This window comes from Lepisma saccharinum, chromosome 4, assembly GCF_977018435.1.
Source record: "Lepisma saccharinum chromosome 4, izLepSacc3.1, whole genome shotgun sequence".
NCBI classification, from domain to species: domain Eukaryota; kingdom Metazoa; phylum Arthropoda; class Insecta; order Zygentoma; family Lepismatidae; genus Lepisma; species Lepisma saccharinum.
Genome location: NC_139232.1, coordinates 80,970,375 through 81,042,463, shown reverse-complemented (window position 1 = coordinate 81,042,463; position 72,089 = coordinate 80,970,375). Strand labels below are relative to the sequence as shown.

General features: G+C 38.7%; 1 non-coding gene across 1 annotated transcript; it reads right to left on the bottom strand.

Moving 5' to 3' along the window:
* Nucleotides 1-25,764: 25,764 nt before the first annotated feature.
* Nucleotides 25,765-25,837, bottom strand: TRNAE-UUC (transfer RNA glutamic acid (anticodon UUC)). Its single transcript has one exon. It is a non-coding gene; the product is annotated as a tRNA-Glu (tRNA).
* Nucleotides 25,838-72,089: the final 46,252 nt, after the last annotated feature.

Below are 72,089 nucleotides of genomic sequence, written 5' to 3'. Positions count from 1 at the left end.
TTCGTTCATCAGTTTCATCATACAATTCATCCTCAGGCGGAGCACAAAGCATGACGCCTTAGGTTGTAAGACACGTTTTTATTACGTTAAGAAAAGAAAGAATATCAAAATCATCTCACTTAGGATAATCCACCAACTGCAGAAAACACAAAAGAATGTCTTCCGCCTGTTCTGCACATGTGTCGCAACAGGGTGAATAGCTATGCACTACTACAATACATCGTCATTATTTCCCTAGTTTACAGCACCATACAGGAGAGATATCCTGCTACTCGATGTTATAAACTATTCCATATATGTTGGTCAGAGGCGTGCGCACGGGCGGGGGGGGATTGCCCCTAATCACGGACGTTCGCAGATTTTTCCACAAAGGGACAAGAAAGGTATTTTTTTCATGGGGCATATTACCCCGATACTAGTGCTGTCCCCTCAAAAAAACACCACTTGAATTTGAAATTATCGCATTCCTGCGTCCCCATTACATAATTAATGTAAATTACTATGACTGAAATCTAATTATACTTGTGAAATATATACTTTTAGGTTGACCTTCGTTTTCAAGGTGTGGTCATCCTTGCTAGTGTTGCCCACGAGACGAGACTTTGGCCTGTCTCGTCTCGTGGAGCCTCGTGGAAATGCTGTCTCGTCTCAAAAATATTCGTTTGTCTTATGACACATGGTCAATCTCGTCTCGTCTCGAATTTTTAAAAGCCTGTCCCGTCTCGTCCCGTGGGCAACACTAATCCTTGCCCCCCCTTCCAGATGTTCCATGCTCCTATATTATTATACTTTCACCTAGAAATTTAGGGGAGAGCAATATTGTCGCTGTTATTAAACAATATTATACTCTAAAAGGAAATGGCGCAACCACAATGGGACAGGGAGGCATTGCTTACGCCTTTTTCCAACTTTGGACGGGAATCATTGAAGTAAAAGAAAGCAAGATTAGCAGAATCTACTAGTAGCAGGACAAAAGGATACTCAAGACGGAATTAGTTTTCACGTCCATCTTGCATTATTTCTTCCAGACGGTCAGGATCACTTGCAGGGGGTTACACAGGGACAATTGTCCCCTCGACTTTAAATATTATACAAATAAAATACATTTCGTAAAATTTTCTTTCTCGCTTCGCTCGGGGTACCTGCTTTTCTTGCAGTCTTGTCAACTTCCGAGCCGTAGCTAGGAAGTAGCGGGAGTTGGCCCTGGGCGCCGAACAATCTGATTGAGAAAAATTGTAAAAGAGAATGCCATGCCGTCCCATGAATTTTTTTGCGCCCTATTAAATCAATACTGTTTTCAACTTTCAAAAATTTGGATCGAAAAATTTTCTTGCTCGCTTCGTTCGCAGTTTCTTTTCTCCAATACATTGTAAATTACCAGAAAGAAAGTAAGAACGAATAAGTAATTCAGACAGTTGCTGCTATAACAGTTTGGTTTGGAGGAAAACGAGCGCTCACATTTCAGAGACAATCTATATAATTTTTGCAGTTGGTTTGTTAAGGGGCGGATGAATAGATTACGTAATGTATTTAAATAATATGTTAATACCTAGGTATATATATATATAATATACACACTCGCTCGCGCGAACACACACGCATATATATATATATATATCACATCAATGCAAAAAACTAAAACAGTGAGATAAAATTAGGTTTTTCTTTGCCGATCTGACTTAATTTTCAAGGTTTTTGCCCCCCCCCCCTTATCAGAGGGTCTGCGCACGCCTATGATGTTGGTACCTTCTTCTAATAATAAAAACAAGTTAAAATAACAGTAATATTAAATTAATAATATTAAAATATTAATTAATATTCTTATCACATGAATGGGAAAAGATGGCATAAGAATAGGAATATAACAGCACGTATTCATTATCTAGCTCATGAATAGTTAAGATCACTTCAATTTGTATAAAAACAACTGACCTGGCAAGGTGATTGTGAAACAGATAAGGAATTGAATATTTATTGAATAACGAAAAAGGATGTTAGATCCATTTGACGAAAAGTAAAGCTCTTAATTTATTTAAGCATATTACTTAGGTAGTGGTGTGTATAAATCTTCTTTGATACAGTCATGCAAAGTTGTATGACCCCAATGTAATCCTTCCCTTACAATAAGTTTGACGGAAATACACCTCTCTCGATTATACGACAGATGCTAAACAAAACAAGCATATTTACATAATTTAATTTTAGTACTTCGTAAGTCTCTCGAGGAAGATTCGGACTCCCTGGACACCCCGCTTCCCCTAAATAGTCCTTGGCTCTATTACATGTAAGTTGTATTGCGATGTTCGTCAATGTGTGTTTTTCTTCTTTCAGACACTCGGAAAAAGTGTTGTCCTGTCACAGAAACCCTCTCGGCTAGGAGTTATAAACGTGCGGGCTCAAAAGAAAGGTCTGTTATGGTCAGAGCCTGACCTTCCAGGCGGGGTGGGGGGTGGGGTAAGTGGCGGACAGGGAACCTTGTCTTCTGTTTCTTTTGACAGAGCAACCCTCCCACCAGTAAAGTCTCAAACCGTCTACCATGCAATGTATTTGCGTTCGAAGGGGGAAATGGAATCAATATTGGTAAGACTAGGAAGAAAATTTGACATCTGTCCGGTGCTTTTTTCGAGTGACGCTGATACGGGCTCTTAACATTACTAAGCCCCGCGATAGGTTAATTTTGCACCAGGTTTTATGTATTAATCCACGTGAGAATGGCACTTAGAATCTTCCGTACCAGTCTTGCCTCAACCGCCGAACTGTTCATATCACAAGACAGTGAGAAAATCGTCAGTATTGCAACGGAACTATATTCTGCGCGCACGTTTGGGTCCATATATGCGAAACGTTGCTCAAACTTAACCTGTCTCGGTGCTTAGAACCGTAAGGGAAGAAGTAGGGGTGAAGTAGCAGTGCGTCAGATTCAAAAATTAGACACCCGAAAATCAAGGGTCTCGCTGCAATAAATATATATACGCATGCGTGTGTGTGTGTGTGTGTGTGTGTGTGTGTGTGTGTGTGTGTAGAATCGTAATTATGACAATGGCCATCAATACGTATATTTTGATTGATTTAGAGGTTTGTGAAACATATTGAACTTTAACTATGGCTGTGACTATACAGAAAGTCTGTAAACGTATAAGCAAGAAAAGATAGATATTTTAACGTACCTTGATATGAATCCCATGAAAAACCTGTCATCAGGATCTGTTTGACAAGTGGTGGCACTCATAGTGGGAATCCTTGTATCTGCAGGAAGTTTCTCCAAGCTTATGTATGTAGGGTCGTTTGCATACTTGTCCCACGCGTCAAATATCACCACCGTGCACATCAGGGCTGACAGTACGAAGGTTGCCATCCAGAATATCCTGAAGGATTGTTCAATTAGAGTTGAATCTGTCTTTAGTTGATGATTTACTATTGGAGGTTGTTACTTCTATCTTAACATATGGATTTTTAGCTATAATTATTGTCTATTAGCAGCATTGTAGACAAGACAAAGTGTCCAGTTAAGATTCTATGCCGTTTTACACTCAACTATTATGATATATGATCTATTATTCAATTTATGAATTTGCAACGTCCGTCGGGTGCCTACTACACCTGCACAAGTACGTCAGTGGAGGTGCAAGTCAACTAGCTTGGCAACGATCAAACAGTAAACCCAAACCCACTGCAAAGTTTTACCCATCATGCTAACTCTTCTGCCCGCGGTGTCATGAGACTCTATTTCACTCAGGGTTCGGGATAAAGTCTTACACTCTACAGTTAGAGAAAGTTTAATGACTATAGCTGGATGCACTGTAAACGTTGTAAGTTTAGCACACGCCAGCGTAGGATATTACACTCACTGGCCAATATACTGCCACACAATGGGGGGAGAATGGCTTCTGCAACTGCCGTAAACTGGGAACAACAACACTGCCGCTGCTGCCCTCTGCCGTCGAAACAGTAGCTCCAACACTCGTTAGGAATGTGCTGTCCTTGCGCCGACTTCTGTAGCTTCAGGTTTTTTACAGGGAACTGTTGGCTTTTGGGGAACAAGGGGCATCTATTAAGGTCACCCTCACGATAACCGTAGTACTTTATCTGACCCGTAATGTTACCTTATGAGTGGTTGCTTAGAAACCCCAGCGCCTCAATCCTCAGGCGGGGTACCGCTGGTTAATAGGGGAGGATATCTCTCGCAGCCTGCGGAGTGGGACCTCTCACACCAAGTGGAGTTTATCTCTCTCGCTAGCAAGCGGAGTGGAATATCTCTCGCTCGTAAGCGGAGGAGTGACTTCTCTCACCCGAAGGTGGAGTGGGTTATCTTGCCCGCGGGCAGAGTTCAACCTCTCTCGCCTGTAGGCGGAGTGAAACTTCTTAGGTTGCTTGGCCTCTCCCAAGCGCGGAGAGCACCTTTCTTCTAGGTCAGTTTCTAAGAGAGATCTTATCGCGAGCAGACCTGAAAGCCAACTGAAGAAAATGGATTAATAAAAACCTGTTTCAGCAAGGCCTCATCTCCGGGAAGCTATCAACTCGAGGCACGCGCCGGCACCTAGAGACGTGTTGAGTGAGATGAGTCAAAACAAAATGGATAAAACCTTTTCCTGCTCCCACAAAAATAGGTAATAATTAGGCTGGAGAGTTCAATGAACTAACCGATCATATGCTGCGCGGCCGGTTATATAGCCTCGGTTCAGAGTAGCGCCGTTCACGCGAACTACGTGGAACCGTGCGAGAGCAGGCAGGGTCAGAATAAGGATAAGTTAATACCGATAAACAAGGCACGTGACACATTTATCAAAGCCGTTATTAACACATGTAACCTTGAACAAGTAAATAAAATAACTTTGACCATAATAACAATGATTACATAAACACTGAGAAAATAAACATTAGTGTTACTAATAAGTATGATCTCGCAGGATCATTACAAATTACTTTTTAAAATATTTATTGTTTCTATTCGTTATGAAGGTATGTTTGTTGGGTTACTTTTTACTAAAGTTTTAATAATAGTAATAATTTTGAGAAATTGAGGGTTCAGTATATACTACCAGCTATCACTTGTCAGAAAACAGATTGAACAGACTGTGTAAGAATATATAGACTGAATACGTTATTTTATACATACGTACATGAGTAAAATTTTGTATTTTCACTTTCATTATTGACAGTGAGAGCGGGACAAAAGCGGGACAAAAGTCGCTGGTGGCACTGTGTCCCACGCACTATGCCATATAACGTTTCCCCCTATTGGATAAAATTTATCAAGCAGAGGGGGGCACAAGTACCCAGAGAAGGGGAATATTCCCCATCCCCCCTACAAATACCACCCTGGTCATCCCTGACCTTTCGAACAAATACTGTCAGTTTGTATCACATGGATTACAAAGGCCAACTCTCCAACGAGATCTTCATTCTCATAAACCTCCGAACACACGGGGTTGTGCTCCGACGTGGGAACAGCGCGAAATTCTGCCACCCACCTAATTTCGTGGCCGTGCGTTTAGAAACTCTAGCCTGCAATTGTAAGTTAGTGAGATAATCAGTAAGTAACGTAACGCAAGTGACAAATTAATTTTTCGGTAATTGTAATAGTAATCGTCACGTGTTCCATTAATTTTTACAAGTAATTATCGTTGCTGTACATTTCATTACTTGTGCTGTCTTCCCACATTCAAAATTTGTGTATTTGTGGCACGGTGCTATATGCACGGAGAACTTTACCATACCTTATAGTATTACCTAAATGACCAAGGAAACCAAAGATTTTCAAATAATAGGTTCAAATCGTGTTCTGGAAGTGGTCAAGATCAAACATGTGATCGTAATGAACAAAGAACTAACTTCAGATTTTTTATAAACCCCTGTTCATATGTATATCCGACGTAGGCAAGAGAGATATAGCAGTGCACATATTATGAAGTATTTGTGTTTACAAAGCAAATATTTTTATGCATACTCTAAAAGAAAGTACTGAAAATTATTTCAAGTGATAAACTGTAAACTGTTGTGCAACCAACTGGAAAAGTATATATTAGAAAATAATTTCAATGGCGATAAAGGGTTAATTGTTTCCAGATTCCAAAACATCACAACGTACTATGCTAAGCAATGCACCACATAGTGTGGTGCTATCGATACAGTATGCTTACCTCTCATAAAAGGGTTTTCCTTGTGCTGTATGGCCCAAGCCATGAAATGATGTTTCTCTGAGGAATTCCTCAAACACTTCGATCATATTCCTTCCGTAATGTGGTCTAATGAGGAAGGAATGTCAGAATTAGGACAACAATTTCTGTTATAAACATAATAACAAAGCTGGTGTGCATAAGGAGTGCATTTTTGTATGCCAGCGTTCTGAATCGAGGACATCATAAAGGATGCCTGTAACGTATTTACTCATGCACCATCGGTTTCGTAATTATTTCTCCGTCAACTGTGTAAACAGAAAACATTGGGTGGGCACTCACAGTTTCAAAATAAGTTCAAAGTTTTAATCTTATTTCTAATAATAATAAATGCTAAATATAAAAATATCCACCACACTCCAAGTTGCTTCCGCGCTTAACGTACAACGGTTTTAGTAATAATAAAAATACTAGTAACATTATTGAAAGAAGTAAGTGGTAGCTACTAAGCACAAGGTAAAATATATTATAGAACTGCACGTTTGTGTTATTAAGAATGTGGTGTAAGATATACACATATGCGCCCAACTTCTTTATATATTACATATTGTTATTGATATCGCACAAATGCAGATGAAATATGAGAGTGGTTCCTTGATGAAGTAGACAGAGATGACAGTTCCTCACGGAAGTGATAATCTCCTTCGAGCAAACTTTTGTGAAAACGGGGAAGTGAACAAACAGAATCTCCGATACTCCCCCGCTAACCCACATTGGAACGATGGAAGTAAAGAGCAAGGAGCACAGCGAAATCTGGAACAGACACATCATTGGACCATAGAAGTATTGAAACCACTTTAACCCACTTAATAAATTTACACTAAGTGTTCTCCCCTCCCCCTCCTTTATTGTTGTAAACAATTGCACATGTTCACAAAACTTGTAAACAAGTTTGACATGTGATTAATATAAGTGGAAAGTGAATAAATAATATTATTTTGTTATTAACAAAAGAACGAGATGAGAGCAGTACATAAAAAGATTTTTTTGTATATTTATACAAAAGGAAAGAAGGTTTATATTGTACACATGTCAAAGGCGAATAATGTGCGAGTTTTTCACAATAGTTCAAGCTGAGAGCGCAGGTGTTTGGAAGATGAAAAGGTATACTCGGGTGAATAAATAATGTTTTTTTCTTATTAACAAAAAGAACGAGGGGGGAATGTAAATGAAAATAATATGTTTGTATATTTATATAAAAGGAAACCGAATGATCAATGGCGGCCGCGTTTTTCACAATAGTGCAACCCTGAGAGCGCATGTGTTTGGAAAATGAAAAGGTATACTCGAAAAGTGTACAAAAGAAGATGTAATAAAAAGGTTTTTACAATGTGAAAGGGAAGACGCGCTATTGTTACTGAGTGAATAGGTTCGGATTTTGTAGTGCGAAATACAAGGCGATACAAAAGAAAATCTATTGAAAAGGTATTGTAAAGCGAGATGGAATCCCATCGAAAAGACAATTTAATGTAAAGGTTTTTGAAACGCGAAAGTGAAGTTGCGGTATTGTTACTGTTTGAATAAGTACGGTTGTTGTATTGCGAAAGGGGGGGGGGAGCGAAGGAAGATAACTGACCTTGAATGTGTTTTGTGCGTATAGATTAGGAAAGAACCGATATATTGGGCATGGGAAGAGCACGGAGTAAGGAAAAAAAGAGGAAGGACGACGCACGTGATTTTTTCGAACTTACAATTATATTTATTTGAATTTCTTTGTGCGATCCGTTAGCTGTACGCACTACATGATGATTCACCTCGGTTATTCATTTGACACATGTATGAATAATATGAAAAACAAAACAAATCACATATATATTGCACAATGCTGGCTCCACAGTTCACGTATTACAAGCTAGGGTCACTTTGTGCGGTTTCTTCGTTCTTATCACTGTCCGCTATCACATTTTCTCGTCGTTCCCTCACTTCCCACAAATACCTTCCCACTCGTTGCACTATCTCACTTATGATTCCTCTTCTATCTTCTACCACTTCCATTATTTCCCTCCCTGTTACGTTCTTAACCCACTTGTCTCGCAAATCACGCGTAGAGGGGCAAGCAGAGAACAGATGCTCTTCAGTCTCTCCCTCCCCGCACAAACATGATATCGTTTCCCCTGCCTCATTCTTCATTTTTACTTGTTTCCAGCCCCCCAGTCTGAACCATGCTATCCCTCCCTTTTATTTTTTGCCTACCAAATTTATGTATGTTGCTCTACCCCATTCCCTTGGTTTCAAATGATCTCTTAGTGAAGTCTTCGACGAAGAGTTGGCTAGTATTTCTTGTCTGTCTATGTCCAGTACTCTCTCTCTGGTTTGATTTTCCACTGATGTATCTAACCTACCTCCCGCTTCCCACACCCATCCCATCCCAATAGAGTTCAACATCTTTTTTATAACCCTCCCCCGATTCCGTGTATTTTCTTCTCTTACTTTCATTATCAGACATTGACCATTCAGTGTCGTGTTACCCTCCCTTGCCAGCTGAAGCCAATACTTTAAAGCTCTCATCCGAGCTTCTAACACCTTACATTTTTATAGAATTCTGGTGGATGCTTGCGACTGCGCTCCCCCTCTTGCCCCCACAATTTAACCCCACAGTTCATGGTTACTGTTACTATTGACTTGTACAAACTCTGAATCACCGAGAACGGCATTTGAGGTACTTTACTTATTGTTCGTATTACTTGGTCTATTGCGAGCTTTGATTTGCTTTATCTTGTCTGAATATGTTGCGTCCAACTTCCGGTCATAGAGAATGAGTAGTTTGATTTGTGATATTATAAACCCGAGAAAGTATGAGCCCCTCTCTGGCAGATTTGCCTACACTTAAAACTAGCTCAAGATGTGCATATGAGCTTCTTGCTCAAGTGTGGTACTCTGTCTAACCCAAGATTTTTGTAAAAATGCCCTCGGGAATTTCCTGAGAAAATATGACCCCCTCAGATTGATTTGTCTACACTTACAAAAGGCACTTCTGTGAGATTATTGTCCATAAACCTGTCAAAAATATGCCCCTCTTGATATTTTTTTTACCCACACCTAAAACTATGCCAAACGTATTAACACACACACACCCACCCACCCACCCACACACACACACACACACACACACACACACACACACATATTTACTTCCGGTTTAAGTTCAATTGGACACCAGCCTCAATTTGTTTATCTAATATTAAAACAATGTAATATGCAGAGACTTTCTAGAATAGCTCTGTGACTCTCTCATTTCTTACATCATAAACATATGATTTTTCACCTATGAGAATAACACTACATATAGTGTCATCAGGGAGTGTATTGTGGAATTCACAGATAATTTTAATGTTTGTCCTGTCATTAACCACAACTTGTTTCCTTTTTGAAGTGTTGATGACAAACATGGGTCTCTGTGCTTTGAATTCATCTGGTGTGTAATACATGTCAGTATTGCCAGTAGTGACCCTTTTGTATGCTGTAAATGCTTCATATAATTTAAGAAAATCATCCTTGGACATGTTTAAATTATAATTTACTCTAGGGAACACCTCATTTCTGCCATTTTTGAGATATATGTTCTTGATGTTGCAGCTATCAAATTTACTTGAATTTTTTTCCTGATTATTGTGTCTTCCAGTATGAAACAGTACCACCACAAAATCCGGCATGTCACATTGTATACTGGAGAATGAATTTGTAGCACAAACTACAGGCTTCTGTACACATTGATATGTATAAAATTGTAAAGGTACCTGTGGATTTTTTATTATATCTGCTTTGTATTTAAGAGCATAACTGGCTTCATATTCAACTACTGGAATTCTTAGCTCCATAGTCTGAATAATGCATTTGCCCTCATCAGGTAGGGTATTAGGCAGAGCTTCCCCTGTAGAGTTTAATGTACTGTACCTCATCAAAGCATTATTATCATTGGCAGCTCTTCTAAATGTGATTCTTAAACCACCCTTCCACATAATATCTTTGTAATCTGAGAAGAATCCTGGCAACAGACGCATGGGGAACAGCACAGTGTGGCTCTTGGATAATATATTATCACCAGCCTCAAATCCACCTATTTTGTAGTAAGAAGCCTCGGTTTTGGATAATTTTAGTGTGGCCAAAGCTGTGGAGGTAATGCCGGGATAATCCACTCTGTTTATAACAACACCATGCTTTCTGATCTCAATTTCAGAGAACAGATGCGGAAACAAAATTGTCTACCAATCTTATATTTGAATTTGCCGGATAATCTGTTCCATCGAGCTTTACAACATCAAATTTGATGTATAGATCTGCTCTGTGTGGGTGTATAAAGCCATCCCCTACATCAAGATCAACATCAATCTCTGTGTTGGGTTGATTTAAATTTGCAAATGTCCTCCTGTTTGGGGGGAATGATTGTAGCTCATAACTCTCAATATTTTCCATTTTTTTTGTATGTATTTTTATTTAAATATTAATCTCTATGATTGCAGTTGTTGTGGCTCCAGCAAAATCAACTAATTCTTCTTTTTCATTAGTGACCATCAATTCAATGTTATCTATTCTATTATGGCACACAGGAAAATATAATGTTGGGGATGGAGTGTAGATGATGGGCTCCATAAATTCAGAATTAGGTTTAAATGTTGCAATGATGCCAGTTTGTTTGTGAGTGCCTATGCCATTTGATTTGGTGATCATACCCTCAGCCACATTACAGTGAATATTCAGAGTCTCTATGGCTAAGAATTTAGGTATATTAATAGCAGTGTGTTTGATGGCTGGTTCAAGTTTTGTGTTGTTCTCAAAGCCTAACAGCTCTCCTATAGTACCCAGATCCACTGTTTCTGTAGCAGATACAATCTCTACTCTGTGAGTGACAGAATTTTGAGTTAATACTATACCTCTGGGTAATTGAGCATTTAGAGTGGACAGATTATATTGCCCTGGAGTGATGACAATTTTTTGATCCCCTACAGCAATTTTGTTGTTGTGGTGTGTAATATTAGGGATCAAGTACATGCCATAAAATGCTCTGAGAGCTATTGTTTTGGGATACACTATATCATCATGTAATTTGAGTTTCAATATTGAATTTTGGCTGGTGAGATGGAATACCCCCATGATGTTTTCAATACCACAAGGCTTTTTGAAAATTTTCAATTGATGGTTTATTTATTTGAGACATATATCTAAGAACAGATAAACACAAATGTCCACAATTAACATCTTTGAAGTTTTGAACACGGGCATTATTGTAATAAAGATTAGTTGATTTTAGATATTTTACTAAATTTTCAGGTGGAATACCTCCAAATGAATCAAACACAAATGCCTTATTGTTTAATATTTAAGATAACAAATCCAGTGAGTGCCCTGATTTTTGTACTTATCCAAATTAACAATGCCACACTCTTTGTTGAGTGGTTGTTCTGGTAAAAAATCAGACATGTACACACCTCTAAAATTTTTGATGCCCAGTGGCTTGATTAAAGCTTCAATATCTTGGTTTGTAAGCGGCTCTTGTTTTTTTTAAACTTATTCATGGCTCTCTTAACACCTTTGCCTTGTTTCTCCATGGCCAGGTTATGGCGCTTCAATTCATCTAATTCTGCCCTATTTTTCTTGGCATCTATTACTGTTTTGCTATGGCAGATGATCCCCCAGCCAAGCTCCCAAGTGCTGCTAAGATGGCCGGGATAGTAAATATGAAACCCCCCACTTGTGATTTTTTTCTAGATTGTTGTAATTTTTTTAATTGGGGGGTACTAAGCAACAATTTCATACCATGGCCCTTGGCAATACAAGAGCTTTTTTTCTTGCGCTGCTTTTTGGTTAAAAGGCTATCAATAGTTTTAAGAGATTTAAGACCATCATAAGGTATTTGATACATAACACCCTTGGCCTTCATTGTAGGTTTATTATATACATATTCACAGCCCCCACCCCAGTTTTTGTTTGGTGTTCATAGCTATGGTGGTCCCCAATGCTGCTATTTTTTCACTCAAAGAAGCATCTTTGCTTACAAATCTACCAAATGCAGCCTCTTCTAATTTTTTGTCTGCAACATGTCTCTTGTCAAGATCAGCATGTGTGTTGTATGCTATGTCATGGTCTCTACAAGCAGCATCTAGGGGATTAACACCAGGATCACCTCTGTTTAATCTATGGTCCAATTTTGTGCCTGGACCACAATACTGATAGCCTGGAATATGTAGTTCAAATGGCAGCTTGTTTATAATGTCATTAACCAACCCCCGACCCTCAGAAATATTCCAAAATTTAGGTGGTAGAGTATTAATAATTTTTATAAGATATCCAATCCCCTTAGTGTCATTTACTATAAAATTAGACAATTTTCTGCTTATCATGTCCATAATTCCAACCTTTTCATTGTAAAAATTGTGGTTGCCAGCATTTTCCTCCCAGGCTATCACCAATAACCTATCTACAAGTTTCCTGACATCATCAACCCACACAAATTCTTTAGGCAGGGTGTTGTATTGTTTGATTCCACTGCCAGTCTTAATTTGTGACCATATGGGCTTGATTAAGTTGTTGTATTTTGCTCCACTGCTAGACTTGACTCTTTTTTGTGTGGGATCATTGTTCTGGTATAGAGCATCTGATTTTATTAATATTTCTTTGTAGTGCTCATAATCTTGATCTGTATAGTTGCCAGGCCTTTTCCTAGTCATCAGTTCCCACAATCCAGGTGTGCCGGGATATTTAACAAAACCACCTTTTTCTCCAAGATGAGATTCTGAATATACAATTAGATCATCTCCCATAAATGTTACTCTGAAATTGCCAATTCTATGTATGATGCTACCATCACGCTCTGTGTCAGCATATAAGCCAAATACCTCATCTTTGTTGTCTTTAGGTGTGCTTAAATATTTTTGAGCAAGAAGACCCAATTCAATAGGATCCAGAGTAGCTTCAATTCTTCGAGGAGCAACAGGACTAGGTGTATGAATACTGGAAAGTGGGGTGATTGGATAATCTAATATGTTCCTTGCAGCTACAGGTACAAGCTCTGTGATCAAATTTTGATTTTGCTCTGTAACAGTTTTGATATTTTTAAGTAATTCACTAATAGCATCAATAATAGGCTGTTCTGTTTGTTTGTGTTGTTCATAAATTCCTAGGTTCTGTGATTTCCATCCCTTAAATCTTTTTACAAGATAATCTCTTAATTTAAGATAATCAATGATTGGCCTTTTCATGGTTATTTATATATGTTTCAATGTCTAGAAAATTGTTGATTTTATTTCTGTATTTGCCACTATTGGGTTTTCTTGTCATATCAATTGTGACAAACCCATAACTGTCCTGGTTCCAGCACCTACTGCAAAACTTGGAAAAATTATTGTAGCTCAAGTCCCCACCTACATATTCATCATGTATGTGTTTCAGGTTGGTATGATCTTGATGAAACACACATATAAAATTGCTGTTGTCTCGGATCAGCTGCTTCGGTATTTTACAAAAAGTCTGTGCCAGGTAGAAGCAATCAATGTTTTTGTGTCGGCCCTGTGTAAAGAAATTTCTAACCTTGTTTTGATTATCCAATATAATGTCATCAAACACAACAACAGAATTATCGAGACATTCATGAAGTGGCTCAACATCTGATTCAAAAGTGGCAATATCCAATCCATCATATAGCTTCATCAGCTGCTGATATTTTAATTGTTCCAAGCTCTTAGAGAAGACATACAAGTGCCTATTTTTCCAGTCTAACCAGTTGGGTGCCAATAAAAAATTATCAATCATTAGTGTAGTTTTACCACAAGCCGATGGCCCAACAATAAGACATCTAATATTTTCAGGCAGCAACTTGCCATTTCTCTTAATCTGCTGTTCAGGTTCTGGCAGCCTTTTTATAACATCCCAGGTGCTCATATTATCACTTTGTCTGCATCGATCCAGCTGTGTTCTGGAAGTCCTAGCCATTTGACAAATAACTTGTTGCCTTTTCTGCGGATGATTTTTTCTATGAGATATGTGTCAGGCTGTTTAGTTTTGTTGAGTTCTTCTTCATAGAACCTGCCTTTGAGAATTTCTCCTCGGTGATCTTTTATTATATATGTGCTAAGGGTCCCAGGTTTAACTTGAACCACTGTAAATAATTCAGTGCTCCAGTTTCTTGTAAAGCCTCTTTTGAATAAGTGCTTATATTTGCTGATTCTTACTTGATCACCCACCTTGTATTTGGCCTTTCTTCTTGTTGGCTGGTATCTAGGATAATAAACAGTCCTGATCAATTTTTGCTTCAGAGGGTTTCATGTTGATTGTGGAATGGACCGAGTTGTTATATTTATGTAGAAGTTCTGGAAGAATATTAAGCCATTTATAATTACCTTGAAGTGTAAATTGTTTATACATAAGATTTTTTAGAGTTTTGTTGAATCTCTCTACAATTGAGGCCTTGAGATCAATGTAACTCGAATAATGTTGTATTGACTGGCTTTTAATAAATTGTTGGAACACAGAATTATAAAATTCTTTGCCATTATCTGATTGCAAATAGCGCGGTGATCTTCCACTCTGATTGATGATTGTCCTGATGGCTTCTGTAACACATTTTCCAGTCTTGGATTTGAGTGGCACAGCCCAGGCAAATTTTGAAAATGTGTCTATTACAGTGAGTAGATACTTGTAGCCCTTGTTGATTTTGTCTAAGTTTTTCAGCTGTCCACTTGCCATCTCAATCAAGTCGCTCTGCCATAAATCATCTATGCCTTTTGTGACTACTGGCAGTCTCTTATAATTATGTCTGGCTTGTCTGTGTAATTCATCAACAATAATTTGTCTAGACATAATATGAAAACAAGAATATTGCAACTATGGGGTGTTCAGCAGCTGATACTACAGGATTTTCTAAATATAATTTGTCTCCTATTTGTATATGAAATTCCAGAGAGCCATCATCTTCAGCAAAAGATGTTTCTAATGTATTGGGATCTGTAAAATCCTCTAACTCTACACTGGTGATTTTTGGTTTGTTGTCAGCATTTGTTATTGATAAGGTGGGGTAGTGGTGTGCCTGTGGTTGAAGCCAATATTTGATCTTGATTGGTCTCAGTGTGCCCCCAACAAAAAACTGGTAATAAAATTGTGCAGGGGACAGCATATATATTTTGCCACCTGGTGTAAATGTTGAATCATATTCTTTGTTGGGGATGCTGTACAATTCAAGAATTACTGTATGTTTTGGATTCTCGATTATGCCTGTTATTTCTTTTTCTGCTGTAAGCAATCTGCTTGTTACAGATTCAAGGTGCTCATTGATGGTCCTAACAACATCATCATGGCCTGGCTTGATTTTTATGTCCACAACAAGTTTCTTGTATTGTTGCACAATTTCTTGTAGCTGGGTGGCAAAAACAGACAGGGCATTTGCTTGATTGGATTCCATGGTCCCTAGCTGTTGCTTGATATTAGCTACAATTTGTTGCAAATTTTCAACAACTGCCAATTTTGAATTTTGAGCAGTAAGATCATGGACTTGTCTTCTGATATCCTCAAACAGGGCATGCAGTTCATTAATATGTTGATTAGTTTGTAGAGTGGCCACTGTCTGAGTGAGTTGTTTGATCTCTGTCTGGATATTCTTGATATCTTCTGATTTCAATATGCGATTCACTGCCCTCTTTATATTTTTAAGTTCCTGTGATGTAGGCAGATTTGATACAGTATTTTGCAAAGATTCAAGTGCGAATTTCACATTATTTAATTCAGAAGCATCAGCCACATTTTGCATAGCATTTTGGAGCAGGGCTATATCTGTCTGAGTGGGTGTTGATTGTTGTAAGATTTCAAGTTTTGTTTGGATATCATCGATCAAGTGATGAAAATGAGATAGTTCAGATTCAGTGTTGAGGTTTTCAAGCTTTGTGATCTGTTGCTGGACACTGACAAGTGTGTCTACAATACCAGGCAGGCGGGATTCTAGAGATTCTTGTACACTTGTCAAATCACTTTGCACTGCTGCTATTGTACCCTCAAGATGGGTTATGGTACTTTGAATTTTTCCAAAATCTTCATATGTTTCAAGTTGCAGCTTAATGTTGGCAACACTCCGAGTTATTGCACTCAAAGCATCAGAAGATGGCAAGTTGTTCATAAAATTTTCAAGTGTCTCAATTTTTTCTTTAACCTCGGCTATGGCATTGTTTAGAGGGCCCGGATTAGGAATCTCCAGTGATTGAATCTGTTCCTTTAGAGTGGAAATCACTAGATCAAAATCTTCTTGTGATTTTATGCTTTTGACAATTGTTTGGAGCTGTGCCTGGACATTATTTATCTGCTCTTCCAATTGCTGTTTCAATTGCTCAGAGTTGGTGGCCTGGGTCTTAAATTTGGCTTGAAGAGCTGCTACAGCTTCTTCTAAACTTTGAAAATTATCCAATGTGGCCAAATCAGTATATTTCTGAAGCAGCACTTTGAGTTCTGAGTCAATTTTAAGAAGAGGGTCCATGCATTGTGATTGTAAATTTGTAATTTCTAGTTGAAGACTGGCATTGAGTGTGGTTTGTAAAGCTTGTAAATCACTTCTTAATTTCTTGACTCTGACATCAAGCATCAGAATCTCATCACTGTGATCTTCATGCCTTGTATGGCCAAATATATCATTAGGCATTTTGTTTTAGTGGTTATTTATTATTGAATATCTGATTCTTAATTCTATAAAAAAAGGTATAAGCTTGTCATATGATCCCGGGACCTCAATATATAAGCAGTCACCAGCAGAAACAGTATATACAGTGCCAGAAATCATGTTTGAGTGTTTAATTCTATAAATATTTCTCCCTACTGAAATCTTGACATTACCCTCAGGGGTTGTAATAAATTGCAATTGACCACCTACAGGTAATTGGTAATGATTTAAATTATTGTTAAATATGTACAATATTTTACCTGTTTCATCATCAACATCTGTAAGTATGCTGTTCAGATGAATAATTAACAAAGCACTTAGTTTAGATATTATATCAGAAGAGGGTTGTGGTGTTGGCAGCTCCATAATAGCCTGTTTTTTGAACCCAAATAAGTTCATAGGCATGTTTATTTATTTCAAATCATGCTCTGTAATTGGGCATTGATTACCACTTTTCAAATCACAATGACCCCATGGTAAAGTATGTATGCCACATGACAAAATGCATCTCTTGTCATCATGTGGGTCCAGAGCCACTTTTCTTACAATATTGCTAGTCAACAAGTGATCCACACTCTGAATTCTGGATTCTGATGTTCTGATTGTGCTACATGATTTGAGGCAATTTTTGTAATCTTCAAATTCAAGCTCCTTGTCTACAGTCACTCTGCCAATACCCTTGGCCTTTTTGGCAACAGCGCCACTACATGTTTCAAAACTGTACATCTTGGCTCTTAACCCAGCAAATGCCACAATAACATCACCAAGTGTCTCATCTTTTAACTTGCCAGGCACTTTATTGTTGTGGTGTTTAATTTTTGAATGTTCAGTGGTATCAAAATATTTAAACAATTCAGGCTGTGTTATATCTTGATAAACATCTTCTGTTTGAATATCAAGAACAAAACTATCTGTGTCCATGTACATCAGTTTTACAAGATCCTTATAAAAAGGCTTCAACACATCATAATACAATTTTGACATGTGTAATTTGGCCAATTCCAATATCACAGCCCCTACATAAATAGGCTTATCAAACTTAATCTTTGTTTTTTCATGTTGAAAAGTGCCATATTCTCATCATAAATTCTTCTGTAATTGAAGTTGGGCTTTGCAATCAATTTTTTGCTCCGGCTGGGGTCAGTAATTATTTTAACATCAATATGTTTTCTGACATTTTCAATTGTCTTGCCATACACTGAATTGACCATCAATTTAAACAAGGTCTTATCAAATTGGCTCATTGCAGATGTTCGAAGCTCTGTGTTTGTATCAATATATGGTTTCAACCATCTTGAGTGCCTGAACCTCAAAACTTTTCCAACTTTGGTCTCTTGAACACCATGATTCATCAGGAACTGGAGGTTTTTGTAATATATGACATAATCCTGTTTCGGCTCTAGAGTCATCATCAATTTCTTCTGTTTAGAGCCAGGTGAACACTTAACCTCGGGAATTGGGGGCAGATCAGAAAATGTGTTGTGTAAATCATCAGGAATTGTCAGATCAACCTCTAAGAACAGGCCATAGTTACTGTCATCAAAATCCTTAAGATCTTCAATATTGAAATCTTCAACCCACTCAAGCCCTGCATATGGCAGTTTTTTCATCATAGCATTACCATAGAGGCTGTTGGCATCTTCATACAGTATATAATTTGATGGCAGTCCTGGATTATAATCAGGAATATATTTGTTATTTGCTCTGGTATATCTCTGAGAACATTGCACCATGCCTCCTCTTATACATTGTTCCATAAACAGATACATATCTTGATCCTGGATCAGATTCAACTGCATTTTAGTGTTCAAAAACATTGCAGACCATGCTAGGCCCGGAGCACTGTAAAAATACATTGGATCCAGCTTATAATTTTGCATGGAAGATTTTCTGAATGTCTGCAGTATATCAGCTAAGAGGGTCACATCAAGTTTTAAATAAGCCTTGTGATAATCACCAAATGTCTGGCATTTTAAATTGTTCCACATCAACTGGGCATGGTGATAATCTTCATCAGTGATTCCAGATCCTCTGATTTTGCTATAAAACTCTTGTTGTGGTGGCAGAGAACACTCATCAAATTTAGAAAAATCTGTAACATAATCATATGGATATACACCCTTCCGCCTAATTAATTTCAGCTCCTGATTTGGAAACAAAGCACATGTGATTTTGAATTGATCATCAGATAATTGATTGGCCAGTGTAGCCAGGCTAGCCGATAAAATTCTGTATGAATCAAGAAATCTTAAGTGAATAGGAACACCATTAACTTTAATTATTTTGCTAATAGCTATATATTTCTCATTATTTTCTGCTAAAATATTTAAATTCTGCTTGTCAAACCCCTCGTACCTGATCAGATGATGAAAATCATAATTGGATGCTCCATGGCAAAATATAGGGACAAATTTTGGTCTCTAGATCTTAATATTACAGCTATTACACAGGGCCATTTTGAATTTACCATCTGTATGAGAATGGTGTTTCACCTTGATATTTGCATCTGAAAATTCAGAATCACATACCTGGCATTTTTCAGTATTGTTGAAATCTTCAATCTGTTTCTCTGTTAAAGGCAACATGGGTTTTGATTTTAATAAGACATTAGATGCTATGTCATGGCACTCATTTTCTATTCTTTGTGCAAATTCTTTGATGGCATCTGCTCCCATGTATATATCTTCTTTACTAACAACCCCATCCTGTACAACCACATAATAAAAACTAGAAGGTTCATGTAACTGGTATGATGTAATTGAAGGTTCATCAGGATCTGGGCTACAGAATGCAAGAGGTTTGAGATTTGATTCAAAATCACAGACTATATATGCTGGGTGTTCCAACAGGGCTTCAAATTTTTTGAATTTGGCATTTTCACTTGGGTTAGGCATAAGCATATGAACAGGTTTATGGTTGCCACAGTATTTCAGATGCTCAAATAACTTGTTTTTAGCAATTTCTGCATTCTGTTCACAAACACCATTCACCATTTTTCTACCATCAAATACAATTAAACATCTTCTGCACAACTTGAATATTGTATTGGATTTGTCTAGTTGTGTTCTGACTAAAGCTTCAAGATTATGTATCAAAGTGTAATGATATGTGCCATCCCCTTTAATCAAGAGCAGATCAATCGGAACAGCAGAATCATCATCAAATGTACTGATTCTGAGAGGATCTATCAAACAATTGCCACGGCCAGTAGAACAAGTAAATACATTAATAGATAATTGTTTGCCATTGATATCCCGGGCCTTTTTTTCAAATTTATCAATATTCTGAACAGACATTGGATATTCTAAACCCTCCATTGCTTCATCAAAATCATTTTCATGCTGTTTATAATAACTTATTCGCTCAGGATGCCTTGAAACTGGATACAAAGCAGCTAAAATACACCACAAAAAGCATTTTTCATCATTATTTTCTATATTAACCACGGCTCTTTTGTTTTTGATATTGGCAGGTAATGGCAGATATGTAGATCCTTGTAATGGGCTGAATTCAGAAATATTAACATATAACTTGTGTGGAGATCCGCATAGGCTCCATCCAGACTCTTTTGCAGCAAATTGAGAGTGTTTAATATTCAATTGATCTATCAAACTGCTTATTATTTTGTCTGAATTTGTATTTGAATATACCGGTACAGTTTCTGTTATGTGGGGCTGTGTAAATTTTGTGCCATTTGGTTTCTTATATTGTGTAAACAATTAGAGGGACAGCTTATAAGAGCCATTTTGTGCATTTAGAATGGCCTGCACATCTGGATTTGTACTGTTCAAAAAATTCTTAATGTCACATCTTGGCTCTGATACAAAACGGTGATCCCTTAATTGGCCTTAAAACTGCTATTGATGGGTTCATAGCGTGGCTGCTTTGCTGGTCCAGGATTAACAGGTGTTTCATGCTTCCTTTTCAGACCAGATGTAGATGGTTGTGGGGGCAATGTTGATGACTGTACAGAACAAGTACCTTTATGTTTATATGTGAAATATTCCAGATTATATTTTCTATGGCATTTAGGGCATATTTTTGTGGGAGTTCTGCATTTGTCTGGATTACAATTCCTTTGATGCTTAGCCCAATTGGGGCTAGATATATTCTTTTTGCATTGATTACAATGTTTTTGATTAGACATTTTTTGTTGTTGTTTATTATATAAAATTTCTTGGGGTTCAAATCAAAATTCTATGCTTAATAAAAAATATCAGTTGGGTTCAGCAGTGTGATTTGTATACTTAATGTGTGTGTGTGTGTGTGTGTGTGTGTGTGTGTGTGTGTGTGTGTGTGTGAATATTTTTGCCTTTGGTATTTATATAAAATTTCTTGGGGTCCAAATCAAAACTTTATACTTAATAAACCTATGACAGGTTGTTAAAAATTCTATATATTAAATCAAATAGATTTGTAATTCAATTTATACAAATCTGCAATATTTTTGTGTTTAAAAAATATGAGCAGCACTGCAACAACACACCCTCACTCTTTAACAACTCTCACAATACTGGCTGATATGCAATGCAAAATCTCTTTATATACCCTAAGCACGGACCGCATTGAAAACATCTGAAACAATAAGCCAATCAGAATATAACACATCATCACATTATGTCATAACCAACCAATCAGAAAACAACACATGTCTAATGCATAATATTGGGTAATAATTTGTTGCAAAACATGATGCAATATAAATAAACCAGAAATAGGCCACAAGTGTACCGGAAGTAAATATGTGTGGGTGTGGGTGGGTGAGGGTGGGTGTGGGTGTGTAAGTGGGTGGGTGTGGTCAAGGTCAAGGTCAAGGTCATCTCAAGGTCAAGGTCAAAATAATCGAAAAAATAATCGAAAAAATAATCGAAAAAATAATCGAAAAAATAATCGAAAAAATTGTCAAGGTCAAGATCATCTCAAGGTCAAGGTCAAGATCAGAGTGTGTGTGTGGGTGTGGGTGGGTGGGTGTGTGTGTGTTAATACGTTTGGCGTAGTTTTAGGTGTGGGCAAAAAAAATATCGAGGGGCATATTTTTGACAGGTTTATGGACAACAATCTCACAGAAGTGCCTTTTGTAAGTGTAGACAAATCAATCTGAGGGGGGTCATACTTTCTCAGGAAATTCCCGAGGGCATTTTTACAAAAATCTTGGAATAGACAGGGTTCCACACTTGAGCAAAAAGCTCATATGGGCATGTTGAGCTAGTTTTAAGTGTAGGCAAATCTGCCAGAGAGGGGCTCATACTTTCTCGGGTTTATAATATCACAAATCACACTACTAGAATGTTACTACCAAGTATGTGAAATGCTTGACAGGTTCAATTACTTCCCCACCGTAATTCCATTTTTCTTGTTTGCTGAAAGTATACCCATTTTTGAAAGACATGATTTTCGTTTCTTTTTTTTATGTTAAGTGTCATTTTGTATTTTTGGCACCCCTCGTATATGCTATTTAGTCCCCTTTGTAGCCCCTCTATTGTCTCCGACATGATGACTATATCGTCCGCATACAAGAGTACAGGTATCTCTAGCTCCCCTATAGATGGGGTTGCGCCCTGCTCCTTGGTATTTCGTTCGCCACCCAATCTATGAAGAGAGAGAATAAGATTGGCGACAGAATACATCCTTGTTTTAACCGAGAATGTGAGGGTTGTAACGATGATACTCTGTGGCCATCGCATCTCACACAAAATTGTACCTTTTCGTATATGGCTTGTAGCGCCCTTATCATGCGCGCCGACATTCCTTTTTCTTGCAGTTTCCCCAACAAAATACCCCTCTGAACTTTGTCAAACGCTTTCTCGTAATCGATGAAGCACGCGTACAACTTTTTTCGTTTCTCTTTTATTCGCCCAGGTACTAATGTTTGCAGTATGAATATATTATCTAGGGTACTATACCCTTTCCTAAATCCTGCTTTAAACGGGGAATTTTTTTCAAATATTTCTGTCCACTTTTGTATTCTACGATTTAAAATGTGCGTATACATTTTGCTCCATATTGGAAGCAAAGAGATACCCCTAACATTGCCCGCGTCGCTCCTTGCCTTTATATATAGGACAAATTATTGATGTAGCCCAATCCTTCAGAAAATATCGCTCTTTGAAAATCTTGTCTAGTAGTCTACGGTTATTTTCTAACATATTCATGTCTTCCCCTATTGCTTTAAAGAAGTCCGTTCCGATACAATCCAGCCCAGCCGCTTTCCCTTTTTTTCAGTTTCCCAATCGCCATTCTTAGCTCATCTACTCGTATATCCTCATCAAGTATCGGTATGTAGTCCCCGTTCGATTTCTGTCTGAAATGCAACCCTCGCCCTCCCCCCCCACCGCGTCAAGTAAAAAACGACAGTGAGATTCCCAAATATGTGGTTCAATATGTACCAAGCTCTTCTTCCGACCACTCAATTTGCGTAGAACTCCCCACAATGCCGAAATATTCCTCTCCAAGATTGCCTTTTTAATTTCTTCGAATTTTTCAACTTGCCATTTTTCTTTTTCTTCATCTAAAATGTTATTATATGCTCTTCTGACCATAAGGTAGTTATTTCTGCCCTCTTCGCATTTGTGTTTCTGTAAAGTTCCAAAGCTCGACCCAACCTTTTCTTCATTATTTTGCATCTCTCGTTGTACCACCCTTCCACATTAGGTTTGCCCCCCTTACCCCCTCCCTTTAGCATATGCCTTCCGGCCCTTTCGAAAATATGATGTCCTAATCCCACTGCTTCCTGTATATTATTTTCCTCGATGGCTATTTTAAAGCACTCTTGCAACATTTTTGTCACGCAATCAGTCATAATTATTTTGTATTGTTCCTCCCCCTCTCTAGTCAATACGTTTTTGCGTAATATTTTCTCCAGCTCTAACGCGAGTTTTGGAGTTTCTACGTTACTATGAATATTATGAATATCCCACTCAATGTCGATTTCAAGTGGCATATAATGCGATTGCGTTTGCGCCTGGACGTGAAGAACCTTAATTCTTTGTAATAATTCGAGAGAGCCAATAGCATAGGCAGTCAGTCAAAAGTACTACTTCCCCCGCTGTAAAGATGAAATTCTGATTTCCGAGGGAAAAGCTCTTTGAATTATTGCGAGCACTGTGTTGAGTGGATGTGCGAGAGAAAACAGTATTATTTGCCGGAACAGGATAATACAAAGCATTTTTTTTTTATCTTACTATCCATGAAGATGTTGCTGATGCTTTCACGACACAAGAGGTACCGACGGAAAATTTTTATAGTGTGTTATGTGAAATTTCAAACGATATCAAGCTAGTAGACACTCTTATAGATCCCATACGCTTGGCTGAGATTGCCTATGGCAACAAAGGCATTTTGTAAGAGTTGTATGAAGAGAGTGCGTCCAATGACAGAGAAAATGGTGGAATATATTATTGATGTACAAGGCTTTATTGATGACAATAAATTTATATTGCGTGAGATTTGTTTGAGTTCTACAAATGTGAACACTGTGTATTATGGGCTTGTGAGTGTTCCTGAATATTTCAAAGACAATAATGAATCACGCTGCGTTAAAGACAATCTCCATGCATTAACGTACGATATTCCATGTGGATGCGAAATGTACTGTGTCCGGAGGTCAGTTAGGAACTTGAATTGTCAAGGTTGAAAATTTTTCTGCTAAAGAAAATCCAAACTTATCAAAGACTTGTTCAATATTGATAATATTGTTGATTTGAATTCTGCAAACTGCCTTCCCTTAAGAATTTGCATATGTTTCAAGGAGGGTTGTGCAAGTAGCATTCTGATACTTCTCCCCCATCTGAACAAGGTTGCACATTCAGAAATGTTCAAAGACTTATATGTTGGTTCAATAATAAAATACCAATGTGTAATGTATTTTAGTGCAAATAATAAAGATTTGTGAATAAAGAACATTTTCGATGTTATTTAATCTTATATGCATTTTTAAATGTATATTTCAATTATTACTGATGTTTTTGAGGGATTGAAGAAATTACAACTTTTAGTTGCGTAAACACTTGGGATTTGCATTTGGACGATGCATATGTTTACTCTAACTAAGATTACTATATGTCTCCAAGGACTAAAATCCGTTCACTGAGGCTAAAAGCTGAGGCTGTAAAGAGATGCTTATAACAACAAATCACAGGACAACACGAATCTTGCATAGGATTGTAGGTACTATAGCTCCAGACACCAGAGCCTTATTAGCATGCAAAGAGCACTTACAGGTAGTACTACGAGGAAATGAGGTTAATTTTTGAGTGCTTTACCAGAAGACTAATTTCTACACACCCAATATTTGCTATTTCAAGAAACGACATGTACCAGAAACACTTACAGGGCAACACTAAACTAGAATTCGATGTATATAATATTTGGTGCTAAATTTAGCAAGAACTCTGATTGTCTACATTTTTGAGAATTCAACTATATCAGGATTATATTTTAAACTTATACAAAAGCAGATTATCCTATGTAAGTATCTCAAAAGCACATTACCTGATTTAACTAGCGTTCCCTATTGACTGGATTATTTAAGAGATCAAATAGGAAGACGGCAAAATTCACTAAATGTAGTTCTATAGTATATGTGGTTTAAGAGATATAAAAAGAACAAAAGTATAACAAATATAAGATTTCGCTTTTAGCTTTTGAGGCTAATCGCGACGCTAAGGATAAATGGAGAGAAAATGGAACGGAGAAGACAATAGTCCCCCAAACGTTATGGGCTGCACATTCGTTAATACCACAGAGATATTACAGTAGGTGTAGGTTCAACAACCAGAGAGTATTCCTAACATGAAAAATACTGGTCATGCTATACTGTTAGATAAAGATGCTGATATTTTAGAAACTTAAAAGCTTACTTGCGAAATTTGAAGAAAACTGATAGTCTGTTAGACTGTAAATATATTTTATATCTAGTCTGCACAAGATCCGATGATAATATTAAAAAGTGGTAATCAACCGGACAGGAACTCGAACCCTGGACCGATAGGTTGAAAGCCTAATGCTATACCAACTAAGCTATCCGGGCACTAGTTTTTTTGTATTTTTTAACGTTACACTTCTGTTAGCTTTCAAATCAAAGTTATGGTGTACTATCTGGAGAATATTTTGTATTTGAGGACCTTATTATGTTACATTAATATTGAACTAGGGAAAAAAGATGATAAAATTATCAGATTTACGGTGATAAAATTCTTTATTGCACCAAGTAAAGCCTAAGTTTTAGGAATATTTCCCCACTATACAATTAAAAATGCATATTTTATAAGCAACTATGTATATTATATTTATAAATTTGACAATGGTACAGGGATTCAATTAACGAAGTTTGATGCAAACGAAAATTTTGGAAGAAAAAATATTGTTACTACTTTCAAATTTTATAGGTTTTGTGTCACATGCCAAGTTTTTATACTCAGTATATTATGTATAAAGAAATAAATTTGTAATATATCGAATGTTTACACTATTTGCCATTCTTTTAAGAACGAAACAAAAAAATTATTGTATAACATTTCTAGTATTTTGTACTTTAATGTGAAGCTAAATGTTTTTTACCCTTTAACTTTATTCTTTAGGCCTTGTAACTATTTTATATTTTACATAGTACGATCGCGTAATATATCAATATTTGGGCCTATCAGAGAACCTATCTATTTTATTTTATAAACTAAAGATAATGTTTGGGCTTAAATTGAAAGTGTATGACAAGGAAATATTTATGCACTAATATAGAGATTTATCTCTATTCACTAATTTACTATATCAGAAAGTTTCTTATTTCGCTATCAAATATAATATTTTGCGCTACTTTTTACATTTTGTTACAACGCTAGTGTAAATTTCCTTTTATTTCTATGGCAAACTGTCTCTATGATGCATGTTATTTTATCAAACTATGTAAGAGGACTCACACACAAATTCTCTCTCTCTCTCTCTCTCTCTCTCTCTCTCTCTCTCTCTCTCACACACACACACACACACACACATTATATATATATATATATATATATATATATATATATATATATATATATATATATATATATATGTATGTATGTATGTAACTTTATTATTTTACTTTAAGATATTTTACTGGTTATTCACTAGAATGGAGAAGGAAGGGCAATTTATAATTTCATCGACTTGTTGCTCGACGCCGTTGCATTGAAAGCAACAGGTTTCCTAATTAATTAGTGGACTTACTTAAACTGTTCCCTCTACTTTTCATGAGAAGTTTTTCTTTGCATAAAATGCAGTTTATTTCTAAAAAGATTTGAACGATATTTAATTTTTGTCAATTTTCCCACTAAATAGCACCTAAGCAACAAGATTTAATCGATTTAGGTAAGATATTTGTATTGTTATTGTATTTTGAAGACAAATTAGGTTATTTTAAAGGTATTATTACTTTTCTCCCAATTATCATTTTTTTACAAGTAACTATATGTAACAGAAAGACGTTCAACTCTAATAATATCAAGTTGAATTTAGTAAGAAGAATGTTTCTTTACATTTTTGCATTCGTGTGTGTTAAGATTATATTTAATCTTACTCACACTCAGAGTAACCAGTGTAACCATTTTATTATTGTTATTATTGATTGTTTTGTTTAACAGATCAACCAGGAAGATGGCAAAATTCACTAAAAGTAGTTCTATAATACAAGATGTTTGCATAAAACGAATGAAAAGATAGCAAACACAAGACTTCACTTTTTTTCCTTTTGGTTAGGATCAACAGAGAAGGAGACACTATTTCCAAAATTTTACAGATTGAACCTATCTTATCTATTCTATGTATAAGTCGAAACGGTAGAGTTCACATAGATTTCAAAATTGAGGTTGAAGATTTTGTGTTTGACAAGATTAATAAATTACACTGATATCCAGTTACGAACAAATAATGCTAAAAATCTCAGATTTACTGTAAACGCACCAACTACTAGCCAAATTTTACAGAGCATTCCCTGACATTCGCTACGAGACTCGGCGGCAAGCCGCCCGGCATCAGCGCTTGCCTTTCCCGGTGAAAGGGTCCTAGACAGTCGCTTATATTAAACCTCGTAAAAAAGTTTAGATTAACAGGGTCAGTTCTGAATATAAGTGGAAAGAAAATGGGGAAATCTAAAAAATAAAGTATACAAAGACAATCCCCACACCGTCCGTGAGTTAAAAGAGAGTATTGTACGAAAAATCTGAATAATTAAACTAGATGAACGTGCACGTGTAAATGTCAATTTCCTTCGGAGATGTCAGGAATGTGTTGCAGCAGAGGGACATCATTTTCAACACCTTCTGTAGTCAAGGTTAGTACACAATATGAAAACTGTAATTTTAATAGCCGACTCTAGCGACTGTCGCTGACCCGTTCACCGTGAGAGACAAGCGCTGATGCCGGGCAGCTTTCCGCCGAGTCTCGTAGCGAATGTCAGGGAATGCTCTGTAGTAACATTTTTCTTGACTATAGTACAAATACCAAAGAAATTGGTATATTTTATTTATAAATTGGCAAAATGTACTAGAATTTAATTAACAAACCTAGGTAAAAACAGTATATTTTAAAAATATATTGTTACTGCCTTGAAATTTTATGCCTTTGGCAGCGATAACAGCAGCCACTCGACGTGGTAAACTGGCTACAAGGTCGTGTAGTATATCGAGTCGGATATTCCGCCATTCCTCCTGCCGTACAGTCACCAACCCTAGAAGTGTAAAAGGGCGAGGCGATCGCGACCTCAATCGTCGCTCCAGTTCGTCCCATAGATGTTCGATAGGGTTGAGGTCAGGGCTCTGAGCAGGCCAATCCAGTCGGGTGACATTATTTTCTGCATACCACTCCATAGTATCCCTGGAAACATGACAAATCGCATTATCGTCCTGGAACACATATTCTTCGTTTCCATAGAAACGCCACAACGTGTGGAGCATGGAGTTGTCGAGAATATCTCGGTAGGACGCAGACGTCATGTGGCCATACACCGGTATCAGTGGACCCACGCCAGCTGAAACAACCCCAGAACATGATGCCACCACCACCATATTTCACTGTGGGCACTACACACTCGGGTAACAAACGTTCTCCGGGTAATCGCCATACCCACACTCTCCCATCTGATCGAAACAGTGTGGAGTGTGATTCATCGCTCCATAGGACCTTTTGTCATTGCTCCACCGTCCAGTTTCTCCGCTCTTTACACCAGCGTAGTCTCTGCTGTTTATTGTTTTTTGTCATTAGGGGTTTGTGGGCAGTGGCTCGACAATGATAACCGATCGCGTGGGCCTCCTTGCGAAGTGTCTTCGTCGAAACAGTCAAATTGGTCGCACTTTGAAACTCTTCAGCAATCGAATACATCGGACGGGTCCTTTTTTTCCGAATCTCCTTGTTCAGCACTCTCCTGTCCTGGTCGTCCAATTTCGTATGACTTCCACTTCGTGGTGCATTGCTGCAGATTCCTTTTCCTTCCACGTCTTGATGACAAAGGCTACAGTTGAATTAGGGACCTGTCGGGTATCAGCTATGCTACGTATACTCATGCCTACTATGATCCCTCTTTCAAACATGCTGAGCTCTTTCCTGTCCGTCATTTTATCAGGGAATGATCCGAAAAGCCTTCTGCTGCTGTGTATATATACCCGTCTGTACTCTCTTTCCAATGAGGAGTTCGTTTCAGAGTTGAGACCGGGATGTCCAATGACATTCTTCCACTTATTGTACATTTCTAATTGGTACTCATTGTATAGGGGGGAAATATTCCTAAAACTTAGTCATTACTTGGTGCGATAAACAATTTCATCACCGTAAATCTGATAATTTTATCATCGTTTTTCCCTAGTTCAATATTAATGTAACATAATAAGGTCCTCAAATACAAAATATTCTCCAAATAGTACACCATAACTTTGATTTGAAGCTAACAGAAGTCTAACGTTTCGAATTACACATAGTATACACCTCTATAGTGTTAAGATACATCCAGTTTGTAAAATTTTAGAAATGGTGTCTTCTTCTCTGTCGATCCGGACCAACAGTGTTCTCAGGTATTTCAATATATTTCTTAACATAACTAACTTAAAAAAAACTATCGGTCCAGGGTTCGAGTCCCTGTCCGGGTGATTACCACTTTTTAATATTATCATCGGATCTTGTGCAGACTAGATATAAAATATATTTACAGTCTAACAGACTATCACTTTTCTTCAAATTTCGCAAGTAAGCTTTTAAGTTTCTAAAATATCAGCATCTTTAGCTAACAGTACAGCATGACCAGTATTTTTATATCTCTGTGGTATTAAGGAATGTGCAGCCCATAACGTTTGGGGCACTGTTGTCTCCTCAGTTCCATTTTCTCTCCATTTATCCTTAGCGTCGCGATTAACCTGAAAACTAAAAGCGAAATCTTATATTTGTTATACTTTTATTCTTTTTATATCTCTTAAACCACATATACTATAGAACTACATTTAGTGAATTTTGCCGTCTTCCTATTTGATCTGTTAAATAATTCAGCCAATAGAGAACGCTAGTTAAATCAGGTAATGTGCTTTTGAGATACTTACAGAAGATTATCTGCTTTTGTATAAGTTTAAAATATAATCCTGATGTAGTCGAATTCTCAAAAATGTAGACAATCAGAGTTCTTGCTAAATTTAGCACCTAATATTATATACATCGAATTCTAGTTTAGTGTTGCCCTGTAAATGCTTCTGGTACATGTCGTTTCTTGAAATAGCAAATATTGGGTGTGTAAAAATTAGGCTTATTTCCTCGTAGTACTACCTGTAAGTGCTTCTTGCATGCTAATAAGGCTCTGGTGTCTGGAGCTGTAGTACCTACAATCCTATGTAAGGTTCGTGTTGTCCTGTGATTTGTTGTTATAAGCATCTGTTTACAGCCTCAGCTTTTAGCCTCAATGAACGGATTTTAGTCCTCGGAAACATAAAGTAATCTTAGTTAGAGTAAAAATATGCGTCGTCCAAATGCAAATCCCAATGACTAGTTTAAAAATAATATGTGTGCCGTTGGTTAATAAGATTCGTCAAAAATGAGTTCTTTTAAAATATATTTTTCAGAATTTTTCGCATTTACATTACTTTCATTGTAGACGTGGACAGTCTAGTTAATTAATATGTACGCTGCAATCTTTCCATTAGCCCTTTTCTTTGAGTCTGAGCGTTACAAAATTCCCAGCATGTGGTTAAAATGTTTGATAGTAAGCAACACTGCTGCTTTCCGTACACTTACTTCGGCTGTACTGCCAGACACAATCGCCTACGAAGCTGGACTTCAACTCAAACGAGTGTGCCACTTTTTGTGAACATCAGTAACATATTTCAACATTTTCGCTGTCATTGAACGCACTCTCTTCATACAACTCTTACAAAATGCCTTTGTTGCCATAGGCAATCTCAGCCAAGCGTATGGGATCTATAAGAGTGTTTACTAGTTCGACATAGTTTGAAATTTCACATAACACACTATAAAAATTTTCCGTCGGTACATCTTGTGTCGTGAAAGCATCAGCAACATCTTCATGGATAGTAAGATAAAAATTAAAAATATGCTTTGTATTATCCTGATCCTGCAAATAATACTGAATTCTCTCGCACATCCACTCAACACAATAACTCAAACAGCTTTTCCCTTGGCAAATAAGAAAACATTCGGAAATTAGAATTTCATCTTTACAGCATACGTACTTGCACTCATAAAAATGGTTGCCTTGATTTAGATAACAACCCCTGCATATAATATACTTGCCAGGGGTACACTTCTTCAAAGTCTCCAACACGCAATCCTTATCAATATAATCAGAAAAACATAGACATAATGCAATCAGGTTACTCATGTCCTTGTCGATCAGGTAGTTGACGCCATTTTTCACTATCAATTTCTTCCAATTCTGCCTCTATCGGTTAATTAACACCACTTCAGTTATTTGCACAGTACTTCTCAACTAGTTCCCAAACTAGCTTCTCGCCTTTCTTACGCGCTTTTATATCTCGCAAGCAAAACCCACCAGGCCCGTAGCCAGGAATTATTTGTAGGGGTGGGGGGCGAAGTCAATCCTAGATGGGGCAATTTCTTAATATTGTGTCGAATTGGCAGATATAGCAGGGTACACAGAGGCACTTGCCCCCTCAGTAGTATAAAAGTATATAATATAAACTCGATAAATGATGAGCCCCACTCAGGCAAATTTGGCTACACTTAAAATAACTCAAGATGTGCATATGAGCTTATTGCTCAAGTGTGGTACTCTGTCTAATCCAAGATTTTTGTAAAAATGCCCTCTGGAATTTCCCGTGAAATGATGAGCCCCCTCAGATTGATTTGCCTACACTTACAAAAGCTACATCTGTGAGATTGTTGTCCATAAGCTTGTTAAAAATAAGCCCCTCTTGATATTGTTTTGGATACACTGAAAATTAAGCCAAGATGCTCATAAAACCCACTCCCACACACACACATATTTACATCCGGTCCACTTCCGGTTTAAGTTCAATTGGATACCAGGTTCAATTTGTTTATCTAATATTAAAACAATGTAATATGCAGAGGCCTTCTAGAATTGCTCTGTGACTCTCTCATTTCTTACATCATAAATATATGATTTTTCACCTATAAGAATAACACTACATATAGTGTCATCAGGGAGTGTATTGTGGAATTCACAGATAATTTTAATGTTTGTCCTGTCATTAACCACAACTTGTTTCCTTTTTGAAGTGTTGATGACAAACATGGGTCTCTGTGCTTTGAATTCATCTGGTGTGTAATACATGTCAGTATTGCCAGTAGTGACCCTTTTGTATGCTGTAAATGCTTCATATAATTTAAGAAAATCATCCTTGGACATGTTTAAATTATAATTTACTCTAGGGAACACCTCATTTCTGCCATTTTTGAGATATATGTTCTTGATGTTGCAGCTATCAAATTTACTTGAATTTTTTTCCTGATTATTGTGTCTTCCAGTATGAAACAGTACCACCACAAAATCCGGCATGTCACATTGTATACTGGAGAATGAATTTGTAGCACAAACTACAGGCTTCTGTACACATTGATATGTATAAAATTGTAAAGGTACCTGTGGATTTTTTATTATATCTGCTTTGTATTTAAGAGCATAACTGGCTTCATATTCAACTACTGGAATTCTTAGCTCCATAGTCTGAATAATGCATTTGCCCTCATCAGGTAGGGTATTAGGCAGAGCTTCCCCTGTAGAGTTTAATGTACTGTACCTCATCAAAGCATTATTATCATTGGCAGCTCTTCTAAATGTGATTCTTAAACCACCCTTCCACATAATATCTTTGTAATCTGAGAAGAATCCTGGCAACAGACGCATGGGGAACAGCACAGTGTGGCTCTTGGATAATATATTATCACCAGCCTCAAATCCACCTATTTTGTAGTAAGAAGCCTCGGTTTTGGATAATTTTAATGTGGCCAAAGCTGTAGAGGTAATGCCAGGGTAATCTACTCTGTTTATAACAACACCATGTTTTCTGATCTCAATTTCAGAGAACAGATGTGGCACAAAATTGTCCACCAATCTTATATTTGAATTTGCCGGATAATCTGTTCCATCGAGCTTTACAACATCAAATTTGATATATAAATCTGCTCTGTGGGGGTGTATAAAACCATCCCCTACATCAAGGTCTATCTCAATCTCTGTGTTGGGTTGATTTAAATTTGCAAAGGTCCTCCTGTTTGGGGAATGATTGTAGCTCATAACTCTCAATATTTTCCATTTTTTTGTATGTATTTTTATTTAAATATTAATTTCTATGATAGCAGTTGTTGTGGCTCCAGCAAAATCAACTATTTCTTCTTTTTCATTAGTGACCATCAATTCAATGTTATCTATTCTATTATGGCACACAGGAAAATATAATGTTGGTGATGGAGTATAGATGATTGGCACCATAAATTCAGAATTAGGTTTGAATGTTGCAATGATGCCAGTTTGTTTGTGAGTGCCTATGCCATTTGATTTGGTGATCATACCCTCGGCCACATTACAGTGAATATTCAGAGTCTCTATGGCTAAGAATTTAGGTATATTAATAGCAGTGTGTTTGATGGCTGGTTCAAGTTTTGTGTTGTTCTCAAAGCCTAACAGCTCTCCTATAGTATCCAGATCCACTGTTTCTGTAGCAGATACAATCTCTACTCTGTGAGTGACAGAATTTTGAGTTAACACTATACCTCTGGGTAACTGAGCATTTAGAGTAGATAGATTATATTGCCCTGGAGTGATGACAATTTTTTGATCCCCAACTGCAATTGTGTTGTTGTGGTGTGTAATATTAGGGATCAAGTACATGCCATAAAATGCTCTGAGAGCTATTGTTTTGGGATACACTATATCATCATGTAATCTAAGTTTCAATATTGAATTTTATCTGGTGAGATGGAATACCCCCATGATGTTTTAAATACCACAAGGCCTTTTGAAAATCTTCAATTGATGGTTTATTTATTTGAGACAGATATCTAAGAACAGATAAACACAGATGTCCACAATTAACATCTTTGAAATTTTGAACACGGGCATTATTGTAATAAAGATTAGTTGATTTTAGATATTTTACTAAATTTTCAGGTGGAATACCTCCAAATGAATCAAACATAAATGCCTCATCTTTTAAATATTTAAGATAACAGATCCAGTGAGTGCCCTGATTTTTGTACTTATCCAAATTAATTATGCCACACTCTTTGTTGAGTGGTTGTTCTGGTAAAGAATCAGACATGTACACACCTCTAAAATTTTTGATGCCCAGTGGCTTGATTAAAGCTTCAATATCTTGGTTTGTAAGCGGCTCTTGTTTTTTTTAAACTTATTCATGGCTCTCTTAACACCTTTGCCTTGTTTCTCCATGGCCAGGTTATGGCGCTTCAATTCATCTAATTCTGCCCTATTTTTCTTGGCATCTATTACTGTTTTGCTATGGCAGATGATCCCCCAGCCAAGCTCCCAAGTGCTGCTAAGATGGCCGGGATAGTAAATATGAAACCCCCCACTTGTGATTTTTTTCTAGATTGTTGTAATTTTTTTAATTGGGGGGTACTAAGCAACAATTTCATACCATGGCCCTTGGCAATACAAGAGCTTTTTTTCTTGCGCTGCTTTTTGGTTAAAAGGCTATCAATAGTTTTAAGAGATTTAAGACCATCATAAAGTATTTGATACATAACACCCTTGGCCTTCATTGTAGGTTTATTATATACATATTCACAGCCCCCACCCCAGTTTTTGTTTGGTGTTCATAGCTATGGTGGTCCCCAATGCTGCTATTTTTTCACTCAAAGAAGCATCTTTGCTTACAAATCTACCAAATGCAGCCTCTTCTAATTTTTTGTCTGCAACATGTCTCTTGTCAAGATCAGCATGTGTGTTGTATGCTATGTCATGGTCTCTACAAGCAGCATCTAGGGGATTAACACCAGGATCACCTCTGTTTAATCTATGGTCCAATTTTGTGCCTGGACCACAATACTGATAGCCTGGAATATGTAGTTCAAATGGCAGCTTGTTTATAATGTCATTAACCAACCCCCGACCCTCAGAAATATTCCAAAATTTAGGTGGTAGAGTATTAATAATTTTTATAAGATATCCAATCCCCTTAGTGTCATTTACTATAAAATTAGACAATTTTGTGCTTATCATGTCCATAATTCCAACCTTTTCATTGTAAAAATTGTGGTTGCCAGCATTTTCCTCCCAGGCTATCACCAATAACCTATCTACAAGTTTCCTGACATCATCAACCCACACAAATTCTTTAGGCAGGGTGTTGTATTGTTTGATTCCACTGCCAGTCTTGATCTGTGACCATATGGGCTTGATTAAGTTGTTGTATTTTGCTCCACTGCTAGACTTGACTCTTTTTTGTGTGGGATCATTGTTCTGGTATAGAGCATCTGATTTTATTAATATTTCTTTGTAATTCTCATAATCTTGATCTGTATAGCTGCCAGGTCTTTTCCTAGTCATCAGTTCCCACAATCCAGGTGTTCCAGGATATTTAACAAAACCACCTTTTTCTCCAAGATGAGATTCTGAATATACAATTAGATCATCTCCCATAAATGTTACTCTGAAATTGCCAATTCTATGTATGATGCTACCATCACGCTCTGTGTCAGCATATAAGCCAAAGACCTCATCTTTGTTGTCTTTAGGTGTGCTTAAATATTTTTGAGCAAGAAGACCCAATTCAATAGGATCCTGAGTAGCTTCAATTCTTCGAGGAGCAACAGGACTAGGTGTATGAATACTAGAAAGTGGGGTGATTGGATAATAATCTATTATGTTCCTAGCAGCTACAGGTACAAGCTCTGTGATCAAATTTTGATTTTGCTCTGTAACAGTTTTGATATTTTTACCTAATTCACTAATAGCATCAATAATAGGCTGTTCTGTTTTCTTGTGTTGTTCATAGATTCCTCGGTTCTCTGATTTCCATCCCTTAAATCTTTTTACAAGATAATCTCTTAATTTAAGATCATCAATGATTGGCCTTTTCATGGTTATTTACATATGTTTCAATGTCTAGAAAATTGTTGATTTTATTTCTGTATTTGCCACTATTGGGTTTTCTTGTCATATCAATTGTGACAAAGCCATAACTGTCCTGGTTCCAGCACCTACTGCAAAACTTGGAAAAATCATTGTAGCTCAAGTCCCCGCCTACATATTCATCATGTATGTATTTGAGGTTGGTATGATCTTGATGAAACACACATATAAAATTGCTGTTGTCTCGGATCAGCTGCTTCGGAATTTTAGAAAAAGTCTGTGTCCGGTAGAAACAATCAATGTTTTTGTGTCGCCCCTGTGTAAAAAAATGTCTACCCTTGTTTTGATTATCCAGTATAATGTCATCAAACACAACAACAGAGTTATCAAGACATTCATGGAGTGGCTTAAAATCTGGTTCAAAAGTGGCTATATCCAATCCATCATATAGCTTCATCAGCTGCTGATATTTTAATTGTTCCAAGCTCTTAGAGAAGACATACAAATGCCTATTTTTCCAGTCTAACCAGTTGGGTGCCAATAAAAAATTATCAATCATTAGTGTAGTTTTACCACAAGCCGATGGCCCAACAATAAGACATCTAATATTATCAGGCAGCAACTTGCCATTTCTCTTAATCTCCTGTTCAGCCTCTGGCAGCCTCTTTATAACATCCCAGGTGTTCATAGTATCACTTTGTCTGCATCGATCCAGCTGTGTTCTGGGAGACCTAGCCATTTGACAAGTATCTTGTTGCCTTTTCTGCGGATGATTTTTTCTATGAGATATGTGTCAGGCTGCTTAGTTTTGCTGAGTTCTTCTTCATAAAACCTGCCTTTGAGAATTTCTCCTCGGTGATCTTTTATTATATATGTGTTAAGGGTCCCAGATTAAATTGAACCACTGTAAATAATTCAGTGCTCCAGGTTCTGGTAAAGCCTCTTTTGAATAAGTGCTTATATTTGCTGATTCTTACTTGATCACCCACCTTGTATTTGGCTTTTCTTGTTGTTGGCTGGTATCTAGGATAATAAACAGTGCTGATCAATTTTTGCTCATCAGATGAAGTTACCTCAGAGGGTTTCATGTTGATTGTGGAATGGACCGAGTTGTTATATTTATGTAGAAGTTCTGGAAGAATATTAAGCCATTTATAATTACCTTGAAGTGTAAATTGTTTATACATATGATTTTTTAGGGTTTTGTTGAATCTTTATACAATTGAGGCCTTGAGATCACTTTAACTCGAGTAATGTTGTATTGACTGGCTTTTAATAAATTGTTGGAACACAGAATTATAGAATTCTTTGCCATTATCTGTTTGCAAATAGCGCGGTGATCTTCCACTCTGATTGATAATTGTCCTGAAGGCTTCTGTAACACATTTTCCAGTCTTGGATTTGAGTGGCACAGCCCAGGCAAATTTTGAAAATGTATCTATGACAGTGAGTAGATACTTGTAGCCCTTGTTGATTTTGTCTAAGTTTTTCAGCTGTCCACTTGCCATTTCCACCAAGTCACACTGCCATAAATCATCTATGCCTTTTGTAACCACTGGCAGTCTCTTATAATTATGTCTGGCTTGTCTGTGTAATTCATCAACAATAATTTGTCTAGACATAGTATGTAAACAAGAATATTGCAACTATAGGGTGTTCAGCAGCTGATACTATAGGATTTTCTAAATACAGTTTGTCTCCTATTTGTATATAAAATTCCAGAGAGCCATCATCTTCAGCATAAGATGTTTCTAATGTATTGGGATCTGTAAAATCCTCTAACTCTACACTGGTGATTTTTGCTTTGTTATCAGCATTTGTTATTGATAAGGTAGGGTAGTGGTGTGCCTTTGGTTGAAGCCAATATTTGATCTTGATTGGTCTAAGCGTGCCCCCAACAAAAAATTGGTAATAAAATTGTGCAGGTAAAAAGTGCTCCCCTGTGCATAGCACCACGCCATGAAGGCGTATAGGGGTGTAGGGGGTAACGCCCCACACTTTCTTGATCCGGTCGTGAGTGGGGGTGATGTGATCAGCATCACCCCCCTGACCGCCTTTACCCCCCAGGGTTTCCCCCAGGTACCCATGTTATTCGACGCTGGGTGGGCGCCGGGACCCCTTCCATCGTTAGAAAAGTTCCCGGATTTGAGCCGGCCGGGGATCGAACCCGGGACCTTTAGCATGGTAGTCAGACGCGTTACCGACTGAGCCACCGCGACAGCATATATATTTTGCCACCTGGTGTAAATGGTGAATCATATTCTTTGTTGGGGATACTGTACAATTCAAGAATTACTGTATGTTTAGGATTCTCGATTATGCCAGTTATTTCTTTTTCTGCTGTAAGCAATCTACTTGTTACAGATTCAAGGTGCTCATTGGTAGTCCTAACAACATCATCATGGCCTGGCTTGATCTTTATGTCCACAACAAGTTTCTTGTATTGTTGCACAATCTCTTGAAGCTGGGTGGCAAAAACAGACAAAGCATTTGCTTGATTGGATTCCATGGTCCCTAGCTGTTGCTTGATATTAGCTACAATTTGCTGTAAATTTTCAACAACTGCCAATTTTGAATTTTGAGCAGTAAGATCATGGATTTGTCTTCTGATATCCTCAAACAGGGCATGCAGTTCATTAATATGTTGATTAGTTGGTAGAGTGGCCACTGTCTGAGTAAGTTGTTTGATCTCTGTCTGGATATTCTTGATATCTTCTGATTTCAATATGCGATTCACTGCTCTCTTTATATTTTTAAGTTCCTGTGATGTAGGCAGATTTGATACAGTATTCTGCAAAGATTCAAGTGCCAATTTCACATTATTTAATTCAGAAGCATCAGCCACACTTTGCATAGCATCTTGGAGCAGGGCTATGTCTGCCTGAGTAGGTGTTGATTGTTGTAAGATTTCAAGTTTTGTTTGGATATCATCGATCAAGTGATGAAAATGAGATAGCTCAGATTCAGTGTTGAGGTTTTCAAGTTTTGTGATCTGTTGCTGGACACTGACAAGGGTGTCTACAATACCAGGCAAGCGGGATTCTAGAGATTCTTGTACATTTGTCAAATCACTTTGCACTGCTGCTATTGTACCCTCAAGATGGGTTATGGTACTTTGAATTTTTCCAAAATCTTCATATGTTTCAAGTTGCAGCTTAATGTTGGCAACACTCCGAGTTATTGCACTCAAAGCATCAGAAGATGGCAAGTTGTTCATAAAATTTTCAAGTGTCTCAATTTTTTCTTTAACCTCGGCTATGGCATTATTTAGAGGGCCCAGATTAGGAATCTGTAGTAATTGAATCTGTTCCTTTAGAGTGGAAATCACTAGATCAAAATCTTCTTGTGATTTTATGCTTTTGACAATTTTTTGGAGCTGTGTCTGGACATTATTTATCTGTTCTTCCAATTGTTGTTTCAATTGCTCAGAGTTGGTGGCCTGGGTCTTAAATTTGGCTTGAAGAGCTGCTACAGCCTCCTCTAAACTTTGAAAATTATCTAATGTGGCCAAATCAGTATATTTTTGAAGCAGCAATTTGAGTTCTGAGTCAATTTTAAGAAGAGGGTCCATGCATTGTGATTGTAAATTTGTAATTTCTAGTTGAAGACTGGCATTGAGTGTGGTTTGTAAAGCTTGTAAATCACTTCTTAATTTTTTTAACTCTGACATCAAGCATCAGAATCTCATCACTGTGATCTTCATGCCTTGTATGGCCAAATATATCATTAGGCATTTGATTTAGTGGTTATTTATTATTGAATATCTAATTCTTAATTCTATAAAAAAAAGGTATAAGCTTGTCATAGGATCCCGGGACCTCAATATATAAGAAGTCACCAGCAGAAACAGTATATACAGTGCCAGAAATCATGTTTGAGTGCTTTATCCTGTAAATATTTTTGCCTATTGAAACCTTGACATTACCCTTGGGGGTTGTAATAAATTGTAATTGACCACCTACAGGTAATTGGTAATGATTTAAATTATTGTTAAATATGTACAATATTTTACCTGTTTCATCATCAACATCTGTAAGTATGCTGTTCAGATGAATAATTAACAAAGCACTTAGTTTAGATATTATATCAAAAGAGGGTGCTGGTGTTGGCAGGTCCATAATAGCCTGTTTTTTGAACCCAAATAAGTTCATAGGCATGTTTATTTATTTCAAGTCATGCTCTGTAATTGGGCATTGATTCCCACTTTTCAAATCACAATGACCCCATGGTAGAGTATGTATGCCACATGATAAAATGCATCTCTTATCATCATGTGGATCCAGAGCCACTTTTCTTACAACATTTGTAGTCAACAAGTGATCCTCACTCTGAATTCTACATTCTGATGTTCTGATTGAACTCTGTGATTTGAGACAATCTTCATCATCTTTAAATTCAAGCTCTTTGTCAACAGTTACTCGGCCAATGCCCGTGGCTTTTTTTGCAACAGCACCACTCCATGTTTCAAAACTATACATCTTGGCCCTTAACCCAGCAAATGCCACAATAACATCACCAAGTGTCTCATCTTTTAACTTGCCAGGCACCTTTTTGTTGTGGGGTTGAATCTTTGTATGTTCACTGGTATCAAAATATTTAAACAATTCAGGCTGTGACATATCTTGACAAACATCTTCTGTTTGAATATCAAGAACAAAACTATCTGTGTCCATGTACATCAGTTTTATACGATCCTTATAAAAAGGCTTCAACACATCATAATACAATTTTAACATGTGTAATTTGGCCAATTCCAATATCACAGCCCCTACATAAATAGGCTTATCAAACTTAATCTTTGTTTTTTTCATATTAAAAAGTGCCATATTTTCATCATAAATTCTTCTATAATTGAAATTAGGCTTTGCAATCAATTTTTTGCTCCGGCTGGGGTCAGTAATTAATTTAACATCAATATGTTTTCTGACATTTTCTATGGTTTTGCCATACACTGAATTGACCATCAATTTAAACAAGGTCTTATCAAATTGGCTCATTGCAGATGTTCGAAGCTCTGTGTTTGTATTAATATATGGCTTCAACCATCTTGAGTGCCTGAACCTTAAGACTTTTCCAACTTTGGTCACTTGAACACCATGATTCATTAGGAACTGGAGGTTTTTGTAATATATGACATAATCCTGTTTTGGCTCCAGAGTCATCATGAGCTTCTTCTGTTTAGAGCCAGGTGAGCACTCAACCTCAGGAATTGGGGGCAGATCAGAAAATGTATTGTGTAAATCATCAGGAATTGTCAGATCAACCTCTAAGAACAGGCCATAGTTACTGTCATCAAAATCCTTAAGATCTTCAATATTGAAATCTTCAACCCACTCAAGCCCTGCATATGGTAATTTATCCAATATAGCATAACCATACAGGCTATTGGCATCTACATACAGTATATAATTTGATGGCAGTGCTGAATCATAATTAGAAATATATTTGTTATTAGCTCTGGCATATCTCTGAGAACATTGCACCATGCCTCCTCTTATACATTGCTCCATAAACAGATACGTATCTTGATCTTAGATCAGATCCAATTGCATTTTAGTGTTCAAAAACATTGCAGACCATGCTAGGCCTGGGGCACTGTAGAAATACATTGGATCCAGCTTATAATTTTTCATGGAAGATTTTCTAAATGCCTGAAGTATATCAGCTAAGAGAGTGACATCAAGTTTTAAATATGCCTTGTGATAATCACCAAATGTCTGGCATTTTAAATTGTTCCACATTAACTGGGCATGGTGATAATCATCATCAGTGATTCCAAATGCTCTGATTTTGCTGTAGAACTCTTGTTGTGGTGGCAGAGAACACTCATCAAATTTAGAAAAATCTGTAACATAATCATATGGATATACACCCTTCCGCCTAATTAATTTCAGCTCCTGATTTGGAAACAAAGCACATGTGATTTTGAATTGATCATCAGATAATTGATTGGCCAGTGTAGCCAGGCTAGCAGACAGAATTCTGTATGAATCAAGAAATCTTAAGTGAATGGGAACACCATTAACTTTAATTATCTTGATAATAGCAATATATTTCTCATTATTTTCTGCTAAAATATTTAAATTCTGCTTGTCAAACCCCTCGTACCTAATCAAATGATGAAAATCATAATTGGATGCACCATGGCAAAATATAGGGACAAATTTTGGTCTCTGGATCTTAATATTACAGCTATTACACAGGGCCATTAAGAATTTACCATCTGTATGGGAATGGTGATGTACCTTGATATTTGTATCTGAAAATTCAGAATCACATACCGGGCATTTTTCTGCATTGTTGTAATCTTCAATCTGTTTCTCTGTTAAAGGCAACATGGGTTTTGATTTTAATAAGACATTAGATGCTATGCAACGGCACTCATTTTCTATTCTATGTGCAAATTTTTTGATGGCCTCTGGTTCCATGTATAAATATTCTTCACTAACAACACCATCCTGTACAACAACATAATAAAAACTAGAAGGTTCATGTAGCTGGTATGATGTAATTGAAGATTCATCAGGATCTGGGCTGCAGAATGCAAGGGGTTTGAGGTTTGATTCAAAATCACAGACTATATATGCTGGGTGTTCCAACAAGGCTTCAATTTTTTTTAATTTGGCATTTTCATTTGGGTTAGGCATCACCATATGAACAGGTTTATGGTTGCCACAGTATTTTAAATGTTAAATTAAGTTGTTTTTAGCAATTTCTGTATTCACTTTACAAACCCCATTTATTATTTTTTTACCATCAAATACAGTCAAACATCTTCTGCACAACTTGAATATTGTCTTAGATTTGTCTAGTTGTTTTCTGACTAAAGCTTCAAGATTATGTATCAAAGTGTAATGATATGTGCCTTCCTCTTCAATTAAGAGCAGATCAATCGGAACAGCAGAATCATCATCAAGTGTACTGATTCTGAGAGGATCTATCAAGCAATTGCCACGGCCAGTAGAACAAATATATACATTAATAGATAATTGTTTACCATTGATATCCCTGGCCTTTTTTCAAATTTATCAATATTCTGAACAGACATTGGATATTCTAAACACTCCATTGCATCATCAAAATCATGTTCATGTTGTCTATAATAAGTTATTATCTGAGGATTCCTTAAAACTGGATACAAAGCAGCTAAAATACACCACAGAAAACATTTCTCATCATTATTTTCTATGTTAACCACGGCTCTTTTGTTTTTAATATTGGCAGGTAATGGCAGATATGTATATCCTTGTAATGGGTTGAATTCAGAAATATTAACATAGAGCTTGTGTGGAGATCCGCATAGGCTCCATCCTGATTCTTTTGCTGCAAATTCAGTGTTTAATATTCAATTGCTCTATCAAACTGCTTATTATTTTGTCTAAATTTGCATTTCAATATATAGGTACAGTTTCTGTTATGTGAGGCTGTGTAAATTTTGTGCCATTTGTTTTCTTAAATTGTGTAAATAACTTGAGGGACAGCTTATAAGAGCCATTTTGTGCATTTAGAATTGCCTACACATCAGAATTTATACTGTTCAAAAAATTCTTAATATCACATTTTTGCTCTGATACAAACCGGTAATCCCTAAGTTGGCCAGCAAAACTGCTATGGATGGGTTCATAGCGTGGCTGCTTTGCCGGTCTAGCATTAACAGGTGTTTCATGCTTCCTTTTCAGACCAGATGTAGATGGTTGTGGGGGCAATGTTGATGACTGTGCAGAACAAGTACCCATATGTTTATATGTGAAACATTCCATGCTATATTTTCTATGGCATTTAGGGCATATTTTAGTGGGAGTTCTGCATTTGTCTGGTTCACAATTCCTTTGGTGCCTGGCCCAATTGGGGCTGGATATATTCTTATTGCATTGATTACAATATTTTTGATTTGGCATTTTTGTTGTTGGTTTATTATATAAAATTTCTTGGGGTTCAAATCAAAATTCTATGCTTAATAAAAAATATCAGTTGGGTTCAGCAGTGTGCTTTGTATATTTAGAGTCTGTGTGTGTATGTGTGTGTGTGTGTGTGTGTGTGTGTGTATGTGTGTTAATATTTTTGGCTTTGGTATTTATATAAAATTTCTTGGGGTTCAAATCAAAACTCTATACTTAATAAACCTATGACAGGTTGTATAAAGCTGATAGCCTACATGCACAAAGGTAAAATAAGTACAGAAGCACTGCCCTAGCACAAATGCATGTGTAATACCATGTGTCATGTATAAGAAATTGGGGCAGATATAAACCCTTTGTTCAATATATTACAAATATGTTTGATATGAATAATAAAAAATTCTGTATATTAAATCAAATAGATTTGTAATTCAATTTATATAAATTTGCAATATTTTTGTGTTTAAAAAAATATGAGGAGCACTGCAACAACACACCCTTACTCTTCAACAACTCTCACAATACTGGCTGATATGTAATGCAAAATCTCTTTATATAGCCTAAGCACGGACCGCATTGAAAACATCTGAAACAATAACCCAATCAGAATATAACACATCATCACATTATGTCATAACCAACCAATCAGAAAACAACACATGCCTAATAATTTATTGCATAATATTGGGTAATAATTTGTTACAAAACATGATGCAATAGAAATAAACCAGAAATAGACCACAAGTGAACCGGAAGTGGACCGGAAGTAGGCAAACCGGAAGTGGACCGGAAGTGAACCGGAAGTGGACCGGAAGTGAACCGGAAGTGGACCGGAAGTGAACCGGAAGTGGACCGGAAATGACCGGAAGTGGATCGGAAGTAAATATGTGTGGGTGTGGGTGGGTGTGGGTGGGTGTGGGTGTAGATGTAGCTAATAAGATTACACTTTACAGAGTATTACACTAGAGGCAATAAGCTCTTATGAGCATCTTGGCTTAGTTTTAGGTGTAGCCAAAACAATATCAAGAGGGGCTTATTTTTAACAAGCTCATAGACAACAATCTCACAGATGTAGCTTTGGTAAGTGTAGGCAAATCAATCTGAGGGGTCTCATCATTTCACGGGAAATTCCCGAGGGCATTTTAAAAAAATCTTGGATTAGACAGAGTACCACACTTGAGCAATAAGCTCATATGCACATCTTGAGTTAGTTTTAAGTGTAGCCAAATCTGCCTGAGGGGGGCTCATCATTTATCGAGTTTATATTATATACTTTTATACTACTCCCCTCCCCCAAAATAGATAAATAACAGAAAAGGGATGATATCTTGAAACTGAAACGAACAATAAAAACTTCGAGCAACATCAAATAACAATATTTCGATAATGATCTTTCCCAAGGGGGGACTGGTGGGGGTTATACCCCTCCTTTTGGTTCAATATTTTTAAAAAATAACGTCAAAGGCAGGAAAATATGGCAAAATGAGGACTGACTACTTAAAAATGTAGACATAACCCGTCCCTTTCGAAAATCCTGGGCACGCCACTGAAAAGAATATAAAGTTTAACATAAATAAGCTAATATCTACTTGATATTTACAGGTACATAATGTTAATAGATGATTAATATGTATATCAACAGCTTTGGGCCTCTCTGCAAAACTGATTAAGGGAGCACTTTATAAATCATGCTTCATAATGATTCCCTCTAGTTTCCAGTATGCTAGATTTTTACTCACAGAGGAATCTAACGTGAATCCAACGACACCATTGTGTTGTGTTATGTAAGATAAATCGAATTAATTAAATAATAATGGTTACATATGATCTACACTCTGATGAATTGAGTAAAAATTTGTAATACATTTTTTTGTACTTGCTAAAACATTAAAACATGGGTCCCTTAGTCCACCACGGACTCTATTTCCTTCAAAGCGGAGACTCTTGAATCACTAAAGACAATGTTTGCCTATTGGTTATGTTAACCATTTTGTGTGAATTATAGGTGAAATACATGTGTTTGACATCTGACAAACAAATAGGAATCCCCTTGCAAGTGCCCTTGGCCGTCTACAAGAAAAATGCAAAGAACACGTAAAAACTAATTCCATCATGAGTATCCAATTGTCCTGCGATTCTCCTAGTCTTGTTTTTTTACTTAAATGTTTGCTTCCCTTAGAATGGACTTCCGTCCAAGGTCCGGGGGAGGGCAATGCCCCCTGCCCCCTTGTGCTTGCGGCACTGTTTATGAGTGTCTCTTCATCAATTTCACTTCATCACTCATTGTTGCGATTAGCTAGAAGTGGTAGAAAAGCAACGATGAGTAACAAAAATTAAATATCCACATGAAACAAAAATTTAAGCAGTTTCAAGTTCATAGCAACACATCCAAGAAAAACATCCGACACCTTTAGGCATCTTTAATACAAGACTGCTCAAAATGTCATAACTGTTCTAGATACTGAAAATTGCGAAATCATTTTCCGAAGTCTGAATCTGGAAGGGAAGTCCCCCCTTCCCCCAATCATGATACGACATTATACGGAATCCCATACACCCTAATAAATCGCAAAATCAATAAGTGTCTTTGTTATGTTGCTAGAGTAACACATGATATAATTGTAAAGATTATTGAGAATTTCAGGTAGGAATGTGTTCTGTATTTTTAACAGGGGGGCAAAGCAGGCTCTCAGGGGGGGCAGTTGCTCCCCCTTCCCCCCTCTAGCTACGGGCCTGAAACCCACACTTTCTCTGATTGGTTAAAATGTAAACCGATGTCTTTTGATTTGTTATTAAATTTTCGACTCTACCTCGAAACTTGTTCGGACCAATTTCTTCTAACCATATTAAACTGTTTCACCCACTTCTTGCTACAGCTCCTTTATGAGTTCGAAAAAATGAAGTGCGTCGTCATTTCTCTATTTTCTTCTTACCCCGTGCTCTTCCCATGCCCAATATATCGGTTCTTTCCTATTCCATACGCACAAAACACTTTCAAGGTCAGTTATCTTCCTTCGCTTTCCCCCCGTTTCGCAATACAACAACCGTACTTATTCAAACAGTAACAATACCGCTACTTCTCCCAGGTCGCCTGATCTAAATTCCCTTAAATTTGCTTTGTGGAGTTATCTTAACCAACAGATATCTGAAGTGAAGATTCGACCCGATCCGACTCGCACCATGCATTTTTTTTTAAATTCAAGTGTCTCGATAATTTTCTTATAGAAAATACACAAAAAAAATATTTATAGATTTTATGAATTTGTATAATCGGAAATTATAAATTCTCAACTGCGCAAAAGGCAATTAATTAAATCATTTTCTTACCTTGTTCACACATTGAGCTGAGGAACCCTTTTGAAGAGTTTCCCCACACACGGTTTCGCTCATAAAAGATTCCATGGAAATGCTTGGTTGCTCACAGTAAGTGCGCGTTCATTGTATATTAAATCTTGATGGAGAAACAACCTTTTGTTCCCAGCAACACTCCTCTTTCGAAATACATATGCTGCCTCTAATGTTTCCAAAATAATTAGTTTTGAACAAACTAATGATAGAAAATTTGCTGAAGGAAGCATCACCTGAAAAAAGATTTGTTGAGTAATTAATAATTCAAATCTACTACATTCTTCCCTTCAACCAATTTCTTATCAACATACATCATATAATCCTTATAAATATGTAATGGACAATATTCTACTCACGTGGATGCGGGACAAAAAAGGGAAGCATTAATACCCAATCATGTCACAAACTATCTTATATGTCACGTTATAAGAATCATTGTAAAAGGCTGATTTAAATAAATTATTCTAAGTAGGGTAAGTTAGAAAATATCGTTCTTTTCTTTTTCGTTATAGAATCTTATATCCTTTTGTACATATTTTATCATGTAAATTGCATATTTCTCTTCATGAAGTTGGTGAAAACAATTTAATCATCATGTTAAGGAAACAATACTATGGAAAAAAATAAAATTTTATCATGAAACAGTGAAAATCAAGATTTAAAAATGGTCTACATTTATACATGCATACACTATTTCATCAATATGTAGGTCCTACCCACCCCTGCTTCGGCATGTAAAACCGGAAGGCCTTTGTTTACTCAGGAATATTATGCTGTCAAAGATTTTACTGGGCCACGCCTTCAAAATAGTAATAAAATAAATTAAGAATTGTCGATATTCAAATTTTTATTGAGTAATCCAAACAAGGGTTTATTAAGGAATAATAGGTAGTTTAAATATTGGAGTAAAGAGAAATTACAAAAAATGCAAATGTAGTGATAACGTTTCAGGTTCAACCGCATTTCATAATATTATTAGTAGTAATTGAAATTTATCGGCTAATCTAATTAACAGTATGATTTTTAAATGGGGGAAATATAGAATAATACTATTATCAATACCTGAAACCATGGATTCGAATCTTCGGTTTTCTCATCATCTCTCTTATTATCTACATATTTTATTTGTCACGAAATTAGGCTATTGTATTTTAACAGGGTGCGCCAGCACGCATTCCAGCCTGAATTTTGATGGGCCACAGTCCACTCTGACCCACCCTTGGCGCCGCCCTTGTAAGGTTTATCTGGTATATCTTTCTCAAGTTCCTTATTTTAATTACCTTTGTTGCTTCCCATGCAGTTGTTTTCCAAGACCACACTCTTTCCAACCATTGTTTTGAAAGTGCTTTTAATTAATTTGTGTATTCTGTTGACATGCTGAGGACTGCCAATCAACAGGTATAACAGACAGACATAAGCAGTCACACTCATTAATCCATACTTATCGTGCACTTATACGTAAGTTATTTTCATTTCCAGGACGGGATTTCGGTAACTGCTAAGAGTTCACATGCGAAAACTCAAGGAACCTGTATAGAGGAAATTATAACAGAATTTCCAACATCCACAGAAAATTAATAAGATTGGATGTGTAAGAAGCTAATACGATGATCCACTCACCTGAATGTTATCAGTTGCAGCTGCTACCGTCTTCTTGCTGTCGTCATTGAGTTCCCAGTTTTCATTTCAGATTCAAACAATCAAATTCGATGTAGAACTTATGGGGCAACCACGAATATTTGTCTGGGGGGGAGTACCAGGATAAACGTACCAATAATAATAATAATAATAATAATAATAATAATACTGTCATTATTATTACTATTGCTATTATTATTATTATTAGTAGTAGTAGTAGTAGTACCATCACAGACATTATTATCCTCGTCAATTACGCAAAAAGGAGGTAGAAGTGGGTGCTAAAGCATTTGTGTTGGAACAAACGATTTGAAATATTTTTTTCAAAACGTTCAATTTCACAGTAACTAATAATGGGAAACAAGCACACAAACTGTAATTTTGAAAGGCAGAAAATGTATGATAAATGAATTCAAAATATAATTATGACATGTATAACTTTCATGTACAACATATGATTTACACATATGCAACATGGAGCGACGTAAAATAAGAAAATACATTCGCAACATGTTGACACTAAAATTTTTATATATATATATATATATATATATATATATATATATATATATATATATGTATAATATTTAAATACATTACATAATCAATTCATCCACCTTATAACAAACCAACAGCAAAAATTATATAAATTGTCTCTGAAACGTGCACTCTTATTTCCCTCAAAACAATTGTTCATGCATTTAAGACAAGATCAATGAAGAGAAGTCTTACTACCTCTCTGATTATAATTTACAATGCATTACAGGGAAAAAAACATACAGGGTGAGCATAAAGACTTTCCATGATTACAAACTTTTATTGCTAAAGAACTATGTTAGATACAGATATGCAGTTTGTTGGAAATGGTAGCTTCACTCATAATGTTTGTTATTAGTACACTTCAGTACACTTCGACATGTGCTCCCTTTGTTGCCCTTAGAACGTCTAGGCGATACTCAATTTCTCTCCATGTCTTTGCCAACATCTTTATGTAGCATCTCTATAGCATCCCGTATTCGTGTCTAAAGAGTTTGCATATCAGGAACTGGTGAACTAAACACTGTGTCCTTAACGTAACCCCATAAAATAATGTCAAGAGGGGTTATATCCGGCGAATGCGTTGGCCATGATATGGGACCGTCTCTACCGATCCATCTGTCTGGAAAGGTGTCATGCAAGAACTGGCGAACAGCTTACTCCCAGTGTGACGGTGCACCATCTTGTTGAAACACTACACATGGTTCAAATTCCTGTAACTGAGGCGCAACGTAAAGTTTCAACATGTCCAGGTAAACTGTTGACGTAATGGTAGGCTCAATGAAAAAGAACGGTTCAATAATTTTGTTGTGCATTAAGCCACACCAAACATTCCATTTCGGGCTGTCCCTTAAGTGCTGTAACACGACATGTGGGTTATCCGACCCCCATATCCGGACATTATGTCTGTTTACTTTCCCGGATATGTGAAACGTCGCTTCATCTGAAAATTACGCTACCTGAAACACAAGAGAAGAAGAAATCAGGCAAGAGAATAAGAATCAGACAAGACAAAGAAATGGGAAAAAAACTTGATGTATTGCACTACTTATTGCCATAGGTTTTATTTGCCTATCTACCGTGGAAGTTGAGATATAAATTTTCATAATCAGGGAAAGACTTTATGCTCACCCTGTACATTGCGAGCAAAGCGAGCAAGAACATTTTGAGAAATGTATTTTTATTTGCATACAATTTGAACAATTGCCCCTCCGTGCACCCTGTAGGTCCCCTTGGCTGTGAATGTTTATCCCCCCCCCCCCTTGAATTGCCTTCCGTTCCAGGTTGAGCGGGCAATGCCCCTTGCGGTTGCGCCACTATCTAGGCGAAACAGGATAGTTAACTTTTGGTGATTTCTAACACCGTCAACACTGTTACAGCAGTACGATCGTACTCGATAAGAATACATTACGTCGTACGTTCGAATAATACCCAAAAAAAACTATGGTAACGGTTCCGAATGTTTAAAATATATAGGATTTCTTTTTTTTTTTAATAATTTTGATTTGCTTATTTTACTTCGCATTTTGTCCCACTTTTGGCTAATTTGCGAAGATGGAGATGAGTGATGACATGATGAAATTGATGAATGACACTCACAAACATTCACGCCGGGATTCGAACCCGGGGCCCCTAGTGTCGTAGCACGATGTGCTAACCACTCCGCCACGGGGCCGGCAAAATTAATAGGAGTATTAGGAAGTGCTTTAGAGTACTGGAAACGATTGTGGCATTAGGTTTGAAGCTTGAAGAAACTAATTAGCAAAAATATAACATTTAAAGCTGAATTAACTCTTCTGAAGCGGCCAGATACATAGAGAAAAGAGAGAGAGAGAGAGAGAGATCGTATTTGCCTAATCTTCTTTGTGCCCACGGCTGTCATTTCGTTTTGTTGACATAATTCATTCCATTCAAAGTCATCGAACAAGGTCTACACGTTGCTAGCGTTGTATACCGCCAGACACTCCGACTATTATCGATAACAGTCACTGGCGTACGTAGGATTTTTTCCTTTCGGGGGCAGGGGGGCTGGAATTTTAAGGTGGATATTACATAGGTGCGTTCTAAGTGGGGGTATATTATAAAATATTTCGTAATTACCATTTTCAACCTTCGTTTTAAAAGTTGTTCAAAAGCATAACTGGTGATCAGCAGTCATTTTAAGAGGAGTTAGCATTTACCACCGGTTTTTCCCATGTGAAAATTTAGGTTCTCTCAAAACTGATAGCCCCATGCCTACGCCAGTGATAACAGTGACACAGGGGTACATGATACACAACAAGTTTTTGAGAGGAGGTACGTGCCCCCTTCCTCCTAGATACTTTGATCCGAATTGTACCTCCTCAATTAACTTGGCAGACGTAAGATGTTGCCAATTTTAGTAGCTAAATGCAAAAAATTTATTTAGTCTAGCTACATTATCTTCCTATTCAGTAAGTACCTACATTTTGGTACTAATTACCTAACTTGATCTGTGGTCTTGAAAAACTTGTAAGGAAGTAAAAACTTAGAAATGAGTGCAAACCGATGGAATGAAATCTGTTGCTTATCTGTTCCTCAACTGAACGTGTTTTTAAAACTTGAAGCTTTCCTGGCGACCACTTATGAATAGGTTTTCTCAGGCTATCGTCCAGGTGAGTTCTAGAAAGGTTTCCAAGCTTTCGAGAGCTAACGTCACATGGTTTTACTTCTACCCTGAAGATGAGAGTGAGTTATGGAAACCTTTCCAGAACTCACCTGGTCGATAGTCCGAGAGAAAATATTTATCATTTTCAAAACCTGTTGAAAACCAGGTTGAAAATAGTCATATATATTTTTTTAAAGTTCGTAATTATTTTGTGAATATTACTTTTTTATTGGCAGTACTAAGTTATGCAAATTTTATTTTAAAAATTATTGAGAGCTGTACCCTGTTCTAAAACAGAAAGACCTATGTGTACATGGAGATTGAACTTTGTGCCTTCCAAAACGTTCCTGCGCCAATGATCGATACTGGCGTACTATTGCCAGCACATTGTGGTGAAGTTAGTAAATATTAAACTACAGGATATTTTATATCATAGTTATGAACTTTACATAGCATATCAAATTATGAATGTAGTGTTGTAGAATAGTTTTAGCAACGTTTGTTATAGAAGTGCCAGTGTACGTAGGCTAATCGGCACTGTCTCTACAGTTTGTTGGGGTCTCCTGATAACATAGTGGTAATACTGTCACCTTGTCGTCAGAGGGTTCCGGGTTCCATCTCCGGTGGAGGGTACGATAATAGTGCAGTGGTTTCCATCCCAGTTTGAACTGTAGTTCCAGTCCCGATTAGCCTATTTGAGCATAAATTGGACTAAAAGTTATCCCACAGGAAATTGAGGAAGGGACTAAAAAAAGCCATGTTAATCCGAACATAAATGCGTAAACATTTACTTGAAATATGGGGAAGGGGCCGAAAGATCGACAACAGAAATAGTGTGAGAGAAGAAAAGTGAGACAAATGCACCAAGGGATAAAAGGGCAAGAACCAGATGTGGGAAACAGAATACAGAAAATGAGAGAGAGAGAGAGAGAGAGAGAAAGAGAAAAGGTGAATGAACATTCTCTCCTGACCGGAAATCCATCACAAGTACTCCCTCTGTCCCATAATTATAGTCCGGTATGCCAAAATGGTAGTACAGAAATGACAGATGAATAGGTAGATGGAAAGCGCAATTTGTACTGATCCTTGAGTAATAAGGTTGTATGAATCATTCCCTTGTTTCAGGTTCTTCTTCTGTATACACCAATGCCACAGTTTGAATATCGGGCAATTATTATGAGACAACAAACAAAGGTGTACCGGACAATAATTATGGGACAGAGGGAGTACTTCATTAGTAAAGCAACACAATAAACATTTCCCAGTGTTTTCTTTATTATTATTATTATTATTATTATTATTACTACTACTACTACTACTACTACTGTTGAAATTAAAATTGGATTAGTGGAAGCACCCTCGAATTTACTTGGAGGGTACTTTATCATTTAAGTACAAAATACATAACCTAGCGTAATACGTAGCTTTTATCCGATAAATTTCCTACTTCCTATACTTTTTCAATTATATCTTGATAGCCAGTAATTAAAAATTATCACTGCTAGTACTATTGAAGGTTTATCGGTTTGAATCCCGATAATATCCAGTTCTGATTAGCCTCTGTGCAGTGGCGCAGAAACGGGGGTTACAGGGGTACATTGTACCCCTAAATTTTTGAAGAGGGTACTGTACCCTCTAAATTCGTAAATCGAGTTGTACCCCAAGTACCCCTCCCCCTTGATAATTTGACAGCAGACGCAAGGTGCTACTGTTAAAGGAACCTATTTTCATGAAAAACTAAATATGCTGACCAAGGAAGTAATTTATTTTATTAAAAACATAAACTAAACGTAACGTTTCAACCTTCTAGCAAGGTCTTCTTCAGACTCTGTATCAAGACGAAAATTGTCACAGCCTCATCTCGTCTCCTATGTGGCGAGGTCCTTCTCGTTCTTGTTTGTGTTAATTTTTGTTTCGGTTTCCACTCGGAAGTCATTAAAACTTATTCTACATTCACTTCATGCTCAGATAGGCTAATCGGGACTCTATTTTCAAAATCTCTTAATATATAGGTTTAAGTATAGTTTTCCGAACACCCTCTTACAAAGTTATGAGGTACAGCAGTACATTGTGCCCCCCCCCCCCCCCAAACCCCCAGTTGGTCTGTAGTGTCTCGTCTCGTTCGTGTAAGTATTTCGTTTTGGAAAATTCCATTTTAAATATTCAAAAGAAAATGGGATCAGTCATATATATACCCTTCTGATGAAGATTTGTATCTTATCTGCGAATCGACGCGACCATTTCTTTAGAAAAGTGTACCCTACCCCTCCCTTACGCAAAGGAGCATTCGTCTGCAGCGTGATTTTCTGAGAGCAAATCTGATTCCATTTTAAACAATTTTCATCTCCTTAAAGAGGTTTCCAAGAACTTAGGTAAATGAACTAACTAGTAGCAACCACAATGTATAGTGGAACCACAAGCAAAACAGCCTGCGCACACCCGCGACTCCTGTGCACCGTACTCCCGCGAGGAGGGAAGGGGGAGAGTGGACCGTGCTTGCTTATGGCCTGAGCTGAACGGAAGAAGGGAAAGCTGCGCGGGGACTTTTCGTCCAAGGTTTTATCTTTGTGGTCGTTAAATAGTAGAATAAGTTTAGAATGGTTTGAATTTCTGTGGTGAAATGAAATTTTCCTAGACATTTAAACAAGGTGCAATTTGCGATATTATCAGATGGGAAGGGAATTATTTTTGCCTATGTATTAGATATACTTATAATTTGTAACGGTCGGATTGACCATTACTGGTTTTGGTAATATGTTAACTAATTGCTGGCCAGCTACAAGGTGTAGGGTTAAGTAATAGGTTTCCATGAGTGTACTTTTATATTATTATTGCATGTAAGTGTATATGCTTATTGGATTGTGCTTTGCTGGATGTTAGATTCCCCTGTTTTTTACCTCCCCGGTTGGGGGGGGGGGGCTAGCTGTCTTTCAAAAGACCGTTGCAGTGGAATTTTCCAACGCTACGGGGTCCACGTCCACGGACGTTTACCCCGACTATAAAAAAGGCCAGTGGCCTTTAGCAAAAAAACAGTGTTTCCCCATTGATCGAAGAAAGAGGAACGTCTCCTCAAGTTTAGTCCACTTATGGTGGCTAGACTGGATATAATAATGTAGCATTTGGTTAAGCCAATCCCTGTTGCTGTCCCAAGTCCCATTTTAGAAAAACTTTGAATACGTGGATATTTCCGTATTGAATAATTGATGCCCAAAAGAAGGAGTGAAGGCGTAAGGAAACGCATTTGTAATGAACGGAATATCATTTAAGCTGAGGGTAGACCTTCAGAGATAGTTATGCTAACTCTGCGGTAAAGGAAGTGCCGATGGTTAAGCCATAGGTGCGCAATTATGTTGATTTAGAGATTTGTTAAATTGGTCTATGCAAAACATACATGGAAACGCAATGTAAAAATGTTAGTAGACCTAGTGGCCCGGTACCAAGTCATCAATTGGGGCTCGAATCATCATTTGGGGCTCGATCGCCTTAATGGATTTCTCTCGTAAGGCGCAGTGTTGCCAACTCTTACCCGAAAAAAATCACCAAAGTTTTTGGTCTAACCTAACCTAAAACAAGGAGCTGGCAACCTTTTTCTCGCAGTGTTGCCAACACTACACCCGAAAGTAAAGCTCGGTGGGGCTCGCCTTGATGGTTTGCTCTTGTAAGGCATAAGCCCTATTTTCTCGCAGTGTTACCAACATCTTACTCGAAAAAATCACCAAGGTTTTTTTGTCTAACCTAGCCTAAAGCAAGGAGCTGGCAATCTTGCTTGAGGCTTGCCTTACAGTGCATAAAGCAAGGTTGCCAACCTACTGGTATTTTTGCCATAGCCTTTTACAAAAAAAAAAGCTGTCGTCGTAGCTTTTTATGATGTATATTTTGAGGGTAGAGTTGACCACACTGTGGGTTTACTGTAGCCTTTTATGAGGGGGGGGGGTTTATTGCCCTCTGTTTACATCTGGCAACACTACCGTAGATTTTTTGACAGTGTTGTTAACCTACTGGGTTTTTTCACTGTAAATTTTCATAAAAGGACCTGAGGGGTCCATGTATTTTTTTATGTCTGGCAATACTGTTGGGGGCCTAGTGTTGGCGACACTGTGGGGGCACTGTAGCCTTTTATGAGGGGGGTCTATTGTCCTCTTTTTATATTTGGCAACACTACCACTATTCATACTTTTTCTCACATACAGGTGTACGTGATGAATCACCAAACAGATTTTTCCTAAGTCATGAATTGGAGGGTTCTATGACAACCTATATTAATTCTCGTAAGAGAACAGAAAACACACACACACAAAAAAAACAATACTGTGGTCACTACAACAAATAGTCTTCTTCAACCCCAATCCAACAACCCAAAAATCATCCTAACTAGAACCATGTAACTATCTGCCATCTGTTAGAGGTTTTGTGAACTATGTGGTGTTTTGTTTGTGTGTAAAAAAAAAATGCAATGCTTTTTGCACTTGGTTATCATCACCTAAGATGTTATTAATTGTTTTTTAAAATTAATTACAACTGAAAACTAATAATTAATATTATCTAAAGTTACTAATTAATATTATACAAATAATTGATATATTTTTTTTTGTTCTTGTTGCTAGTGTTGGGTAATTACAGTTGTTGCAAAATATTAGCTCTCGCGTATGACAGTTTCTGAGTTTTGTTGGGTATATATAGACGAATCGAAATTTTACTTGTTATGTTAAATTGTATGTTAGGGTACATGGTAGGAGAAATCATTGTATATTAGAGCGCTCTTTTAATGATTTGCCTATAACTGCATACAGGCAGCCGTAAATTTAGCATAAAATATCCTGATCCTGTTTCTTCTAGCATGTGCGACGTTTGTTGTGGTGGGCTTCTTGGGGGAAATGTGATTCTCCCATGATGTCATCTGACTTACTAGTATATGCGATACGAAGAACAGCTGTGTATGTGGCTTACTAGGATTAGGCTCATGGTAATGAGGTCCTAGTAGCTGAAACGTTGTCGGGGTATTTTGCAAAAATTTTCCTTAAACAGTTAACAAATATAATATATATTTTTTTAAATTCAGACATTAGATGGATTTTACAAATATATCTTTAAAAAAATAGGTTAGGTAATTGTGGCTTCTACAGCTCGCCAAGCAGGGTGCTCTTGCATAAGCTCTTATCAGTCTGTAAGTCAGCAACAAGCAACCTGCGCTAGAGGTAGATGCTCTTGACATCATGAAAAATGAAAGCTTTTTCACTGTAAATTTTCATAAAAGGACCTGAGGGGTCCATGTATTTTTATGTCTGGCAATACTGTTGGGGGCCTAGTGTTGGCGACACTGTGGGTTTTTACTGTAGCTTTTTATGAGGGGGGGGGTTTATTGCCCCCTTTTTATATTTGGCAATTTTATTGGATGTTCCTTTTTTTGAGGCTCGAAATTATTATTTGAGGCTTGAAATCATTATTTGATGCTCGTCGGTGTTGCCAACCCACTCTACAAAAATTCTACTATATGATCTTTCACTGGCTAACCTAACCTAACCTAACCTAACCTAACCCACCCTAACCTAACCTAACCTAACCTAACCTAACCTAACCTAACCTACTCTAACCTAACCTAACCTAACCTACTCTAACCTAACCTAACCTAACCTACTCTAACCTAACCTAACCTAACCTAACCTAACCTAACCCACCCTAACCTAACCTAACCTAACCTAACCTAACCTACTCTAACCTAACCTAACCTAACCTACTCTAACCTAACCTAACCTAACCTAACCTAACCTAACCAGGTCTAACCTAGCCTAAAGCAAGGAGCTGGCAACCTTGCTTGAGGCTTGCCTTACAGTGCATAAAGCAAGGTTGCTAACCTACTGGTATTTTTGCCATAACTTTTTACAAAAAAGAGAGAGGAGAGAGAGAGATGGAAGAGTTAAACAACCGACAGCCCACCTACAGCTTTTTTTTTGTCTAACCTAACCTAAAGCAAGGTTGCCAACCTACTGGTACTTTTGCCATGGCTTTTTACAAAAAAAAGAGAGAGGAGAGAGAGAGGGAAGAGTTAAACAACCGACAGCCTACCTACAGCTTTTTACAAAAAAAAAGAGAGAGGAGAGAAAGAGAGGGAAGAGTTAAGCGTATTATCTGCTTTCATGTCAGATTTTACCAACCTGTGAGCTGTAGTGTTTAGGTGACAAGCGACCTGCTCAAATATGAGTTGGCAGCACTGACTTATAAACCCATTGGGTTCTCTTGGCATGTTTTTTCATGATGTGTTGCTAGGCTATTGAGCATCTTGGCGTATACAATGTATATATTTTGAGAGGGGGGTTATAGCTTTTTTATGCTGTACGAATACTGGAAGCTTGACAGTGACAACCAACAGAGTAGGTAAACCTACATCCAGGAACTGGCAACACTAGTTTCTGACAGTGAATTTGAAATAAAATATTAAACAAAATACATGAGTAAGCACTGTGATTACAAATAGTACCAGTGTTGTGCCCCCAACTCCAACTGGGCAACTGGGGGAAATAATTGTACAACAATTTGTACCTAATTGTACAACAACTTGTACCTAATTGTACAACATATACACAGACATAAAAGAGAGAGCCTTCCCGTAACTTACTTCATGTACAATTTATATGATTTTACAACTGTGAAAAGAAAGCATATGTGTTCTGTATGCACATATTTATTCTTATTTTTCGAAGTTGAATGAAAGCACGTGTTTTTACGTTCTCGTAATACTAACCTTGCTCCACTGATTTTAAATTGCTTCCATCCGCTTTTTTTTTTCTGTGTTATTTCCGCATGTATGCAACATTTGCTTTCAATAGACAGAAGGAATGTTAGTATAGCAGGCTCCGAGTTTACAATTTATTAAATTAAACAATAATTTATGTAAGAATATACTTGTACTTACCGAACACAAAATAATAAAAAGCACATGTGAATGTTTGCGTGTACAAAATGCTAATTAGCGAGAGTTAATTAAGCAAGGCAAGTAAAAGAAGCAAAATAGAACAACATATGGCGCGTGAAAATATGTAAAAAATTCGATTCAGAGGTGGATCGAATTAAAGTTGGGGGATATTTTGCATTTTTTCCCTATAATGTACAAAACATTTACCGTACATAATCTTTTCCATTTACAACAGTATAAAATAAGAGGAATGTGTGACAATATCCATATTAATTAGGAAAGTATGTTGTATGCTAGGTTAGCTAATTGTGTCTTCTACAGCTTCACTGTATAGAGGAAAGATGGAAAAAGAGAGCTCTACGGAAACTGACGCTCTTAACAATATTGTACGTTCGTGAAAATTATATATAAATAAGGCATAAGCGTATTATCTGTTTTCATGTCAGATTTTACCAACCTGTGAGCTGTAGTGTTTAGGTGACAAGCGACCCGCTCAAATATGATACTGTTGACAATATTGAACGCCCCGTGAAAATTATATATAAATAAGGCATAAGCGTATTATCTGTTTTCATGTCAGATTTTACCAACCTGTGAGCTGTAGTGTTTAGGTGACAAGCGACCTGCTCAAATATGATACTGTTGACAATATTGAACGCCCCGTGAAAATTATATATAAATAAGGCATAAGCGTATTATCTGCTTTCATGTCAGATTTTCCCAACCTGTGAGCTGTAGTGTTTAGGTGACAAGCGACCTGCTCAAATATAATACTGTTGACAATATTGAACGCCCCGTGAAAATTATATATAAATAAGGCATAAGCGTATTATCTGCTTTCATGTCAGATTTTCCCAACCTGTGAGCTGTAGTGTTTAGGTGACAAGCGACCTGCTCAAATATAATACTGTTGACAATATTGTACGTATATTGTATTGTATAGGAGACTAGAAGCATATAATTTGGCGAAAAAAAAAACAAGTAAGGTCATAGAAAATAGTTTAAAAAAAATAAACAATTATATTTTGCATTGCACAGCATTAGGTATTAAATAACATACCCCCAAAAAATCTCTGCATTATGCGTTCTGAAAAAAATTGCCCTACGTGCCAAATTACTATGTCAAGTAAACATTTTCAAAGACACTGTCGTACTTGTGTGCCGGGAAAGCGAATATGTGCGACCAAACTGTGCTCTAAGTGTGGAAACAATTTTTCTATTGACAACTTCAAGCGACACCAGGTTACTTGCAAGAGCACTGGAACATCTCTACCGCAACCTTCCAAGCGAAAGATAGAAGTAACCTCCCTCGATGCATCGCCACCTACCAAACGCGTCAAGCTGACGAAGAAAGCAGACCGAATTGCGTTTGAGCATTTATTAGAAGACTTTAACATAACATCAGACAGCTTCTGCGATGTGCGTAGTTTTCTGGAGAGCGAACGAGCTAAGATAATATCCATCCTCAACGATGCATTGGCTACATACTCCACTAAATTCTATGCTGTGCTATGCTGCAAGTATAAGAAACCGTCTGATGAAATATATAAATTCTTCCATGCGACAAAAGCAAAAACACTGCATCAGGCAGATATCACTGACCTCGACAGCATCTACGACAAGTTTGTCGAGGAGTTTGTGGCAAAGCACGAGGAGCATCAGGCTAAAGGCTCGGGCGGTTCGCTGTGTGGCGACCCCCACGAACTTTGTCTGACACTTAGCAAGTTCCTGCCACTGGCAGGGTCTAGCTATATTGCCCTGCCACCCGAGGTTGAAGCAAGGAAAGCTGTTCTCAATATTCAGAACAAAGACACCAAATGCTTCCTCTGGTCGGTGCTGGCAGCATTGCACCCTGTTCACTGGAAAAACAGTCCACGCCGTGTTAACCACTACACGCAGTATGAGTCGGAACTGGAGGATGCAATGGCCGGGATTGCCTACCCTGTAGAAGTCTCGCATATTCACAAGTTTGAGGTTCGTGCTCGTGACTTGTTGGGCCTGCAATTAGCCATCAATGTTTACGGTCTCACCGAGAACGAAAATGAGGTCCACCCCATCCGGGTGAGCAACGTGAGCAACAACAACGAGGTACGAGAAATCAACCTCCTGCTCATCAAGGACGAGACCCATCACCATTACACCCTTATCCGTTCCCTCTCTCGGCTTGTTTCGAGCCAACGGAGCAGTGATAGTCGCCACGTCGAGGTGTGTCGCAGGTGCTTGGCTACATTTAATAATCGAGAACAGCAGGATTACCGGCGCATCAGAGGTCCCAACATTGCTGCTGAGAAGCTAGCTCGCCACATGTTCTACTGTGGTACCAACAAGCCTGCACGAATTATCCTGCCCGAACCTGGTGCAGTAGAGTGCTTTCGCATGCACAGTGCTATGGTGAAGCATCCTGCCTATATTGTAGCAGACTTCGAGGCCTTTCTTCAACCTCTGTCTAACTGCGAGCCCAACCCCGAAACATCCTCTACCATTCCTTTCCAAATCCACGAGGCCTCGAGTTACTCCTATATTGTGGTGTGGCGAGACCAACATATTGCCTCCGAGCCCTATGTGTATCGCGGTCCCGACCCGGTCAAACACTTCCTGGAGAGAATGCAACAGGAAGCCATCAAGATAGGGAAGGTGCTGTTGGCCCCCAAGCCCATGCTGCCTCTGTCTCCCAAAAACAAGCATCAGCACGAAATGGCTCTAAATTGTCCTGTTTGCAAGTCGGTCTTCACTGACGATAACAAAAAGGTCCACCACCATGACCATTATGGGACCGGAAGCTACATTGGCCCGTGGTGCAACAGATGTAACTTGAGAGCCAGGGACCCGCGCTTCATACCGGTCTTTTTTCACAATGGCTCGGGATATGATTTCCATCACTTGGTTACACATCTAGGGTACGACAATGCGAGAATCAATGTCCTGGCACAGAACGAGGAGCGTTATATTAGCATCAGCAAGTGGGTGCCGATCCCCAACTCAAGCAACAGCATCGAGGTTCGGTTCCTCGACTCTCTGAGGTTCCTCCAGGCAAGCCTCGATGCTCTTGCTGGGAAGCTCAGAGACGACCAACTAGCCATTACCACATCAAGTTTCCCGAACTTAGATGTCGCACTCATCAGACGTAAAGGGTTCTATCCCTACGAATACGTCACAGACCCTTCCAAGTTCGAAGAAGAGTTGCTGCCTCCCCAGGATAAGTTCTACAGCCAACTGAGAGGTTCTGGTATTACCGACGAGGAGTACAAGCATGCTCAGTCTATGTGGGTCGAGTTGGGTTGCCGAACTTTCGGTGATTACCACGATGCATACCTGAAGCTTGATGTGACGCTTCTTGCCGATGTGTTCCAGGCGTTTCGGGCGACTGCGATAAACATTTACAACCTGGACCCTGTATATTTTTACAGCCTTCCTGGACTGGCGTGGTCGGCCATGCTCCTGCTGACTAAAGTTAAACTTTCACTTATCTCCGATAATGATATCATGCTTTTCATCGAGAGAGCTATCCGGGGCGGCATGGTCCAAGTGTCGCAACGCTTCGCACACGCCAACAATCACCACATGGCCACTGGTTACGACCCCTCCCAACCATCAAGCTACATCATGTACACTGACGTGAATAATCTTTACGGGCACTCCATGATGCAGCCACTCCCAACAGGACAGTTTGAGTGGGCTGACCCCTCCAACTTCGACATCGAAAGCTTCGACGATTCAGAACATTGGTTCTTCGCCGAGGTGGACCTTGACTTCCCCGAGAAGCTGCAGGATACATTCTGTGACCTTTCGCCTGCTCCGGAATTGAAGTGTCCACCTGGCTCGGATCAACCGAAGCTCGTCATGGACTTGAAGCCCAAAAAGCGTTATGTGCTACACTACCGGAACCTCCAGTGGTTAATGCAGCAAGGGGTCTCGGTCAAAGCAGTTTACGACGTGCTCTTGTTCAGGCAGTCTCCATGGTTGAAGCCGTACATCGAACTGAACACCAACCATCGCACTGCTGCCACTTCGGAACTTGATCGCGATTTTTTCAAATTAATGAACAATGCGGTATTTGGGAAGACCATGGAGAATGTGCGAAATCGCGTTGATGTGAGGTTGGTGACGAAGAAAACACAGTGTCGTCGACTTGTTGCAAGCCCGCTGTTCAGGTCTCGAACAATTTACAACGAACAGATGTCTCTGATTCACATGAACCGGGGCAAGATGCTACTCAACAAGCCCATCTATGTGGGAGCTGCAGTTTTGGATCTGAGCAAGTTGTGCATGTTCGAGACATATTACGACATACTACGTGCACACTACAACCACAATATCTCGCTCCTCTACACAGACACAGACAGCTTGGTGTACCATGTTCGCACGGCCGATGCATATGGTGATATAGCCAAAGTTCCAGCTCTTGTCAAGCTCTTCGACACATCGGGCTATCCCCAGCTAAACCGGTATGGAATTCTGCCCCGGAACAAAAAAATACCCGGCAAACTCAAGGACGAGAAAGACGGGGATGTGATTGTGGAGTTTGCTGGACTTCGTGCCAAAGCCTATGCGATCCGGGCTGAGGGTTCTATAACAAAAAAGGCAAAGGGTGTAAGCAGGCAAGTGGTTCGGGAGCACCTCAAGTTTGAGGATTACCTCGAGTGCCTCAGAACAAAATCGCCCATTCTACAAAAAGAGCATCGTATCCAAAGCGTCGATCATGTGCTTACAACTAATATTGTCAGGAAAGTTGCTCTGGATGCACACGACGACAAGAGGTGTATTCTTGAATGTGGGGTCCATACACTTCCGTGGGGCCACTATCGCCTCCAAACTAGTAAGGCCTGCCCAGAGTGTAACAAAAAGTAATAGGCAATGCGAAAAAAACAATTTTAATTTACTTCCACTTCCTCGATTACATGCATGCATGGCACAGCAAAATTAAACTTCTGGAAACTGCTAATTGCAATTTGTACTTATATATATAAAATTCCACATTTCTTATTGTGTGCTATTTTTTTTTTTATTTATTTAAAACTGTTCAGTTACTCTTTCATTCTTGACGTCATACACAAATGTTTTCTCTGCAATAAGAATGACACTGCACAGAGTATCTGCAGGCAAGGCATCGTGGAACTCGCATACAATCTTGATGTTGGTACGATCGTTGACCACCACTTGCTTCCTCTTAGATGTGTTGATGACGGTCATGGGTCTCCGTGCTTTGAATTCGCTGGGCGCGTAGTACACGTCCACGCTTCCTTCGGTCACGCGTTTGTAAGCCGTGTAAGCTTCGTAAAGTTTGAGGTAATCGTCTTTGGTCATGTCGAGGTTGTAATTCTCGCGCGGGAACACTTCGTTCCTACCGTTCTTCAGATAAACGTTCTTGATCTTGCAGTCGTCGAACTTGCTGGAATCTTTTTCCTGATCGTTATCGCGTCCGGTCTGAAAGAGCACTACGACGAAATCTGGCATGTCGAACTGTATGTTGTTGAACTGTGTCGTCACGTCGAATTCCATGTGACTTCCCGACGCCATCTTCTGCACGCACTGGTAACCGTGAAAGTGAATCGGCACCTGCGGACTTTTCAAGATCTCCGCTTTGTACTTGAGGGCGTAGTTCGTTTCGTATTCTACCACCGGCATTCTCAATTCCATGCTCCGGATGACGCATTTCGCTGCTTCGGGTAAAGTGTTGGCTATCGGCGTGGTGCCATCCGGACCCAAAGTAGCGTATCGTATCAGTGCGTCGTTGTCGTTGGCCGCTCTTCGAAACGTGATCCTCAGTCCTCCCTTCCACATGATCTCCTTGTAGTCCGAGAAGAAACCAGGCAGCAGACGCATGGGAAAGAGCACCGTGTGACTTTTCGTCGATATTTTGGTTCCGGCTTCGAATCCCCCGGCCTGGTAGTACGCTGCGTCCGTTTTGGATAATTTCAACGTTCCCACTGCCGTCGACGTGATGCCTGGATAATCTATTCTGTCGATGACGGTGTTGTGTTTCCTCACCTCCACCTGCGAGAACAGGTGAGGCACGAAGTTGTCCACGAGTATCAAGTTTGCTGCTGCGGGAAACGCGTCTCCGCTTTCTTTCTTCACCACGTCGAATTGAAGGTAGAGGTCCGCTCTGTGAGGATAAATAAACCCGTCGCCTACGTCCACGTCGTATTCGATCTCCCTGTTCGCTTCGTTCAGATTGGCGAACGTGCGACGGTTGGGAGGGAAAGATTGCAATTCGTAACTTTCGATTTGCTCCATTTTACATGTATGGTTATTTATTATACGTTGATCTCCACGATGGCCGTCGTAGTGGCACCTGCGAAATCCACCACGTCTCCTTTCTCGTTCGTGACCACCAACTCTATGTCGTCTATGCGGTTGCGACATACTGGAAAATAGATCGGCGAAGAGGGTGTGTAGATGATCGGTTCCATGAACTCGGAACTTGGTTTGAAAGTGGCTATGATTCCCGTCTGCTTGTGACTTCCTAACAATCCGTCCGAAGATTTCGTGATCATACCTTCGGCCACGTTACAGTGCACGTTCAGAGTCTCTATGGCCAAGAATTTAGGAATGTTGGTTGCTACGTGCTTGATGCCAGCTTCGAGTTTGGTGTCGTTCTCGAAACCTAAAAGTTCTCCCATGGTGCCCAGGTCCACGGTCTCCGTCGCGGATAGGATTTCCACTCTGTGCGTGACCGAATTTTGAGAAAGGTATGTGCCTTTGGGTAATTGAGCTTGCAAAGTGGAAAGATTGTATTGTCCTGGCGTGACGACGATGTGTTCGCTTCCGACGCTAATTTTGTTGTTGTGCTGCGTAACATTAGGTATGAGGTACATGCTGTAGAATGCACGCAGAGCCACGGATTTAGGATAGACGATGTCGTCGTGCAGCGTGAGTTTCAAGATTGAAGATTCGCTCGTGAGATGGAACACGCCCATCCTAGTGATGCTGTTTGAGGTTCCACAATGCTTTCTGGAAATCCTCGATCGTAGGGTTATTTATTTTAGAGAGAAACGCGAGCACGGAGAGGCAGAGATGACCGCAGTTCACGTCTCCGAAATTTTGAATGCGTTCGTCGTTGTAGTATATAGAGGTTTTGTTCGTTTTCAGATAATAAATTAAATTTGTAGGTGGGACACCTCCGAAAGAATCGAAAACGAATGCTTTATCATTGTCGTTTTTGTGGTAACATATCCAATGCGTGCCTGGATTTTCTTGACCGTCCAAGTTGACTACTCCGCATTCTCTTTTTTTAACGCTTGAAGGTAACGAGTCGGACATGAAAACTCCTCTGAAGTGTTTGATTTGTAACGGTTCGATCAGAGATTCAATGTCTCGGTTGGTGAGTGCTTCTGTTTCTTTTTTTTAAACTTCTTCATCACGCCCTTCCCCCCTTTCTTCTCCATGGCCAGGTTGTGACGTTTCTGTTCTTCCAACTCGGCCTTGTTCTTCTTCGAGTCGATGACGGTTTTCGCGATGGCGGCACTTCCGCCGGCCAAACTTCCAACGGCCCCCAATGCTGCCAGGATGGCCGGGATGCTGAATATGAAACCTCCGATCTTTTGCTGTTTCCGCGAACGCTGCAATCTTTTCAATTGAGGTGTGCTGAGCAGCAATTTCATTCCGTGTCCTTTCGACAAGCAAGAACGTTTCTTCTCGCGTTGTTTCTTGGTGAGTAACCCATCGAGAGCACCTAGATTTTTTAGATTGGAGTATGGTATCTGGTACACGACACCCTTGGGCTTCATGTTGATGCTCTATGTGTTATTTTCACGGTATGTTATTTATATATATATTCTGAGATTTTTTCTTGTGTAGTTTTTTTTACGGTATGTTATTTATATACCCCACCCCAATTTTTGTTTCGTGTTCATGGCGATGGTGGTACCTAGTGCGGCGACCCGTTCACCCAACGATGCGTCTCTGCTCACGAACCTTTCGAAAGCTGCATGTTCCAATTTTTTGTCTGCTTCGTGACGTGCGTCCAGATCCGTCTGCGTGGTGTTGTAGGCTATGTCGTGATCTTTGCATGCCGCGTCCAACGGATTCACACCCTTGTCTCCTCTCTCCAATCTTTTCTCGAGTTTGGTGCCCGGTCCGCAGTACTGGTAGCCAGGTAGATGCATCTCGAAAGGTAACTTGTTGATGATGTCGTTCACGAGTCCCTTTCCTTCGGCCACGTTCCAGAATTTCGGAGGCAGCGTGTTGATGATTTTGATCAGGTAACCTATGCCCTTGTCGTCGTTCACGATGAAGTTGGAAAGTTTCGTGCTGATCATGTCCACGATGCCAACCTTCTCGTTGTAGAAATTACGGTTGCCTGCATTCTCTTCGCCGGCTATCACCAACAATCGGTCCACGAGTTTCCTAACGTCGTCCACCCAAACAAATTCTTTGGGTAACGTGTTGTAGCGTTTGACGCCGCTGCCTGTTTTGACCTGGTTCCAAATCGGTTTGATGAGATTCCTGTACTTCTCGCCGCTGCTCGATTTCACCCTATTCTGCGAGGCGTCGTTGTTCTGGTACAAGGCATCCGTCATGATCAGAATTTCCTTGTAACTTTGGTAATCTTCGTCGGTGTAATCTTTCGGCTGTTTTTTGGCGACGAGTTCCCACAGTCCCACCGTACCCGGATACCTGTTCCAACTATCCTTGTCGCCTAAATTGACTTTAATGTCGTTGCCTTCGAAGGTCACCTTCGATTTCCCAATCTTCCACACCACACCGCCGCCTTCGCTGGTTTCCATGCTGGGATACAATCCGAAAACTTCATCCTTGTCGAATTTCCCCGTGCTCAGGTAGTCTCGTGCCAAAGGTCCCAACTCGATTTTATCCGAAGACGACGTGCTGCCAATGGCTCGACGTCGTGCCGGTGCATCCTTCAGTTCGAACGGCGTCGAAGGAATGCTCGAAATGGGCGTGGGTACGGCGTAACTTTTAGCTGCGAGCGGTACGAGTTCATTAATCAAATTTTTATTTTGTTCCGTGAAACTTTTAATTTCTTTACCTAGACTGCTGATGGCATCGATCACAGGTTGATCCTGACGTTTCTTCTCTTCGTAGAATCCGCGATTCTCGGATTTCCAACCTTTGAAGCGTTTCGCGAGGTATTTTCGCAACTTGAGATTTTCGTCTTCGATTTTTCGTTTCGTCATGACGTTATTTATACACGTCGTTTCTCACAACGTTGCAACGTTTAGAAAGTCGTTGATTTTGTTTCTGTATTTTCCGTCGTTGGGTTTCCTCGTCATGTCGATCGTAGCGAATCCGAAATCGTCACCGTTCCAGCAAGTAGAGCAGCAGCGTTCCGAAAATTGATTGTAGTTCATGTCTCCGCCTACGTAGTCATCGTACGCGTGCTTGAGGTTGGTGTGATCTTGACGAAACAAACATATGAAATTAGCGTTGTCGCGCACTAACTGTTTTGGAATTTTGGAAAACGTTTGAGCTAGGTAAAAGCAATCCATTTCTTTGTGACGACCTTGCGTGAAAAAGTTGCGAATTTCATTTTGATTTTCCAGGATGGCGTCGTCGAACACAACGACTGAATTTTCACGACAATCGTCGAGTGGTTTTATTTCCGAGGCGAACGTTGCAATGTCCAGACCATCGTACAGTTTCATCAGTTGCTGGTATTTGGATTGCTCCAAACTTTTCGAGAACACGTACAGGTGCCTGTTCTTCCAATCTAACCAATTCGGTGCGAGGAGAAAATTGTCCACGAGCAGTGTCGTTTTCCCACACCCCGAAGGACCTACGATCAGACAGCGGATGCTGTCGGGAAGCAACTTGCCGTTCTTTTTTTTTCTCGTTTGACTTTCCGGATCCGGTAGACGCTTCACTACGTTCCACGTACTCACAAGATCACTTCGTTCGCGTCGATCCAACTCTTTTCTGGAAGTCCCAGCCATTTGACAAACAGTTTGTCACCTTTCCTACGCAATACTTTCTCGATGAGGTACGTGTCGGGGTGTTTTGTTTTAGAGAGTTCCTCTTCGTAAAATCTTCCTTTCAAAATCTCGCCGCTACTATCTTTTATTATATACGTGTGTCGGTTTCCAGGTAAAACTCGAACCACCGTAAAGAGTTCTGTGCTCCAATTTTTTGTGAATCCTTTCTCGAAGGTTCGTTTGAATTTGCTGATCCTCACCTGGTCTCCAATTTTGTATTTAGCTTTTTTTGTCGTGGGAGTGTACTTTGGACAGTAAACGGTAGAAATTAAACGCTGCTCGTCAGATTTGGTAACGTCAACTGGCTTCATGCCTATTGTTCTGTGTACCGTATTATTATAGGTGTCGACGAGTTCCGGCAGGATGTCGACCCATTTGTAATTTCCCCGAAGCGTGAATCGTTTCCACATGTGTGTTTTCAAGGTTCGATTGAATCTTTCCACGATGCTGGCTTTGATGTGACTGAAGCTCGAAAAATGTCGAACGTCGTGTTTTTGAATAAACTTTTGGAATACGGCGTTGTAAAATTCTTTACCGTTGTCCGTTTGCAGAAACCGTGGTCGTCTGCCACCGCTTTCGCGAAAAATTAATTTGAATGCTTCCGTGACGCATGTTCCCGTTTTCGCCTTCAAAGGTAGAGCCCATGCGAATTTCGAAAATGTGTCTATGACGGTGAGGAGGTACTTGTTGCCCTTGTTCAATTTATGTACGCTTTTCAAATTGCCGCTACTCATCTCCACGAGGTCGCTTTGCCAGAGGTCGTCGATGCCCTTGGTTACCACAGCCAAACGTTCGTAGTTGCGGCGTGCAGGTTTATGCAATTCTTCGACGATGGCTTGCCTAGACATTTTTTCTTAGAGATTACGTTTCAAGAGAAGCACAAGCGTGATGGGATTCAAAGAGGGTGGCACTTCGCTCGTGTTTGAATGATCAGCTTATCGCCGGCACTCACGTCGAAAACGGTGAGATCTTCGTCTTCGTGTATTTCATATATGTTGCGCGTTTCGTTCCAACGTGCCAGAGGAATGTTTCCTGCTTTCTGGACACCACGATTCGATATCAAAGTCATGGTGGGAACGCTAGCTTTTCTACCGTGAGACCAGTACGAAAATTCGTTTATCTGAATCGTGCCATCGAGGAGAAACTTGTAGTACGGATGATAAGGATGTAACATGTACAGTTTGTTACCTTCGACAAACGTGGAGATTCTTTGTTGATTGGGAATGCTGTTGATTTCGATGGCTTGCAAGGTGAACAATTTGGCGAATTTAGTGTCGACGCCGAGCAGATTACTGTGAACTTGTCCGAGTTTATTTTCGATGGGCAGCAAATGCTCGATTATGGCATCCGTTACGGCAGAAAACGACGGTTTGATTTTCACTTCCACGTTCAACTGCTTGTAGTTTTCGTTGAGTTCTTGCAACTTGGCACCGAAAGAGGCCAGCGTCGATTCCTGCGTGGATTCCAGCACTCCGACTTGATCTCTGATGTTGACGACGATGTTCTGAAGGTTCTCGACTTGATTCAATTTCGAGCTCTTCTCGGTAAGATCGTTCACGATCCTTCGCATCTCTGTAAACTGCGTGTGAAGGTCGGCGACGCTCTGGGAAGTGGGCAGCGTCGACACCAGCGAACTAATTTCGTCTCGAATCTGTTCCACGTTCGCCGTTTCCGTTTCTAGTCGTTTCAGCATTCGAGATATGTTTCTTTTCAAAGCGTGCAATTCTTTGGAGGTGGGGAGATTGGCCACCCTACTCTCGAGATCGCTCAATGAACTTTTGATGTCGTTCGAATCGGATAGTGCCGTCACCGCCGTTTTCAATTTTTCCAAATCTTCGCTGGAAGGCACGCTCGTCCGTAACGATTCCAAGTCACCCTGTATGTTGTCGAGTACGTGATGAAAATGAGCGAGATTGGATTCGACGTTTAAATTTTCTAAATATTCGATTTTATGCTGAACCGTGCTCAACGTGTCTTGAATGCTCGTCAACGCTCTCGCTTCGGCGTGAATATTTTTAATTTCTTCGTTGATCAATTCCAAGGACGCCTGAAGCGTAGCGATGGTGGTTTGAATGTGTTCGAAATCTTGATAGGCCTCCAATTGAATTTTTATGTTCGCGACGCTTTTACCGATGACCTGCAGTTCGTCCGACGATGGTAGGTTCGTCATGGTATCTTCCAAAGTCTGCAACTTGGATTTAATTTCTTCCAACGTGCTGGTGAATTCTTCTTGTAATTTGGAAACGACGACATGCAAGCGTTCTCCGTCTATATCGTTCACCACGGTTTGAAGTTCGGAGAAATTCTTTTCTATTGCGGAAGTTCGTTCTTCGATTTAGAGTTTCAGTTTTTCCAAATCTTCATTTTTCGATTGAAATTGCTGTAATTTGGCCAAATCATTTTGAAGCGAATCCACGCTCAACTGTATAATTTGAACGCTGTCGTAAGAAGGTACGTCGACATAATTTTTTATGAGCGTTTTCAGTTCGGAATCGATTTTCAGAATGGGGTCGAGACATTGCGTTTGGAGCGTAGCGATTTCCGACTCTAAACTTTTGTTTAAGGTCTCCTGCAAAGCGATCAAATCGGTCCTCAACTTCTTAACTCGAATGTCCAACATGAGAATCTCTTCTGCGTGGTCTACACGCTTGGTGTTGCCGAAAATATCGTTAGGCATTTTTGGTTAACGGTTATTTATAATAGGATAGACGATTCGTAATTCTACAAAGAGAGGAATGAGTTTGTCGTAATCTCCGAGAAGTTCCATGTAAAGATAATCTCCTGCAGAAACATCGTACGTAATGTTAGAAAGCATCTTGTCGTGCTTGATTCGAAAAATATTCTTGCC